Source organism: Papaver somniferum, chromosome 3 (genome assembly GCF_003573695.1).
Source record: "Papaver somniferum cultivar HN1 chromosome 3, ASM357369v1, whole genome shotgun sequence".
Lineage (NCBI taxonomy): Eukaryota > Viridiplantae > Streptophyta > Magnoliopsida > Ranunculales > Papaveraceae > Papaver > Papaver somniferum.
In genome coordinates, this window is record NC_039360.1 from 157,308,589 (window position 1) to 157,378,963 (window position 70,375).

Sequence of the window (70,375 nt, forward strand, 5' to 3'; positions counted from 1 at the left end):
ATGCCAAGGAGATCAAGCATTTAGATGTGAAGCTACAATTTTTATTTATTTTGTAATCCATATGTATTGATAGTTTTGTCACTAAAATTGACAAAGGGGGAGATTATTAGAGCACTGCTCGGTCGAACTCGCATGTGTTGCTATCTCAAGCATGTTTGTCAATGTTAGTGATCAAAACTATAAGTCTTGATTTCTAGCCTATTTATAGATGTCTCGGACTAAGACATAGATTGTGTAGTTGAGCTTAGTTTTCACGGCGTTCATCATTTGAAGACGAAGAACTACTAAGGGGAGCTTGTGGAACTTCTTCGACAAAAGTTATGTGGAGACTTGAACTCATCTATCACTTGGAAAGTCTATTTATAATATCTCCTATATTGAGACATAAGTCGTATTACGATATAGTTTTCTTTATACACATTTGAGATTTTGAGCTAAGTATATCTCGCTTACATATTTCTCGAAATATGTGTTGGTAAGCTTTCGCTTCGACCAAGTTCATCTTATATCATGAGAAAATTTCCGAGTAACATCTTACATGGTTTGTGTGATACAATCATTTTATGTAGGCTTGGAATGTTTCGATAATGATTATTTTAATATCTTCAAAATTTCTTTGATGCTAATAGTGTGTGAAAGCGGCTATTGTCATCTTCTAAGAATGTTTCAATGATTGAAATAAAGAGTTCAGAATCTTGTAACCATCTTTGAATATAAGAATAGTGTGTTCGCACATTAGTATATAAGTCCAAAACCGGGAATCTAAAGTATGCATACTTGTGTGTATACAAAATGGTTGTAAGAGACTGGGTAGGTATGCGTACCCGTACGCATACTGGCGGAAGTTCACGTCCGTGAATTTCTGCTGAGTTTGAAAACCAAACCAAACTCATCTGGTTACCTAATCTATGCGTACACGTACGCATACTGGCGGAAAGTTCATGTCAGTGAATTTCTGCTGAGTTTGAAAACTAAAATAAACTCAAATCTGGTTACTTAAGTAAGCATACTTAAGTGGGTTACTTTCTAAAATCGGTTGTATATGAACCTAAACATTTATCAATAAGGAATGCAATCTTTGCAAACCGTGGATATAATGTTCATGTATTGATTCAAGTGAATCAAACCTATTTTGCTTCAATTGTGTTCTTGTATAATTCTATGAGAATATATCAATTGAACAACTCTTTAACTAGTTTCATTTGAGTCATTTGAACTAGTTATGGTTAAGATGAATAAGGTTGATATGAGAGTAATCATATGGCTAACCTCGGTTAACTATTTGTGACCCAACATGGTGTACACGTTTAGGTACGGTTACATAAACCTAAATGAGGGTACATTTCATTTGTGTGTAACAAGCTAAGTTTGATCTAACGGTTGAAAGATATTAGCTTGGTTGAATCATGTTTTTCATCTAACGGTGAATATTGAATGCTTTGCTACCAAGGTAACTTGGATTGCAAACCCTGATTTGAAAACTATATAAAGGAGAACTCTAGCAACTGGGAAACCTAATCCCCACACCTCATGTGTGTTACTAGTTGCATAACTAGAGTCGATTCTCCTTTAACCTTAGGTTTCTAATCGACACCCTGTAGGTTAACGACTTGAAGACTTCATTGGGATTGTGAAGCCATACCCAACTATTATCTTTGTAGTTGCTTGATCTGATCTTGTTGTTTCTATCGTGATTGAGTGCAATCGTAAGATTGGCTTGAGATTTATATCTCCGATAGACAAGATAGATAAGTAATCACAAACATCTCCCTCTCATCGTTTGTGATTCCAAAATATCTTGTTTCGCTAGTCGATTAAGATTATTGTGAGGTGATTGATAATACTAGGTTGTTCTTCAGGAATATAAGTCCGGTCTATCAATTGGTTCATGTTCACCTTGATTTATCAAAAGACGGAACAAAAACTCTTGGGTATTTCTGTGGGGGACAAATTTATTCAATCCTATAGACTTTTCTGTGTGAAACATATTTGTCTATCAAGTCTTCGACTTTGGGTCGTAGGAACTCTTAGTTGTGGGTGAGATCAGCTAAGGGAATCAAGTGCGTGGTATCCTGCTGGGATCATAGACGTAAGGAGCGCAACTGTACCTTGAATCAGTGTGAGATTGATTTCAACTACAATCCAATACTAAGTTAATTGGTAGTAGGATAGAGTCTATAGCGGCTTAATACAGTGTGGTGTTCAATCTGGACTAGGTCCCGGGGTTTTTCTGCATTTGCGGTTTCCTAGTTAACAAAATTCTGGTGTCTGTGTTATTTCTTTTTCGCATTATACTTTGTTATATAATTGAAATATCACAGGTTGTGCGTTAAGATCAATCAATTAGAATATCCAACCTTGGGTTATTGATTTACATTGATTGACACTTGAACATTGGTCTTTGGTACCGTTCAAGTTACTCCTCTTATATTCAATCGGGCTCGCAGATTTCTATTTGCTGATTGCGGATTGAATTAAGAGTTAGAGATATTAATACTCTTTGATATACTTTATTCTAGATTGAGTCTGACTGTCTAGTTGATTCTCTAGAAAGTGTATTGGAGTAAGTCATCTCAGATTGCCAAACAAATTGTTGGGTGTGGTTGTTAGACCCCCGCATTTTCAGATAGCAACTTAGAAAAAAGTATGGCTATCCTGAAAATCCGTACTTATGCAACCCGAAGTGCAGCCTAGATTATTATTCACCTCACAAGTATAAAACTTGCGGAATCAACAAAGTATGAGACGAAGAGACTTTATTGATCACTATCTATCTTGATTGATGGAGCAAGGCTCTACAAACAATCAAGATCAGGATACTCAAGTTATCAAGATAAAAGATAAATGGACCTGGCTTCACGAATCCCAATGAAGTCTTTGTAGTTGCTAAACCCTAAAAGGGTTTCTGGAGAGGACGACTCTAGATACAACTAGGACACAGCAAAAAGTAGTGTCAGGATTAAAAGATCCCAGTTGCCAAGAGTTCCCCTTATATAGACTTCAAAGCCTGGGTTGTTTTAGGTTTAAGCTAAGATAACTTTGGAACCAAACAATTAATATTCAACGTTAGATGAAAGCTTTGAATCTTATTCACATATACAAGATATACATTATGGTTAGGTAAACAGTAACCGAACCGTGTATAAAGACTATGTTCAACATGGTTAGCCAAAACTAGGTTGTTTGAACTTAAAAGCTTAACACTCATTTTTATATTCAAAAGACATTAATATTGAGTCACAATTATGTGATCGAATGAGTCTAATGTTAATTAGAGAATTGATCAAATGCAAATTACTTAAAGCAAATAATTTAATCGCAATTGAATCACAATCGACATAGTTTGTAAATGTACAAAGTACAAGTACTTGAACTGTTCGTGAATCGGCTGAGTCATAGTACACATACCGGTTTGCAGTATACAATGACCGAGTTCCGGAGTCAACAGAACTACTCAGTTCATAAACCGGTTTGCGCACTAATGCAATTACCGAGTTCCGGAATCTCACAGAACTTTTAGTTCATGTACCGGTTTGCAAACTTTGAACTAATTTAAAGTTCCGGAGTTTATAGAATTTTCTAGTTCACGTACCAGTTTGCAAACTTTGGATCTTTGCCGGCTCCGGAGTTCACAGAACGTTAAGTTTACTTACTGGTTTGTGTACTAAATTGGTTCTAAAACATAGAATTATTTTGGCTCGCATACCAGTTTGATTATTTTAATCCGGTTCCCTTACCAAAGTTCCACAATGGTTTGTACACGAGTATACATGCCTATCTGGATCACGAAACAAACATATTTTCCTAATATGTACATACGAGTATGCATATCACACAAATATGAAAGTCGATATATAGCTACTCCGTTACGTGTACGAATACATGTAATACGGCTTTAGACAAATTTGAATATAATAGTTCTATATTTCTCTAAATCGATTCGAAACATTCCTGAATAACATCAATGACACATATTACTGTTCTAGGCTATTTTCGAATGATAATCTTGAATCATGATTTGGTTCCGAACAATTTTCTCCACCAAATTTGATCAAGCATGAACAAATGTTCATTAAGCTTAGTCATTATATTTCGAGAAATTCGTAAACTAAATAATTAATTCTCGACTAGAAATTCTTGTCTATGCAAGCTAGTATAATTAGTTATTCGACAATCGTCTCAAGATAGAAAAGTGAATAAAAATTGAGAAATAGGTGGTTCAGTCTTCACTTACCTATTGTTGATGAAGTTCTCCAAAAAATACGGTTGATCTTTGCCTTCAAACGGTAGAACACAAATGATGACTGGTTCGTTTCTCAACTCCACTATCCTAGACCGAGACTTAACTAATTGTAGACTAGAAATCAAGATATAGTTTTGACAACAAGATTGATATAGCAACACTTGTGAGTTCGATCAAGCAATGCTCTAAGAATCTCCCCCTTTGTTAATTTTAGTGACAAAACTATTTAATACATATGGATAACGAAAGTAAAGTTTTGAAAAAACTTCTCGATCCACCATGTATTCTTTATTTCCTTAGTTTCTCCAACTCTTCTTTAAATCTTCATTATTTCAAGTTGAAATGATTTTATACGTGTTCAACTCAGTACCGTTGTTGTTGAAGAACCGATTCCATAGCTGTTGTAGTCTTGAAAGTGGTAGTAAAAGTTCGTTGCTCGGACTTGTGAAGGTAATGGATTTTTAGATTTATAAAAATTATATACTCAAAAATATTAACAATGGTGCAAGAGGTACTGGGGTTTAGGATTCCACCGTATTCATTTCTTAAGGTTCAAATAATGATTCTTTTAACAATTATAGCTCAGTAAATATATAAAATATATTGACTCTTATTTTTGCCAAGATAAATTCTCCAAATATTAGATGTAAATGTTATGCATGAGGCATCAAATCATCTAAGCTAAGCATGCCGCATCAAATCAAATGACAACTAATTTTTTCAAATCATAATTTTAATTAAAATTAGTACAAAAGTCATGAGAAGAATTAAATATAATTACCCAAGTGTGAAATAAGGCTTCCTCCATCACCCCAGTGTTGGGGTTTAGCTCCTCATATTAATCATAATCTCAAAATACATGTATTAAGCTCAAAAAATTGATTAAAGGGAGTAAAACAAGTGAACAGAAAAATTGCAACAGAAATAACTGTTGCAAAGGCGCTGTTCACCGTTACAAAAGGAAGAACGATAAAAAGATAAACTGTCGTTGTATATTTTTAAGACCCACACTACGACCCACGAGCCGCTGTCGCTGTCACTGTTGAAGAACGACTGCTCTGGCTGGTCCGTTCTTCGTGTTCTTCATCATCATCAGCAGCATCAGCAGAGTTTTGTTAAACTCTGATTTCGTCTTCTCTAGCTCTCCCTAGCTCCCAAAACTCTCGACAACCTCTCTAGTACTCCAAGGTAACATATTTATACACCTACAGCTCGTTGAATCTCCCTCAATTACTCCATATAATCTTCATTACTCGGTGATTAAAGAAAATATCTTCCGAATATTTTCTTGAGCAAAAGTTTCCTGAATTAGATTCTTCACGCGTTAGATATCCCCCAGCACGTTCCAAATCATCTAGTCATCACCCAAGATGTTTCTCGAACCCTCACACATCATCAGAACACACATTGATCCTCCCAGAACTCACGATTATCCCTTTCCTGCACGTGCAGCTCTGTTTTCTGCCCGTGACTTCCCTAGCTAATCCTAGCTAAATTCGATCGACCATAGCACAACCAATAGATTTATACATGTCCCAGGAACAATCCCACCAAGTTTCAGCCATTGAATCTCTTTGTAGATCGTTCAAAAATCGAAACAAAAATCTGCCAGAACCTGTTCTTGGTTTCCCGCCATTTCTTAAAATTTGAATTTTTGAGAACAAAATGTCCTCCCCCTAATCCTGTACGGGTGTCCCTTTAGCAATTTGGGCTGAAATAGTAATTCTTGGGTGGAAATAGTAATTTTTCTGGGTTCCTCCGGGACGTTTCCGGTGCATTTCTGGGGTGCCTTTAGTACTTTTCTCCGGGGTGTAAATCATCACTTTTTGAGCAACTCTTTCCACAGAAGGGTATTTTCTCCAAAAGCATCTAAACAAACATAAAAGCACCGTAATAAGAACAAATGGGTACTAACAAAATACACAAAAGAGATGAAAATAGACACATAAATGTGTCTATCAATAGCGATAACAACTTTTTGAAAACAAATATTCTTAATCGTTGTTATACTGAAACATAGTATTATTATCTTCTCTCCAAAGTTCAATTGTATCTCAACTCTAAAGTAATATTATGGTGATATGTTTCTCCCCCTTAATCAATACTTACATCTTTTGTTTAATACATAAACCTATTGCTTAAATGATTCATTCCCCCTTACATAATGATCCGTAAACCATATGTATGTAGTATGAACTACTAAATACTTCTCCCCCTTTTTATCAATAAAATTAACAAAGGTCCGAAAATCGCGAGATCGTAATGAATACAACCAAAAGATATATTAAGCTTTAAGGAAGATGGAGATACTACACAATAACATAGTTAAAATGTAACTCCTTATATCAACTTATTTTAGATGATTTCACACAGTAATAAATACTTAGGCTCATCTTAGGAGATAAAAAAAATAATACAAGAATCCCCTTTATAATTCCACATCCACACTCCCCACAAAGATATATCAATCAAGTACAAGTTCATTTAAGAACTCTCCCCTATAAAATTTCATTCCCGAGAGAACAACATGAGTGACCTTACTTTCGTGAAAAAGATGGATCTTAGATATTAAAAAATCACAAGGATTTGTATCTATATTATCGACATAAATTGATCTCAAGGCCAGTTACGAACAACGATACAATTTTACTCGATTTTACTCAACATAAGAGAATCTTACGGAGTGTGTCAAGCAGTAAAACACAAAAGTGTGATCTTAAAAAGATCAATACTGCGAGAAAAATCTCAAAGAGTTTGTTTTATTTTTCGTTTATAAAAACATAATAGATTTAACTTATGAGCATATATGAAATATTAGCTCGATTTATGAGAACGTAAAGGCACAAATATTTCATAATAATTTTTGCAATAATTAGACCAATAATGATTACATACTGCAAGTTCATCTTCCAACAACTCTAGAATTTAAATAAATAAATCTAAAAACATGCAAGATGAAAAACGTTGGAAATAGCTATCTGTAATCACAATCTTTGTTATACCAAACCCTAGTTATCCTTCTCAAGAATTTAAAAAAAAATCCTTAAAAGAAGTTTCCTAGATAACAAAATAAAGTGAAAGGATTATTCATGCGCTTCGTCGTCGGAATCACCCATGGAAGCTTGAATCTTGTCTATTTCGTCCTCGATGTCGGGAAATTTTGTAGCAATCATACATAATTATTTTTACATACCTTTTACCTTGGAGTTGATCTTACAAATATCCTTGTGAATTTGTTGAAGCATACTCAAGGTTGTTGGATCACAAGCACCGTCAAGAGGTGAAATAGAAGTCCTTTTTCTTTTGTTCTCATTCGTTCTCATACGATTGAACGTACTTTCGCGAACTAAGGTGGGAGATCGAATGAAGTTCCCAATTGGATCAATATTAAGTTCTTCACAAATGCGTCCAATCAGAAAGGGAAATCCTAATATCGTCTTGGATACAGTCATTGATATCATTTGAGAAATGATCGACCCACAAATGTCAAGATTTTTAGTTAGTTTCAAGGAAATAAACTAACTCTGTAAAATCATGGCTCCAATATGCATCCCCAATTTTGGATGGACAAATGTCGCCAACTTACCAAAAACCTTAAGAGGCATACTAAGTTACGAAGTAGGAAGCTTCCCATCTTTCCAACCAACATTCTTTCCACAAATCTCAAGAGAAATGGTTTCAAGGGATAGTTCTTCTTTAGGTATTGGAAGTTGAAAATTACCAAGAGGAATATTTGTGAGTTCCGAGATGAACTCTCGACTGACAACAATTTTTCCTCCTCCACTCATTAATTTAAAGCTCATCTTATCAAGATGAACATCATACATGTTCGCGTAAAACATTCTAGTAAGAAGATCAAACCCTCTCCCAGGCCCACTAAAAATGTCTCCTAGATCATATTCATCAAAACAGACAAGATCTTTCGTTTTAACACACCCTTCTTCTAATTTCTTTTCTAGAATAATTTCTCTAGTTGCAATTCTTTCAAAGGTCTCATTACACTCGGTGCTAATAAAACGGATTCTAGGTTCTTCAGGAATTTTCTTATGTTTGGGTTTTTTACTAACTCCTTTTGTTCTAGTCATGAAAATACAAATAGAAAATATTTGATCTTACTTGAATAGATCATTTTAAAGATGATTGCTTGATATTCTCCTTCTTGATGTACAACCTTGCAACAAAATAGATACCAAGATATTGTATATTAATTCCACAATTTATGAAGGCAACACACCGGTACAGAAACCCTAACCTCAATTTCTAATCCCGTTCGTGAACTCGCGGAAGAAGGAGTAGGGGAGTAAGTGTACTCTTTTAATAAAGCCTTAATGGGCTTGACAAGGTTCGGGGGAGGGATTCCAAATCTAGACTTCCCTTTTTTCTTTTTCTTTAAAAAAAAAACAAAAATTCCGTCAGGAGATACAATCATATCATGTATTTTGAAATCCGGATCAAATCCAAAAATTGATAAGGTTATCAATTTTAATAACATAATTTATCTTATTCTTAGCTCTATGGAAAATTCCAGAGCACAAGAAAATCAAATGGATAATCACAGGAAAAAGAAGACCCATAATTTATATTGATCTTACAACGTCGTGAAATCGGAGGCTGCTCAACGACTCGTGAAGTTATGATCAATTTGTTACAAGCTTCTTCTTTTAGTTCTGTGATCTGGGATCTTCGACGCATGATAGAACAATACGGAAAAGAAAAGAAACAATCCTTTACAAAAACTTTACCCCATCTTAAATTGATACACGATGGGGTGAAGCCAGAATCTTGCTAACAAGAGGTTGGATGAGCAGCCAGCTCATAAACAACTCTGGCGTGAAAGTTTTCCGGAGTAGTTTTTTCATCCTCATGGTGATTAGGGATGATTTACCAATATTATCTGAAGTAGTCAATATTGTAGCAATTGTGCACATATTTTTGACATGCCCAGGTTTCCCACACTGATAGCACGTCTTTTCAGCAACAGGACTACGAAGAGGCACTTCCCTACTTATGATCACAATAATGTATACCAAGAACTTAAATATTTTTTTAAAAGCCATAAAAAGATCCTCGTCAACAGAACCCGTTATGTTGCAAACGTTAAACAGACTGTTTAACAATCTTTTAAGACAGCGAAGCTTCTTACTCTTAACATGAAGTTTCTTGTTTTTAACAATTGCAGAGGATTCTTTAATTTTTCCGTCGATTCTTCACAATCACTTAAGGCATTAGTCTTGAGTGAATCGATATCATCTTGTGAGACACTAAGTCTTGACGAGAACAGATCCTGAAGAATCGCTAAGGAATTTGTACGTCTGTAGAGATTTCGTCTCTGTCCATATAGTCAGACTGATTCAAACACGGACTTGTTAGGTCTTAACGTGTTTTCCTGCTCTGATACCAACTGAAAATGCTGGGGGTACCAAAATACATCACCGACTTTTTCTTAGGCAATCTGTATGGACAAACTCAAAACAACCCCGAGAGTAAAAACTCAATCAAGGAAAGTGCCTAGAGTTATATCTCTCTCTATATATATATCTCGTTGTTAGAACGTTTACATAATTGAATCCGTGAACCTAACTACAAAGAGAGTTCTTGGACGGTACCAAAGACCAATGTCCAAGGATCAATCAAGTCTTTTCCAACTAATAAGGTTGGACCTAGCTACTGTGATTGATCAACGCATAACCTGTGATGTTTCAATTATAAAGATAAACAATATAATGCGGAAAAGGAAATAACACAGACACCAGAAGTTATGTTAACGAGGAAACCGCAAATACAGAAAAACCCTGGGAGCTAGTCCAGATTGAACACCAAAATGTATTCGCCGAAACTAGCATCTTTAAACTTAAAAGCTTAACACTCATTTTCATGTTCACAAGACATTAATATTGAGTCACAATTATGTGATCAAATGAGTCTAGTGTGAATTAGAGAATTGATTAAATGCAAATTACTTCAAGGAAATAATTTAATCGCAATTGAATCACAATCGACAAAGTTTGTAAACGTACACAGTACAAGTACTTGAACTGTTCGTGAATCGGCTGAGTCATAGTACACAGACCGATTTGCAAACTTGTATGCAATGACCGAGTTCTGGAGTCAACAGAACTACTCAGTTCATAAACCGGTTTGCACACTTATGCAATTACCGAGTTCCGAACTCTTACAGAACATTTCAGTTCACGTACCGATTTGCAAACTTTGAACTAATTCAAAGTTCTGGAGTTTACAGAACTTTTTAGTTCACGTACCGGTTTGAAAACTTTGGACCTTTGTCGGTGTCGGAGTTCACATAACGATAAGTTTACGTACCGATTTGGATACTAAACTGGTTCCAGAACATAGAACTGTTTTGGCTCACATACCGGTTTGATAATTTTAATCCGGTTCCCTTACCACAGTTCCATAATGGTTTATATACGAATATACATACCTATCCGGATCACGAAACAAACGGATTTTCCCATGATGTACATACGAGTATGCATATCACACAAATCTGAAAGTCGATATATAGCTACTCCGCTACATGTATGAATACATGTAATACGGCTTCAGACAAATTCCGAATATAGTAGTTCTATATTTCTCTAAATCGATTCAAAATATTCCTGAATATCATCAATGGCACATACCACTGTTCCAGGCTATTTTGGAATGATAATCTTTAATTATGATTTGGTTCCGAACAATGAATTGTTCTCCACCAAATTTGATCAAGCATGACCAAATTTTCATTAAGCTTAGTCATTATATTTCGAGAAATTCGTAAACTAAATAATTAGTTCTCGAATCGAAATTCTTCTATATCCAAGCTAGTCTAATTAGTTATACGACAATTGTCTCAATATAGAAAAGGGAGTATAACTTGAGAAATAGGTGGTTCAGTCTTCACTTACCTTTTGTTGATGAAGTTCTCCAAAAGCTTCGGTTGATCTTCGCCTTCAAACGGTAGAACGCATATGAGGACGGGTTCATTTCTCAACTCCATTATCCTAAACCGAGACTTAACTAATTGTAGACTAGAAATGAAGATATACTTTTGACAACTAAATTTTGCAACAAGCTTGATATAGCAACACTTGTGAGTTCGACCGAGCAATGCTCTAACACTTATCGAGTTGGAGGAAGCAGGTGGAAGGATCGTTGACTGCGTTGAAGATTCAAACATGGACCATGCTTGGCGCTATACGGTTAATCCAACATCGATGGCTCCGCACAACACGCGTACAACAATCCAGATGGGTGGGACACACCTGCATTTCAATTTTATAGTGGGAACCAAGGGGGCACCAGGGGCGCAAGCCGAGACTTTGCGTAGCCACCTCCTTTGCCATTCAGTCGGGAACAAATCATCGGACTATTGGAGTAGTGGATAGCAAATAAAGAAGTAGAGTTGCCACCAACGGTAGTAGACATCAACAAAATGAACAAGAATGCCGCTAAATACTGCCACTATCATCGACGGCTAGGTCAACCAACAGTAGAATGTTTCACTGTCAGAAATATTTTCAACCGAAAGCGTACAGCCGGAGAGGTCGAAATATATAACCAAGCGATTGAGCATATGACCCCCTCCCCCGATACTAAATTGCAGAAGACTGTAACACAAACAGAAAGATCAAAGCAGGAAATCCCAGTTAGTGTTAGTACAACAGATTCTCGTGTAACCGGTTTACAAAAGAAAAAGAAAGGCGCGTTCACACATGATAATAATAGGTTTTGCTTCCTCATTCAAAAAAAAAAAATCTCTTGCTTACAAAGTTACAAGTTGCTCTACGCATCTGGCCGGCTATACAAAAAATATAAAGCTACAGGTTGCTCTGCGCATCTGGCCGGCTGATATACAAATCAACAAAAGGCTACAGGTTGCTCTATGCATCCGATCGACTGATATACAAATATACAAAAGGATACAGGTTGCTCCGCACATCCGATCAGCTTATATACGTTCATAAAAGACTACGGGTTGCGGATGGCTAATGCACAAACTTACAAAAGGCCACGGGTTACCATAAACACCCCGTCGGCTACGCAAGAAGCAACGCAAACAAAAACATGCCTTGTCAATCACCGCAGAACTACCCTTAAAGAGGGGGGGACGCGTTTTTCCTACCCTATAAAGCAACAACATGCCTTGTCAATAACCACAAACCTGCCTCAAAAGAAGAAAGAGAGGAGCACGTCGCGCCTATCCTGAAAGAAGAGGAAAGAGATTGCAGGCCGCTCCATACAACCCACCGGTGATATATGATAAATGACAATGGATCTCAACAAAGATCGACAAAATCATTCGTCCCCAATCGGCCATACACTCGGCTACTCCCGTTTGGCCGATAAACCGACTTACCTCGGTCGTGTGTCGCGTAAAAACACAAACGCGCCAACAAGTTATCCAAGTTCACAAAACTTCATAAAGACAAATAAATTAAAAACATATATATGTATATAAATTTTCAAGTAAAAACTCCATAACTGCAACAAACAAAGAGCGATGACATGAACTGCAAAGATAAGTAAAAACGACCTTACAACAAGAGTTCATTGGAATTAAAAATTTGCCTTTACAATAATATCTTTATATAAGTCTATAGAACTATACGCGCCAACAACATGCTCTGGGCATTACAACAACAAAAAATAGAAACCTACGAGCAGCGCTCATGGCAATCTAATAGGCTACCACCAAGTCATCCCATACGCGGTATGTGGTCGGGAACACGCAATAGAAAATACTTGAATTAAAAAAAAAATTTGGCGGACATGAGAAGAAAGAATAAAGAAGTCAGAGCAAGTAATAAACTCTGCAAGCATGGATATCCTATAACAGGCAACACACAAATAAACGACAACTCAGATGCAAATGTAGCAAAATCCCAAATAACTTAAAAAACAAAAAATAATAATAACAACAACAACACACAAAATATCCGCAATATCCTCAAAACGTAATCAGACACACCACAATGTCATAGAAAAGGGGGAGGGGGGAGAGAGGAAAGAGTAATGAAATGAAAACATGTCAAATAGATTGGAACGCAGCCTACTCATTCCCTTTCTTCTCAAGCTCCACACGAACCTCCTTCTCAGCCGCCTCCGCTTGCTTGGCTGCAGCAGTTTCCGCGGCAACGCTAGCAACGAGGTTGTTCAGCGCAACCTTATTTTCAGAAGTTGCGCCGTCAAGAACGGTCAAATCTTTCTCCAATTTGGCAATCTGTCCTGGGAGGTGCGATCTCCACCTTAGCCAATAGCTCGTCCAACCACTTCATGGGAAAGCCGGGACTGAGAGCCGATCGAATGGTAATCTCCCAACCCTTCAACACACCCACGTCAATGGGACCATCCCTCACCCGCGAAAGATTATCAGCGACCTACAGAAAGTTCTTATTTATATAACACAAGGTATTTCTATCAGGAATACACTCTTTTACCATATGGCTGCACCTCTCGACAATACTCCTATAATAGCGGCTAAGGCAGAAGGAACCCAAAAGTCATGTACCCGCGTGTAAACCTGCGGGCTGACACCATCTTCAGCAGCGTCCACTACTTTTGAAAAGCGGAACTGGACATCCTCGGGCAATGATCGTGCGTCGGAAGCATTAGGATTCTCTTTCGGATAGACACTCGGCATATAGCCATCCCAACAAGTCTCACGCGCTTTCTGCTCATATCACGAGAGTTGTTCGGCTTGATGATTTCTTTGCGCTTATTACCCATATTCTAAAAAAAAAAGAGAAAAAAAAATGAGGAAAATGTCAATACACGGGGAAATGATGGAATGCAAAAAAAATTAGACAACAACAAATGCGCCAAAAAGAAACGAAGGAAAGAACTAACCTCGGGAAGAGAGAGATCAAGAGAAGGCTCGCGAGGTTTCAAGTGAGAAGAAGAAGAGCCGGAAAATGACTCGGAATCTCCGGAAGAACATACAAAACAAAGAAAATATGACATTGAGAAGGAAAACTCGACGTATAAATAGAAAAAAATCAAAGGACGCCATGAATTAAACATGGAAACACATGTAAGGTAGAGAATGGGCGGTTACTTACAGGAGAATCTTGTTGAGGTGCCACCTGGGCCGAAGACCCACCCAAAACCGAACGAGTTGAGCATGTAGGACTAAGAGAATCGAGTACATCACCAGGGGACTCTAACGCTTGGCCCCTAGCACGAAAGGTTTTCGTTCTCAAAGGGCTAACCGATGACACATGCAAACGCGGAGAAATCCATACAGAGCCCCCTGACAATTCGATATCAAGACTTTGCATACAATCCATGAATGATGGAATGGGACTACCGCCAACACCCCGCTTAGTCTGCACAGGAAATAAATGTAAGGCATTAGCGGAAGAACAAGCGCGGGAAGCGGATGATATAGCCGCATCCCATTTGGCCTTCTTGGAAAGACTTTTCTAAGACCACTCGCACTCAGGCATATTGAGGTACTCCTCTATCAAATACGAAGGAGGTTTTCATCCCACGTGGTTGGATGATAGGGCCCCGTGAGAATGCAACACCCACAATTTCTTTTAAAAAAAGAGCATAACGTAATGACAAGTTCAAAACGCACCTGCATCGCCAGAGAATTGACGGCGAGTCTCGGGATATGAATCCTAACAGGTTTCCTACTGGAAAAAGGGGTTTTAGCTTCTCTCTTCTTAAACTCCTTCCTTATAGGCTCATGCCCATCCTTTGGATCCCAAGAAGTTACCAACGGTTCCAAGGGACGACCTTTAGTAACAGGTTTAAAACCATGCTCTTACGTTACTTTGCCATTCAGCTTAACACGACCAGACACATGCAACAGTTTAAGATCAGAGGGGACACTTGGCGCAAAATGAAATTTAACGTGCGCCGAGGAATATAATTCTGATATTCATGAGCCACCTCAGAAATGGCTAAAAGACGGTCTGGGACAGGATGTTGGAAAGAAAAACTGATCCGACGATCGCTTAGACGAGTTGCGCTCTTCAAGAAGAAGCGGTCAAAACTGGCAGAACCGCTGGGATATCAGAACTGAATGGTGGGGGAAAGGAGAAGAAACCCCTTGGTCAAACCCCAATCGTCGGATGCACGATCAGGATTATAAGATATCGCTATAAATTTACCAGTAAGATAGCCAGGAAATACCGCCATTACTGAGTCAAAATACGATACTGACATAACCTGCGAGGAATCCAATATTGAACCCTCCAGCGGGGATGTAAAGTCGTAATGCGCAGGATCAGAGCAATCATCGGGATAACAAAATAACTTAAAGTCTTTGGCTACATCCATGAAATCCATTATGTCATCCTTGGTCGCCTTCCCCTTATCATGCCAAAGAGCCATTCGTGGATAACTATAAGTAGCCGGAACCGTGGTAAGAGTACAATCTGCTTGCTTGACCTGCTCTTCACAATGGACTGCCAAGGAGCGAACCTCAGGGACATATCCTGGAAGGTGTTCCCGCCCACGTCTGGATAAAATAAGCAGGAACAAAGGTTTCAACCTCATGAATCCCGTCCACATGGCGAATGTCGTAACAAAGCAAATCCAACTGGTGATACAAACCCCCCAAAAACATCGGATCCAGGGGAAAAGAAACACCGTGTGACATCAGTATAGCCATCGACATAATCTCGCTCTTGATGGTGCCTCAAGAACTGTACTCAAAAACATCGCGGCAAAGCCAAAACGAAGTAAAGGCTGTAAACTCATCACGAGGCTTCTTTTCCTTCCTAAGAGGAGGCACGACCTTCTTATCAACCATCCTTGGGGTCCAGTACTTAATCCAGAGAGGAAAGAAGGTGTGCCTGTTCTGCTTAATGAAAAAATCGGAAGAATCGGTAGCCCACGTGAGTGAAGCTACTGAACCTTGGAGGGCCTCAAAAGCTCGGGTAGAGCTTCCAGTAAGCGCTCGCATGTCGGACACGGTGAAGATGGTTTTTTGCTCTCTGATACAATGGATTTCCCCTTGGCGACGGGGGTTAACTTTTCCTTTTGGCCGCTGGCTTTAGGCCCACCTCCCTTTTGCGGCGCCTGATCTTACCTCACCTTCTCCTTAAGCGACTGGTTTTTACAACCTATCAGATAAGCCCATAACTTCATATCCTCGTCAGTCAAAGCCGCAAAGACAGTCGCCTCGTCGTAAGAGTGAGTGTCATGGAGGGGAAAACCTGTAATCACAACCACGTCCTCCAAGACGATAGTAACCTCCCCTCATACAAAAAAAAAGTATGAATATGAGACACCCATCGACAGCAAAGCCTTTTAACATCACGCTTATATTTGACTACTTCCCAATGAAGAGACGTGTTTATCGCATCCTTGATACCTGTTGACCTGATAATGGCTAAGTAGTCGGGGTTGGAGAAGATATGTGTTGTAGTAATTCGATTGCGGTAAATAAGGATTCGTTGCTCGGACTTGTAAAGATTTAAAAATTAAGATATATACAGAATATATGTCATAAGATCAAGAGGAACCAGGACTCAGGATTCCAATGTGTTTCATATTCAAGTGGCTCAGAAAATAATCCTAGGCGATTATAGCTCAAAATAAAACAAGTATTAACTCTATCTTTGCCAAATTAGATTCCATAAAATATTACTTGTATATTATAAGCATGACACATCAAGAATCCCTAGGACTAAGCATGTTCCATCAAACAAAATCACAAGTAATTAATTGAAATCATAAATCAATTAAAATCGGTGCAAAAAGTGAATTAAGAATTATTTAAATAACCACATGGCTGAAAAACAGCTTCCTCCATCATCCCAGTATTGGGGTTTAGCTACTCATAATAATCATGTTCTCAAAATACATATTTGATGCTCAAAATATGATTAAAAGAGTGAAAAATATAAAACAGTGAAACTACGACCCTCTATAAGCGTCCAGAGAAGAACGATACCAGGGAACTGCAGTAAAAGAACGACACTCCGCTGCTGCTGTTGATGCTGCTGAAAATAAGTCTGCCCTGGAGACTCTGTTCTTCGTGTTCTTCGAGCTTTGTTAATGGCAGCAGCAGCAGGTACAATTCCTGCAACTCCTCCTGCGCCTCTCTGCTGGCCTCCCAATCGACCCCTAACTCTTCATCCCCCTTCTCTGACATAAAACCAACTATTTATAGGCTTTAAATCCCCTTGAAACTCGATCAAACCCCTTGGAAATCTCCATTATTCTTTACGGGTTGTTTGAAGAATAATCTTCTTCTTGTTGCGTTACAGGCTGTTTATAGCTATTCTCTCGTCTCAAATATCTTCTAGGACTTTTAACCAACTGTTTTGATGTATATCCCACGCAAGATATCCCATAAATCTCTCAAACTAATCTCAAACCCTAAACAGAAACCGTGTGCACTGTCTTGACTTTGTGTGGATTTTCTGACTTATCCATCCCAATTAGATGGGTCTAATCGCTTCTAACAGGTCCCTTATGTCTTGTAGAGTCCGTGGGTACCAAATTTGCCCATTGAATCGCCTCCTAGGTCGCTCAAATCCTTGATCCAAAACTGTTGACGCTGCTGCCTTTTTTTCCGCCAAAATCCAGTTTTGAAACTTTGAAGATGACCTCCCCCTATCCATTTCCGGTGTCCCTTTAGTACATGCCCTGAAATGGGGTGCCCCTTAATAATTAGGTTACCCCTTATCCAAAGTGAGAGTCCGTATAGTAATTTTCTCCCACGAGCGCAAAAACCACTTTTTAGCCAATTTCGCCGCAAAAGCTTATTTCTCCAAAAACACCTACAAAGACATAAAATAACCAAATAAGTACAAAATCGAGCACTAACAATATAAACAATTGGGATAAATTAGACACATAAATGCGTCTATCAATATGCGTTACCCAATGGGGTCATATGGGTGGTGTTATGGCGGTAGAAAAAAACTCGATAGTAGGAAGAAGGTAATCCCTGTGGTGAACGACCATGCAGGAGACCTTTTTGAAATTAAAAAAAGTTGCCTCTTCAGGCTTAGGATGCATAAGCCATCAGGGTGCATGAGGATACGACAACACATGAGGATTAAGGAGGTGATGAATGAGTTTATCATCCGTGGGGAGCACGCTTTGGACGGTACTAAGAACCCTCGGCCTCAAGGCGTGCTTCAGAACGAAATTGCCCAGAAATTCTTCAATTGTGTAAGAGTCGTTGTCTGTGGGCTTGGGTAAAAATGACGCTTCTTGGTCTTCGAGCTCCGTTTCTTCGATCTCTGTCACTTCTAGAAGAATCAGTTGACATGGCGCGAGTGTGGTAAGTCCAAAACAGGATAAAAATAATAGGGGTGAATGGAAAGCAAGAAAGGGGATCTAATGAATATATATATGCCATCTCTGGAGAGGGATGTGGCCGTTACAAAAGGTGAAATAACTGAAGGAAACTAAAAGGACTTTTGACACATCGCGGGAAAGCCAGCCGCCAGAGGGAACTTGGGATTGATAAGGGCAGCCTTTCTCCTCGCTTCCAGGGGCGCTTGGGAAAATATCGAATGGTTATCAGGTTATTTAACAATTAACCCAATAGTCAGGGGTTTAATGTTGATACATGAAAATAGTTACCCCTTAATAGGGACAGGGAGTCCTCTTCTTAGGGGTCATATTAGGGAAATGGAGACTCGGGGACTAAAGCCCAAGTCCAATAGAGTGTGTCATGGTATAACAAGGATAAGGAGGGGATTAATGAGAAGTTAGGGGTCATATTAAGGAGAGTGGCAACAATAGTAAGTAAGAAGGTTCCAATTACGGATTTTGGGAAAAGCCTATAAAATGAGGAATATAGTACAATGGAAAGCAAGCTCTCTCTCATACTATTCTAGGAAAAGGTGAAGTCACTGTTGTGATCGAGACGTGTAGGACCTATATCATCTTTACCTCTCAACAATGATCCCAAACTTGTCTTTAGGCTAAGTCCTATGGGCTAGATTGAGTTGCTAGATTGGCAGTTAAGTGTTGCAATTAAAAAAATGTGGCCTAAAAGTTAACACTAGTTCTCTCTCCTAGCATGTGCTCGCAATTCAACTAGCAACGAGATTGAAGCGCTGAATGGTTCAACGTTCAAAAAGTGACCTTAGCGCTGAACCGTTCAGCTTTCACAAAAATCACACGGATCACAAAATTTGATCTGACGTATGAAATTTAAAGCGCTGAACCAAAAAGCGCTGGGCAGTGGTCCCAGCTGACGTGGACTGCTAATCTAGCTGCTAGATTAGCACTCCCATAGGACTTAGGAGGTTGCCCTAACTGACGTGGAATGTTAATCTAGCTGCTAGATTAGAAGACCATAGGACTTAGCCTTATGGGTTCTTATAAGACTGCCAGTCCTGTCATCATGATTCCTTTGATAATAAAATTATTTAGAATGTGCCCTGCATTGTACATCACTCTGTTAAAGGAGTAGACATGCTGAGTTATCTTATTTACAATAATACTAGCATTAGGAGTAACATTGCTGATAACAAAGTCACATCTGGCTTTCCAGATAAACCAACGTATAATAGCGAATGTGGTATTCCAAAATGTCAAATTTTGTGGATAGGGCTAAAACAGTAACTTAGACCATGCTCAGGCCTACGGCTACAGTTATGGCACTAAATCCCACTGGAGCAGGGGTGCCAAATTCCAACAGTATTTTTACCTTGATTATTCCCCTTAAACCACACGTGTACCACCCTAAAGAAGCAAGCAAAGCGTGAAAAACGACGACTGTGCAACAACCTTATGATACTAGAAGAGAAATCTTCCTCTCGAATCCCACTCTACTGAAACTGAAATTTGCCCAACCAAAAGAAAAGCTGCTCTCCGGAGAAAAACTGAGTCCAAAAAAAGAAAACAAACAAAATAACTAAACAATTTCTCACATCTCCATCTTTGTCTCTCTCTCTAAATCTAGTAAGTATTTCTCCTTCAATTTTCTAATGAGAAAATGTAGTAGAAAACCCTAGTTCTAAAATTTCATATATCTTCTTCTAAATCTAATTCATCAGTATTATAATCATTTATTGAATTTACCATTTCAAACTAAAGTAATTTATTAATTGTGTCGGGTTTTCTTGTTGTTTCTCCTGATTATGATTATGTAGAGGAAAATTGTGTTGAACTTCTGTGAATAGAGCAATGCCTTGGGATGGTAATGAAGTGATTGTATCGTCCGATTCTTCGGATGGTTGGGAGTCGGATACAGATGTTAAAGAAGTATCCAGTGATGTGAAACCAGCCGTCATACCTGCAGCAGTTATTGAGCTAGACAAAGAACTTACTCCTCAAGGTATATACGGGTGTTTAAGATTTTACTGCCTGTCTTTATCACTAATTGTCTAGGAAATGTTTCATTGTTTAATTATGAATTATGATGTTAGGAAAGACATGAGTTCGAGTGGGCAGGTGAGGATGTGTCCGTTTGGCACCAGAATTTGATTAATGTTTAAATCATAGTATGAAATTTGGTGTTACAAAATGCTTAAGGTTGGATTAAGTGGACTAGGTCAACTGGCAGATGCCATACCTGGCCATTTGCAACTATTGCATGGCATCTATCTGATGATCATTTGCCATCATTTTTAGGTTTGATGGCTACTTCAGTAGAGTGCCTATATAGTACTCGTATTTCCTAACACTGCCTTTAGATGGATAAGTTCAATATATGATAGCTAATGGGTAATGGTATGACTAATGGATATGTCGAAAATCTTAGCAAGGCGATGGGTGAAATCTTCTCATTGTAAATGGGTTGATGGTGGTTCTATGGGATGTTTACCGCATAGAAGTCTCTGTTCTTATGTTCTATCAGCTTTCTTTCTTGATAAAATGCCCATCGTCGAGATACTTCTAGTTTGCCCTCTAAGCCATACTGCTGTAAGCCTGATATATATTTTTGTAGCACAGAAAATGGCATGTCTGGAACAAGGTTAGAAATAGTTGAAGCTTGTATGTTATAGATATTGGTCAGCAGGTAACTAAATGAGTCGAAGCTGTTGTCTCAAATAATTCTCAAAAACCAACCTGGGGACTGGTAGGAAATGAATATTAGCACCACTGACTACAAGGCTGTTCTAATTTGTTTGATTTGGGTGAAGTTGGATGTTTTGTAGTTATAAATTCTGTAACATCATTTGTTTGATTTGGGTGAAGTTGGATGTTTTGTTGTTATAAATTCTGTAACATCTTTGCAAGTGTCTAACAATGAAGTTTTCTTGAGCCTGGAGTCTGGAAGAACTGCATTGTACAGTAAGGGAAATATCGGATATGATAAAAATGGAGTACACTCGGGCACTCTGTTTTATTAATTTCTTCATCTATGCACCACTCTATTATTCATCATCCCACATCTTACAATAATCCCATTTATTGCTATCACCACTCTGGACCTAAGTGATACAAGCTTTGCGATGCACCAGTGCTACCAAGTGTTTACATGCCTTTCAGTCAATAAGTGGAACGCTGGTTGACAGATAAACTACTTCAAATATATTCTTCGATAGTGACTAATCTAAGGTCATACATGTGAGCTGACGATGTAAGAAACGGTACTTGTAGATAACTCTACTTCCATGAGTTGTAAGTCAAAAACATGTGTACTATCTTCTCTCTTCTATTTTCAGAAACACGTTTAGTATCTCAAGGGAGCCTATAGAATTGTGGTTTTCAATCTGTGCCTCAGTTTTTTTTTCATTTTGATGTTACCGCTAAAAGCCTAACATATTTGTTACCTTAACCTGAACTTCATGTCATTACAATCCTGTAATTGTTCCGCTGAATACTGTGTAGATTATCTATCCATCTGCTTTGTTTTGTATTTCCATATTTCGGACCCAGTTTGTATTTGAAATTTAGCAGTTTGACTTTTCGGTTACTCAGTGCAACTGTTTGATTATTGTTTTCGAGTACAGTATGAAAATAAGTAGCAGTCTTGAATGGTTCGCTAATAGATTTGTACACTATACTCAATCCAATGCTGTACTCACTAGAAAGTTTTTATGCTAATCTGGTTGGTGTTACTGCAACCTGCAAATATTGTTACCTTGTAAAGTTTCTGCATTATATGTATTTAAAGTTGATAACAATTGATGCCTGAAGTCTTGTTTCTCTGTCCTGCAGTCTTTTAGCCCATATATCATGATATGGCGTTCCTATAGCTGCAGTTAGCATGTGTTAAATTTTGAACCGGGTTTTCCTTTTTCCTCCTAAGAATTTGTACCTGCGAATGAATGATGAATAAAGGTGTAAATGAATCGTGTTTTATATATTTTTCAAAGTCAGTAAAGTGTGCTTTTTGGTGCAGATATAATTAGCAGAAGAGCAGAAATGTATCAAGAATACATGAAGCAAATTCCTGTTCCTTCTCTACATGGGTCTGCAGTTCCATTCAACACATGGCAGGAACTAGCCAGATCACTGAAGTTGTTATACAAGCAACCCTTGCATTATCTGACTAATATCTGCTTAAAACAGTGGGATAAAGCAAGGATTGGCACTAACAATGAGTATCTACCTCTTGATGGAGTCATTCACCCTCGTAAAGCCGAAGCAACTATCTGGCTTATGGAAGAAGTCCACAGACTTGCTTCGTCTCATCATCATCTAGCTAACCTCTGGCTTTTAGACCCCATGCACCAGGCTTTTGTTGATCCTGTTTTCAAACAAATTTGAATCTGCAACTGTGTGTAGGCTTTCTGGTCAGATTTAAGCAGACATGGTTCTGATTTCATGTAATTGTGGATGTTGGTAGAAATATAATTTATTTTTAGTCTTTTTCCTCAGCAAAGCTGCTTAGTGCACAGCCTTAAAGGTCATTGTTCTTTCTAGCAGAAGAAATGGAAGAGATAAATTTTCAACTTTGTGTGAACCCCATTGTTGTCCTGATCCTACTCATGGAAATGCTAGTTTCTGCAAAGTTTTGGTGATCAAAACTCAAAGAAACCGGGTGGGTTCATAGATTTTGGATGATATGGTTGCCATCTTCTGCGAGGGTACAATGGAAGATGGAAGACCATGGGCAACCCACTAACATTGGTTTGATATGCTAGTTATTGCAATATTTAGCCTTCCCACATGAAACCTTGAAGAATTCAAAATCTATGATTCTCATTAATTGAAAAGAAATGTGAAATTTAAAGAACTGGAACAATAGATATTAACTGGGTAACACTGCTTTCACCCTAAAAGTTATGATTACAGGAAGAACAGAAACATGTTTCAGAGTTTAATATGCTAATCCATCTAATAATTTTGTTAATACTCCTCTTTCATTTTGTATTCTCGTTGTATTCTCGTCGTAAAATTGGTATTGATCTGGGAGAGTAGCTAATCCTTAGATGGTACTGCAGTAGAAGATCCAGCTGAAAGGACCTTGTGGATAGCTCTGATAGTATCTGGAGTTGTTCGGCAACAGCCACCTATAAGTGAAGCTCCAGCTTCACGCCATACATTCACGTAAGAGACAAAGTCTTCATTTGAAACCCCTGTGGACTCCTAAAGAACAAAAAGAACAAAAAAACTTCAGAAGTAGAAAACACGGAGATGTTTGCCAGACAGAAAGAATTCAATACATTCTTGTTTTATTTTATGCTTTAACAGTTAAATCTTCACCAGCACAAAGAGAAGATCAAATTTAGAATTCAGAGGCTAAAGAATGAAACTAATAAAAGGGAACTGGAGTGAGCTTACTACCCATTCCTTCCGATCAGCATCATACGTCTCTCCACTATTCGGATATATAAGTAATGGTTTTGATGTTACCTGTACAATTAGGTAGCAGTATAAGAAAATTTGTAGGACGAAAGAAAATAAACACCTGTTGTAGTACTTTTCAATTGAAGCACAGACACAAAGAGTCGTACCTTTTTCATGGATAAAATGAGTGCACTTATAAATCTAGGAGGGGTACAATTGATTCCAACAGCAACAACCTTCTTACATGAATTAGCAACCAAGGTACACTCAACCAAAGAATCTCCACTAACTACATTCACCCCATCCTTGGAATTGAAAGCAAACCAAGCTGGAATCTTTATGTCATCTTCATCAAGAAGCTCAGCAAAAGCCTGCAAGACACGAAAATAACTCACAGGTTAAGCCACTATAAACTCAAATAAACAGGGCCATAAAAGTTATTGCTGTCTAAAAGTTCTGGCGAACCATTAATACGGACGAACTTAGAAGCATAGTTTTACTGTCCATGTTTTGTGACATAATTGACAGCTTTATATATTGTAACACCAGGATACCTGAGCTTCTATCTTATTTGGAATAGTCTCGAATGCTATCAAGTCAGCACCAGCTTCTGCCAGTACCTGAACTCGTCTCCGATGAAATTCTTTCAAAGTTGCAAGTGTCACAGAATCACCATAGTTACCGCTGTAAGGTGACACAGCAAGAGAATAAAATACAAGGAACACAAATTGTTAATCCGGAATCTAATATGTTCTCTCCTTTTTCTGACAAGAAAAAAAGATTATGCTTGTGCAAATATCAATCTTAAAAAGGTAAGGAGTGCTATTTGAGAATCCGAAGAACACTATGTTAAACTTTTTTTCTAGTTCTTACTCATTCAACATGAAGTATATTTTTAGAGAATACTTGGGAGATTTGACGATAGTGGAAAGTAGAAAATGTAAAGAAGTTTTGCAAACTAAATAAATATAATCATATCACAGGGCCATTTAAAAAGTGATAAAGAGATAGCAGGTAGAACTCACTCATACTCAGACCCATCAGCTAAATAAGCTCCGTAGCTTCCAACAGAGGCTGCAACCAAGATTTTTCGCTTATTTAGAACCCTTCCATCCTCAATGCAAGAACCTTCTGAAGACCTCTCATAATACATATCCCGCGCCTCACATGCAATTGAGACACTTTTTGCAAGCAGTGCTTCACTTTCTTTTTCAGATAAACCTTTAGCCATAAAACCCTGAATTGTAGCCTGACTCAACACAAACAAACCATGATTCAACTCTAGGAAGGCTTTTAAAGACCATTGTAGGTTCTAGCATCATTTAAAAGAAAGGAAAAAGAAAAAAGGACATAGTCCTAGTTAGAACCTGATAAGATGCTGTGATCAGAATATCCGCACCTGCTTCAAGATAATCAAGATGTACCTGTATCATCAATCGATAGAGAAGAAGCATATATCAAGAACCCAATCAGGATCGTGCAAGTCCAACTAAGTACAAGAGATGAAGAAAAAAAAACAGACAACCAACAAAGCCATATGGTACAACCACTGCACTAGTAAAAAGGAGTAAAAAGTGTAAGAAATTATTTACAGTAGGATTCAGGAAAGGGTTAACTGTAAATGATCTCAACAATATATCAATTGCAAAACCATTAGGAAGAAACTGAGACTACTTGCTTATCCATCAATTAAAAATAACGCTAACTGGTTCTTTATTTTTAATAATACTAGACTAGATCTAAAGGTGATAACATCTATCTCCAAAAACCCACCTTCTTCATTTAACATATAGGATATGATTGAACTTTAACAAACAAACAAACAAAAAACAAGGTCTTTTATCGCATAGCTAACGTGCACGTTTGATTCCCAACACATTGGACATTATCATTTCATATTTTATAGCTTCAAATTACAGAATACACTGTAGTCACCGAATCTGAACATTTGTCTAAAAACCTGAAATTTAATCGAACGGATAAGTTGTTACCAAACTCTATTTTTCACCCAAGTATTAAGAACCAATCAAATAGAACAAATTTAACCCAAACCCAAACTCACAAATCAAAAAACAAAACCCCCCAAACTATGTTTTTCACTAATCGAATTCATTATCTGATTTGATGTAAATAACAAGCGATAAAATGAACAAAAGATTCAATATTAAGATCACAATGATGCATTGTAAACATAAAAAAAAAAAAAAAAAAAAAAAAAAAAAAAAAAAAAAAAAAAAAAAAGGAAAAAAAGAATTAAAATCAAGATAACGTACAGTTCGGATAAGATGAGGAGAACTGATGAGGCATTTTCCACTCCAGAGAGGATCATGCAAGTCAGCACCATGTCTCTCAAGCTCTGTTGCTAATCCACCATCTATCACAGCGTAACCCTTGGATTTTTTAAGGAATTCTTCCATCGAAAATGATGCGAAGTTTCCATTCCCATTAGTATGATGCATTTGGAAAAGTTTTGGATTGATTAGACTAATCAAATAAGAAGTTAATTAGGGTTAAACAGGTGATTATTTGGAGGCGATAGGTGTTATGAACTCGGAGAGAGTTTACCAAAAAAAACAGACAAAACTGTGAAGAGAAAAGCACAAAACGAACACATTTTCAATTGTTTCTTATAGTCGCATCGAGTGGGGTGTCACTTGTGTGGCATTTACCAATGTACCCCTTTGTGTACGGAACCCATAAAGCCCGCTGCTGGCACACAAATCCAGACGGTCTTAACCAAATGGGATTAGCTTCCTTGGCCAAGAACCTGACTCTCGTCCTTGAAGTTGTAATTCAAAAAAATAGATAACCTTTTTGGTCTAATCAACTGGGACTGGTCAGGAACCAGATTCTCATCTTTGAGGAGGTAGTCACTAGATGGTCTGGCACCGATAGTCAAGGGCAGAGCCGATGGGAGGTGCAAAAAGAGTTCCATCCTATATATTAGGGGGTGCAAAATGCCCTTGGGATGCCATCTTACACCTAAAAAATGCCAAAAAAAAAAAAAAAATCTAAGTGGGTAACTCGGTGTCTTGGTGATTTCGACGAGGCTTTTGTTATTTGTGATGAAAAATCATGGCTTGGCATATACCATAAAAAGGTGGATGGGGATTTGGAATTTTGAAGTCACCGTCGTATGAGCTAGGACTAGGAGACCCGGATCTAACCAGCTTATAATGACAGTTGTGTTTGTATGGGCACGAATTAAGTATGCAAAATGTTAAGGCATATAGCACGTGTGTTAAGTAACACACGTTTATCTTGTCAAACAAGTTTTTTGTTATTTAACTTGACGTATTACAATTGGTTTTACAAGATGCATATATATACAAAGTCTTCCTTGAACTACAAGGTAAGATAGTTTACAAAGCCATGTTTAGAATTGTAAGACCAGTTTCACGAATATGACGATGACGGCGTTCCACCAAACCGTTTTGTTCAGAAGTATGCGGACAAGAAAATCGATGAAAAATACCAAGTTGTTGAAGATGCGGAGTAAGTTTTCGATATTCAAGTGCATTATCGGATTGAAATTTTTTTATTTTGCGATTAAAAAGATTTTCAACGTTCTTTTGAAACAAAAAGAATATAGAAAAGACATCAGATTTCTGAGACATAGGAAACATCCAAGTAAAACGACTAAAAGCATCAATAAATATGACATAATATTTGTATCCTTCATTGGACAAAATATGAGAAGGTCCCCAAACATCAGAGAAAATTAAATCTAATGGATTCAACTAAGTAGCTTTACTGGAATGAAAAGGTAATTTATGACTCCTATGTTCATGACAAGATGAACAAAACTTAATAGTCTGACTAGAAACTGGAAGTGAAAACTGGGAAACAACTTTACGCACTGTGCGCATCATTGGATGTCCTAATCTAGAGTGCCAATCTTGTAAGGTAGCACGCTCCCCTATGTAGGCTTTAGAAGATTGAAACGAATCATCAAGTTGATAGAGACCACCCCTCCTACTGCCGCGAAGAAGAACCTTCCCGGTACATCGATCCTTCACAAGACAAAAAGTTGGATGAAATTCAAATAAGACATTATTGTCAGTAGTAAACCGAGAAACATACAATAGATTATGTGAAATTTGTGGTGCATGAAGAACATTACGAAGCTGCAACTTACGGTTGGGAGTTCCCAAAAAAGAGGATCCAACATTGGAAATTGGAATAGAAAAACCATTACCCATTTGAATGTGTTCAGGACCAGTATATTCGTTGGAAAATTGAAGATGAGAAAGATCATTTGTTATATGATCTGTAGCACCACTGTCAGGAGTCCACGGAGGAGTAGGTAATAAACCAGTTCGAGCAGCATAAGCACGAGGAGCATAGGTTGGTGGCTGACGTCGAGGAGGACGAAAACTACGATCGAAGCGATTCCAACAATCATTAGCTTCATGGTTCTTGCGACCACATAATTGGCAGGGTATCTTCACTTCTGAACGAGAGTTGGAAGTCTGAGATGGAGCTGGGTCGAGCAGGGAAGTCTGATGTTGGTGACGAGCTGGGCTGTTCAGAGAGAACGAATTCTGGGCTGAAGTTGCAATGGGTCGAGCAGGAGAACGTGAGTAGTTTGAAGCAGACGGACGAGCTGGGCTTGGTGCGGCGATATTGGCAACGGGCTGGGAGTTCAGTAACTTTCCTTGGTTTTCAATATGAAGTTCAAACTTAAGAAGATATGTGATAAAATCCTCTAGTTTCATGGCTCCCATGGAAGTTGTAAGAGAGGTAACAATAGCATCATATGCAGTATCTAAGCCAGCGAGGATGTAGTGACGTAACTCAGACTCAGTAACAACAGTATCAACAGCAGCGAGATTGTCAACAATGTTGCGAGCTCGATCAATGTAATCTCTCATAGAAAGAGATCCTTTGCGTAAAGCCCTAAGTTCACATTGCAGGTGATGAATGTGCGCATCTGATTTTGAAGCAAAAAGAGATTCAAGAGAAGACCAAACAACATGAGAACTTGTGAGACGATGAACTTGACGGAGAACAGCAGGAGTTAGCGAGGAGAAAATCCAGCCAAGAAGAATACGGTCTTGCTTCAGCCAAGGAGCGTACGCAGGATTCGGGTTGTCACTGTTGGGAAGAGTGGGAGACGGGCATGGATTGGCACCGGTAACAAAACTATCGAGCTCATAACCTTGGAGATATGGGAGAAACTGAGCACGCCATAAGGAGTAATTTGTGTCATCAAGTTTGACAGTGATAATGTGGTGAGGTTGTGAAAAAACAGATGAAGCCATCATTGATTGAGATGGGTTGATTATAGTTGAAACAACAGAAGATGTTGAGGCAGCGGAAGACATGAGGATCAACTAGGATGATACCAAGTTGAAATAGCTAGGGTTTTGAGTTAAACTTAAAACTAACAGAAGATAGAAGAGTTTAAGAAGAGAAGACTTAACAGAAAACTTGTTCTTTTGTTATTTAACTTGACGTATTACAATTGGTTTTACAAGATGCATATATATACAAAGTCTTCCTTAAACTACAAGGTAAGATAGTTTCCAAACCTAAACCAATTTCCTAAAATACAAAAGACTTGTTTGACAAGATAACCGTGTGTGCTATATGCCTTAACACAAAAGAGAAACAATTTCATTTCATGGAAACATGGAAATTAATAAAGTTTGTCCTTGTATTGGTGACGGTGTACAGTACGGGAAGGAAATCTAGTAGGAGAAATGTGTTTACCAAATTTAGACCAAAACCAAGAGGTAATGTGGTGGGTGGTGTTAGGTTTAATCTTTGATTTTCCCTTTCCGCAGTTTGACAGATTATTCTTAAACCCAATACCCATTGTTTTCATTGACTGATTTATATTTCCCTATTTGACAATTTTTAGTTAGTAATTCCTCTTTGTAAAGTTGGAAAAAAGACCATCAAAAGTTTCAAGTTTGCTATAATGAGATTTGACTGAGTTTAACAATTCACATAATAAAACATTGGTTGAATTTGACCAGCTCCAGTTTAAGCAACAAAAACAAACCTAGTCTGTCTCTCTTCCCTACAGGTGGAAGATCAAGAAATCACAAGTATGAAAAGAATACTACATAAAAGATCAACCAGCTAATGCACCGAACGCGTAATCTGCACTGCAACAGTATAAGCGGAACTTTTGTGAACATGAGTAAAGATCAAGTTTAGTTTATTCCTAGCTCAGGATAACTTAGGATATATTCATGTCAGTTTAATATACAAACTTACTTTAAAGTGCTCATTTACCAGCTGAGCACTTGGAAAAGATATACTCAGTTCCAGAAATGTCCTTACCTAACCGATCTGGTTCAGACCTAATGTAACTATCAAGACAGATGTTTGCGATTGCATTGCATGGGTTAATACTTAATACCAATAATAGAATAGAAATCGATAGACTTGGTCATGGAAGAGAGATTGAATAATAAAGTCTAACATATCATCTATTTATTTGTGCTGGATCAGCGGAGTGACAGAGGATGATCACTTAAGGTGTTAAGATTTAAAGTTTTGTTTTTAGTAGTGAGTGAAATCCACCAACCACCAAGAACAGTGTAACCTATTTTCAATGCATCACCTCAAGATACCATTATTTTTGGAAAAATCTTGGTTGGTGAGGTAGGGTGCGTACAAGTTCAATAACATATACTGTCCAACTACTTTTTAAACGAGGTGCACGCTAGGTTTAAGAGGCGCACGTGTTCACAAGATGCATTCTATCATGCTTGCTACATGAACTTGAACGAATCAAAACATACGTACTAGAAATGTTTAGCTAAATCAAAATTCGGCAAATGAACATGATGAGGTTCTGGACCTGGTGCAGGAAGGAACAACTATAGCTGGGGCAATGAGACCCTTGTCGTGCCTTCTACTATAAAGGAGTGTCGTGGATGCTTGATCTTTTTCTCACTTTCTTATTCGGTTTAGTATTTATATGTATAAAATACTTTTGAGCATGGCTAGCCACTTGACCTGGAGTTCTGGACTTCACAAAATCCCTCGATATACCCCTCCAGTCGCCTCGACCTCGTTCCGTAAGTCCCAACAGAAAATCCCTAGAAATTACAAAAATATAAATGTTAAGTAATTACTTAAAATACAAACTTTAATTAAAGTAATTAATAAAAGCTTTATATACTAGCAATCGAATAATATAACCTGTGCTCTTGTGCTGTCCAGGGAATCCCTATTTTTCTCTCCTTTGCTTTTGAAGTTGAAGTCGTTGTTCCACTCTGATTCGTTGACGACAAAACAAACTGATCCGCGTAGGATGAAGCAATGTCATGATCATCGACATCATCGAGATAGTTTGGTAACTCAACATGACCAGCTTCAATTTCCAACATGTCACGAACCAAAAGTTGATAATGTTGATGAACTTCCGATACACTCTTACCAGGAACTCTTTCAGCAATTCTAGAAAATCTATCTGGTGTTCCTTCTGTATATATTACTAATCCCGTTTCAAATAACTTGTCTTGCTCACGAGTCCATCTTGCTGCACCTTCCATGATGCTACTGTGATTTTTGAAATTTTAGGGTTTTGGTGGTAACTTAAGGATTTACTTATTCACCGTATATAGTGTATATAAACATATCTGAGTTATACAATTTATCCTAAACCTGAACTCTGGGAAGGCATCAATCACTCTGAGACGTCGGAATAAGCCAATTATCCGACTGGGTCTATGGTGATGGGCTCAAGGTCATGGACCCATGGGCCGGAGGCCATGACTCAAAAGTGATGGTTTTCATTCGAAACCTATTTTGAGGCATACTCATTTTTTTTTTGAGGCATACGCATCCATTATATTATCTAGGATGGGTTTATAAGGGGTGTCTAAAGGTAGTGTAATTACTTATGTATCCCTAAATAATTTCAATTTGTCATAATTCCCTTATCCTCAAAAACCTAAAATTAAAAATCAAAATAAACTTTAAACTTAAACATCTAGGACTCCAATTCAATAAAGAAATTAATCAAACAAAGGAAACACGAATCGAAGTGAGCGATGTTGGAATGCGAAATCCAAATCTCAATTGCTCTTAGATGTATTTTAGAATGTATGCGTAACAAACCCATCTTGTTTTTGATTGATTTTATTTTGTTTGATCGGTAGAATATGATTTCAAAGATGAAATTAGGGTTTTCAGAAGATCAGTTCGACTGATCTTGCAGTATCAATTTTGAGCCGAACTTAGTGTATGATTTAGAGAAACACTATGTTCGGCTAATGCGACTTTACAATATTTTCAGCCGAACCTCAATTTTCCAGCCGAACCCCAATTTTTCAAGCTGAACCTAGTGGATGATTCAGTTTCTGAGTGAAGTTCGGCTGATAACTTTTGAGCCGAACCTCTGTTTTTTTGAAATTATACCTAGGTTCGGCTGAACTTTTGAGCCGAACTTGTCAGCCGAACCTAGGTATAATTTCAAAAAAACAGAGGTTCGGTTCAAAAGTTATCAGCCGAACTGTTCATCTGGTCAGCAGATCTGGGTTTTAAAAATTCAATTTTTTGGCAGATTCAACCTATAAAAGGAAATTAAACCTCGATAGAAGTTTACCTTTGATTTGAATCACACATTTTGGTCACTTCTAATCACTAAAATCTCAAAAGTCAAAACCCAAGCTTTTTTTCTTCACTTCTTCTTATTCCTCTCAAAAATCCCAACTCTCTCACATAAATTTGATTTTTCTATTAATTCACCACTAATAATTTAATGTTTAATCAATCCTTAAAATTCATAATTAATCAATTCTAATCATAATCATTTACACTAATTATATAAGGGTAGTTATGCCATTATCAAAAATGGTGGATGAGGGGTGATGTTGTTTTTTATTTAGTGACCCTATTTTGGCATTATCTAGTATGCCTCAAAAAAATCTAGTATGCCTCAAAATAGGTTTCAATTTTCTTTCATTCGTCTTTCGATAACTTGGCGGTGGTCTCCATGTTGAATCATGATTTTGGGCATACATGAATCTTATTAGGCATACCTAATAAAGACAAAAAAAAGGATGTGAAATAACAAAATCAGAAGCCCCTTTAACCAACTTTTTTTTAATGGAAAATCTGCCCTTTTAGGGTTAGTGTTAATACTATTGATTAGTTAAAATAATTCTGATTAGTAATTACTGATTAGTTTTAAGATTATTTAGTTATAAATTTGTGTAGATGAAAATTTTTGAGTAAGAAAAAAAAAGTTAGATTTTTTTTGAGAAGGAGAAGGGGAAAATGAGAAAAAAGCTTGTATTTGATTCAATGAATGAGGAGGGTACACTTCTATCTTATGTTTAATCTCACTTTTGTAGCTTAAAATCATAAAAAGTTTGTGTTTTTCACTAAGGTTCGGCGAGTCTGGAATATGTTCGGCTTAATATATCAGCCGAACCCACCTGGATATTGACAACTAATGAACAGTTCGGCAAGCTGAAAGTGTTATTAATATATCAGCCGAACCAACTAGTTCGCCTTAATATATCAGCCGAACCCACCTGGATATTGACAACTAATGAACAGTTCGGCAAGCTGAAAGTGTTATCATTATTATGAGCCGAACCAACTAGTTCGGCTTGTTTAAAAATGTCATAATGAGCCGAACCTAATCATGTGTGATCTTGACGAAAAACTACGTGAGGTTCGGCTTATATTGAAAAAATTGTAAGCGCCGAACCTTTTGGTAGTACATGGTTCGGCTATTTACATAAGTATTATATAAGCCGAACCTCGTAAATGTGATAATTGTTGGGGTAAGAATTTTGTATTGGTTCGGCACATAATGTGAATATCGTAATAGCCGAACCTCGTAAATATGCTAGGTTCGGCACATATTATGATTATCGAATACGCCGAACCCCTATGCATCTCTATCTGTGACTAGGTTCGGCTTGAAATTTCATGCCGAACTGTTCATATACACTTACAGGAAGCTTTTGTGAAGAACAGTTCGGCTAAAAACGCAGCTCAATTTTGAGCCGAACCCAACACCGTAACCGTCATTTAATCGATGAAAAACAACAAATAGGAGATTGGGTTTGTAAAACTTACTTTCTTATCCTCATTTCCGGAGTTGGAGATGCAGTTGGTTCAATTTTCGGTTCAATTGGTGGTTGATTTTCAGTTTCTACACCTTCATCTTCAATTGGTTCTTCTTCTTCAATTGATGGATTAGAAGACGATTTGGTTTGCCTAGTCCCTGCTTTTCTTTGTACGAGTCATTATGTAGTTGAGTTTAATCGACGACCAAATTTTTACGAATCGACAATTAATCACGATGATGATTTTTTTTTCCGCGAGAGGGGAAGAGTTCGGCTAGAGGAGGAAGAAGAAGAGATGTTAAGGGAAACTGATTTTGATATTTTAGAAAACTGATTTTTGATTTTTTGTATTAAGGGTATAAAGGTAATTGAACTACCCATAGGGTACCCTTTATAATGTCATCCAAGTTAGGATTATTGTTTTGTATGCCTAATAAGATTTCAGTATGCCCAAAATCATGATTCTATATGTTACCTCATTTGACAGACAAATAACTTCGCCCTTGGGTAAGCTATATCCCTGCGTATACATATACTACTCTGCCTATGGTTTGTCTGCCATGTTATTTCTTTTTTCTTTACCAAAATGAAATCATAGCTTACACGCGAACAAATCAAAAATAAGTCAAACATTCTTCTTTTCTTTTCTTGAAATGTTGTATTCTTACTCAAGATAATGCAGAGAAAGTGAGCTGGATTTGGATTCTTTTACAGTCTTCCCCAGATTTTCTGATAAGATTTCATTGTTCAAGACTTCAAGGATGTGAGTTTAACGTACAAATATACATTACAAACTACAAACTCAAGCAATTATATTTATATGACTTGGAGTATATAGTTATGAGGGCAAACAATGAGCTCTGAATGTGATTATAGGTTTCCCTAATTATTTCAAGCATCCTCCTCCGCAACTAAAAAAACACGGTTGTATACGATGCAAGGAGACCATACAAAAAGGAAATCAAACTAAAACCCTCTACAACACTAATACCACTGCAACATAAGAAACAGGTAAAAAAAAAATCATGGACCCCGAGCAACACCGAAACAAAAGCATCCACTTTTCTGGTCTTCTGGTATCATGCCTCCTCCTTTACTGGTATCAAGAGCCTCTAACAACATTACCACCTCACTCATTTCTGGTCGTTTTTCAGGGTTTGCATCCCAACACTTCCGCATGATGTTTGCTAATGGGCTAGGACAACATCTCGGCATTTCTGGTCGCAAATGCTATTACAAACAAAAACAGATCACACAGTTGTCAAGATCAAGGAGTTTTCAAATAAAATTAGATTGTAAGAAATATGAGGGAACTCAACAAAATATACAAGTACATGCATTTCAATGTCTTCCAATCAGAAATGGAAGTCCAATGCTGAAAGGTCACCATCTGGAAACTCAATGTGATATATTCTGCTAAATGGGTTGTTCTGGAGCAGTAACATCTAGCCTATCCTTAGCATATTATAAACAGAACGTGACCTAGAAAAGTAGCATCAATTTACTAATTCCAATTAAGGACCAGGCTTTCTCTATCTTGTAGTGTGAGTAGGCATACCAAGGGTATGGATAACAAAGAATACACTGGTTCAGATATATGAAGGGTGTGCGTCCAGCTATTAGTCAGAGTTGATTTTCACAAAGTTTTGAGGTCTTTTAAGTCTCAGATAAGCCCACAAAGGCAATGCTAACTCTACGTCATCACTGATCTCAGTTCTCTAATAATTAATAATCTCCTTCTCGTATCATGATGCGGTAGACTTCAGCCTTTCTTTTATATGTTCTTTATCTGTCGTCATACTACCCATGAACTCTTGCTTGTGTGTCAAAGAGACAGAAAAGCACATACTTTTCTTTTCAATTTCCTCCTAGATCCTGGACTACTAGTGTTTATTTGGTTATAAGCCGGTCTTTAAATGTAGCCAGACTACAAATCAAACGAAGCAGGGTGCATGCAAAGAATAAAATTTGTGAGTAGGCTAGCACATGCTAAAGGTTTAGACTCTACAACATGTCAGCTTAATCCTAATGTAGCTTGAGACTATGAGAGACGATAAATTTACCAGAAACATGTCTTACGAGGTTCTGGCCGTCCGCACAACTTTTAGAAACACCTAAACGTAAGAATTACAAATGATAATACACTAACCTGTTGAACAACTGCAGATGAGACTTCAGCAAAACTAAGATCAGGATATGGCATAGCACAGCAGTAGATTTCCCATAAGCATATACCAAAGCTGTATACGTCACACCTTCTATTGTAGGGTTTACCATCAAGAACCTACAAACCCAAACTTAACATTCAGGGAAAATGAAAATCAAAGGGAAGGGAAATTCTTTATACACTTTAACACAGTATATCACTTAGATTTACAATCCAATGTGTCCACTTGTTTAAGTTTTTCAGAAAGTATGGTTTTATACATTATTAAAATTAATTTTCTCGAAATTACTAAACTTCAACTTAAAATACCTCAGGGGCCATGTAACCGAGGGTACCGGTTTCACCAGTCATATCACTCGGGTTTTGAGCTTCCACACGAGCAACACCAAAATCAGCAATTTTCACGGTTAATTTACTATCCAATAACATGTTTTCCGTCTTGACATCACGATGTACAATCTTCTGAGAATGCAAATAACTCAACCTGCATAAATTAAGAAAACAGCAATGTAATCCATTTAGAAATACCGAAATAACTAGCATTTACAGCTTTTACTTCAAGAACTTTTAAGCAATTCTACTCACCCTCTAGCAAGGTCCAATGCAAGTTGTATCACAGTCTTATATGGAAGTTTCTTGCGTCGATTTCTAAACAAATAACTCTTCAGTGTTCCTTGAAGATACTCCACAACAACACAACATGCTCTTGCAGGAAGGGCACTGCGACCGTCGGAATTCCCAGGAGGAATCTTAAGATTGGAAGTTCCCATTGAAGCCCCAATAAACTGTAACCAACAAAATTTAAATAAAAACACTTCATTTCCAAGGTGTTGTCACAGAACCGAAGTGAACATAAAAAGAAACCAAATCTAACTCTTACACATCATAAGCCACAAAGATAACAAAATATTACTAATCATTGATGAATGTTCACATGATACAGACACATCTTATAATAAACTGGATGAAATGTGTGGATAACCCATTGAGTGTTTGAGAAACAAAGCAACTAGTGGAACAAATCGTTAAGTGATCAAATAAGGTTACCTTAGTAACGTTAGGATGGTCAAGCTTATGCCAGACAGCAACCTCTTGCCTAAATGATGTCCGAAGCGCAGCAGTTTCAGCAGTTGTGGCAACACCATCCTCACCCCAATCCAAAAGCTTCACTATAATATTGAAACAACACTGTTGTGAGAGTTCCATCTATATGGTTCATCAATAATTTCAGTTGACCTGTTGCTACTAATGTACCAACAGATTTGGACTTGGCACCATCACAAAAAATGTTGCCAACACAACTAATTAACAACACATTTCATATAATTTCGTTATGATATTACTATGTACTTGCATACATATCCGGCCATCCCTTGAAATATTTTTGGGGAATAAGAGGATTAAAAATCACAATATAGGAAAGACACACTCTTGATGAAATTGTTAAATAATTTTAACAAATATACCCGTGTCTCCTTAACTCAATAATACATAAACCTCCTTTACAACAGCATTAAGAAAGGTTACAGTTAATATGTTTCCCCACTGGACCTTCCTGGCTCCATTACTGGATTTACTACTAGGAGAAAACATCATTGAGAGCCATTACCTGGGTTGGCAAGGTACCCAGAATGGCATAGTCAAACAAAAATGAAGAATTATAGGTCCTTCAGTAACAGAAGTTAATATAAGTAGTGTCAAACCTCCAAGAACTAGGATTGATGGCTCAAGAGAGGTATGAAGTAAAAACCAATAACTACAGGTTGCATGAAGTGATAACTAATTTGCAGAATAAGTCTTAAATTACGATGTCTGAAAATCCATAACATGCAATAGCGCAATTATCAACTAGGGCAATCTAATGATAAGCAACTAAGAGCAATCTAATTTTGAAAAATGATAAGCAACTAAGAGCAATTATCAACTAGGGCAATCCAAAACATGATTTTGTCGCAGAAAAATGATAAGCAACTAAGAGCAATCTAATTTTGAAACTAGCACGATACTAATTTTTTTACCATACATTAATATTTCAGTAATTCAGATTGGTATTGGATAGTCAATCAGATTATTATAGTACAACACTGTATCCAGAATGACAATACAACAGATGTAATCAAGTGATCAGCATATATTACATACTGAAACTTATGACTTAACTAACCAAAAAAAAAACATAACACCAATCTAACATGTGAATCACCAAGGTCAATAATGAAAACGTGAAAATGAAACAGGCCATCCACCAATTCAATATAACAGGTCACTCATAAGCTACACAAAATACATGTAACATGGTGCAAGATCGAAAAAATTACCTGCAACATCTCGGCCATCGTAACCACCTTTATACACAGTACCGTAAGTTCCATGAGCTATAACACTCTTTATCTCCAATTTTGACAAATCAATCTCCCATTCTTCCTTTGGTTTATTAAGGTCTTTATCCCTAGACCAAACCCTACTTAGACGCTTCTCCAATTCGATATCCAAACTCTTTAAATCAATCTTATCAGCTCTAACAATCATATCTTTGTTACTCATACTTCCCACACCCTTCACTTTTCCCACATCAAATTTGTCAACTTTCTTATCAGCTTTAGCTGGAGTTGTTCTTGGATCCATCTTTGTGAATCCTAATCACAACACCAACTCAAAATTCAATCAAACCCCTATACACCAGAAAAACAAAATTTGATTTAGCAATTAAAAGAACCCTAAAATTTAAACTTAATCTATACCAAAACAGCAAAATTTTGACCTCTAGCAATAAAAGAACCCTAAATTCTCAATCAACAGCAACTTGTCTGCTAATCAATTAACTGAATTAAAAAAACCTAAAAGAGGAACAAATTCACATCAATAGACGGCAATAATACATCAACAGAATAAGAATCATATAAAATTAAACAAAATTAAACATAAAAATGAACAACCCACCCACCTCTTCGTCAAAACAAACGCCCCCTTAAAACTCCAGAGGAAATTGTAGAAAGTATATTGTAAATATAAGCTTAAAACGACGGAGACCTTGAGTGTTTGACTGTAGAATTTTTAGAGAGATAGAGAAGTCTTTGTATTAAGATGATGATGACATCACTTTCAAAGTTTTATTCAAATTTATATTGCGGCGAAAAGTAAGGCGTTTCTTTTTTCTGTGGACGAGAATAGAAAGAGCTGAAAAAAAAAATCAGGGTTCGATTTACTGGGGGTAGGTGTGATCAGATTAAGATGATGATTTTGCAGAGATTGTTTGTTGGAGAGATGATGATGAAGAAGAAGAGAAATATGGCGGGTGAATAGGGGAAGGTTTAATAAGAAAACAAAATCGGATTAGACTTAATCATTATTAGTTTACCAATGAGGATTGACACGTAATTAAAAGTTTTTACTAATGAGGTGAGTCAAAATTTGGAGTTACTTGTTAACCCGTTTTGAGGGAGGTGTTTGGTGGCAAAAAGACCGGAAATACGAGTCATCCCTTTGAAGGAATGTTTCTCTCTTAATCCTAGGGGCACCATGGGATGGTGGCCCTGTATGGTATGCCGTAGAAATTTATGCAATTGCAAATCGGCATAATATCAACTATTACGTGAATTCCGAAGACTATTTCTAGGAAGCTACTGCATGCAGCATACAGTGTTTTACTAACACACGTCGTGCTGTGGGGTATGGCTCCGGACATCCACTATCAAGCTGAGGATATCCATGATACAGTGCGAACCTTATAGATCTCCGGGAGTATAATGGAAGTCATGTCCCAATAGTCGACTCGAATTAGAGTTCCCTATTTGTCACTTTCGGGATTTATTCTTGCTGAAACTTGTATGCTTCAGCATGTATCAGCCGACACTCATTTAGAACGTGTTTGGATACAATTTTGTTTTTGACTTCTGCTTTTTCAGAAGTAGAAGTCAGAAACAAAAATATTTTACTTCACAAAAAATTCTGTTTTTAGAAGTCATTCTGAAATTGTTTACCCAAACTAATTTCTAATTTTTTTGTTTTAAGAAATCATTTTTTTTTTATCAAAAGGGAAGTTGTATTTTTTTGCTTTAAGAAATCAAAAAACTACTTCTGAATGTATATCCAGACGCGCTATTAGTACGCATCACTGGTTACATTTTTTTATTCTTTCTTCATTTTGCCCTAATTAATTGAGTTATGGTGTAGTTCAAAGTCTTGCATTTTGCACAAAACATGGAAATAAGGCGTCATAGTCTAGTCTAATATGAGACAGCTATTCACTTGGAGGACTCCAATGACATTTTAACCTCTTTAGAATTGATTAATCGTGGCTTCCAACACTCAATCACCCAAAGACTTATGGGTAAGTTGTCTCGTCGATTGGATACTTTCGTCATAAACCCCTCACTTACAAAATCTCCTTGATCAATAAATGATTAAGAACACCTGATCCTAATTATGTAACTCTAATTCAATCTTATCAACAAGAAAAGTTGTTTGTTCCATTCACAACATTGATGAATAAATACTTAAATTTGATTATGTTGCATCGCAAATATACAGCTACGAATGCATCATCCATATATGCTTGGTTGTTATAGGTTGCATCAAAGAATTTGATTGTTTCTTACGTGTATAAAAAACTAGCAAAACTTTTGAAAACGAAAGGTTAACTTGCCCTTTTGAAAAAACTATGCCAAAGAGTAGAAATGACCCCTTGATCATACAAGTCGATAGTAAAAGGCACTAAGACGACATCCTTGTATTTATAGATGAGTGATATCACAAACAAACAAATTCAACATCCATCCTTTTTCAGGGTAATGGTGATTTTTGGTCCCCTTGAGTTTGAAGATGTGGTGCATGGAGCGTGACAGTTTAGACTTTTGGGTTGTGTTACTACTACCCGTGATTGTTGGGTGGTTTTGTTAGTGTTGTTGGGTTTTAGTCTCTTCTTCGGGCTCATCCGTACTTATATAACCCACATTGAGGGCCACCGTTTTACAATTTGGGGGCAACCTAATACCAGCATGGTGTGGATTAGTACGGTTTTAGTTTTAGACGCATCCAATCTTATTTACCACAACACATAATAATAATAATAATAATAACATGGAAGGTAGTGTTAGTTTGCCCCTAGCTCAGCTGGTCATCCCCGTTCCCCAAAGTTTAATGCGCTCCAGGAGGTCACAGGTTCGAGTCCCCAATAGCGTAATATTGCAGGAATTAACATGGAAGGTAGTGTTAGTTTTCCCCCCTTGTGACACAATCTCAGCCCCCCCTCCCGCCGTTTCGGCTCCCTTGGCTAGGTTACCCATGAGACTCGCTGGTAGATTAGCACAACAACTTGTTCAATTAATGTAATAGTATGTCGTTGGAGCTTAGCTTGTTAGGCTTCCAACTAGTTTCATGTAATAATATCCATCCAATAATATAATAATAATAATAATAATAATAATAATAATGGATGTTAAGTTTAACATACATATCATATCCAGAGAGGGTGGACGAATTGGACGTGGATAAATCCAATGAAATTTCTTTTATAATAAATTTGAAATATACTATGCAGAACTAAGAACGGTGCCTTAAATTCAAGCATCTGTAAGGCTATTCCTATGCATATGTCAAACATTACATTTTGCCATATATGCACCCACTGTAGGTATGCCAAAGTACCAAATGTGTATGTCTATATGTTATTTCATATAGACATACATGATGGAGTTTCCAACGAGTGATAGACAGTCCATCGTTAGATGGTCAAAATGTCGCTCGCTGGTCATTCATGGTCATTACGTCGCTCGCTGACTTGATCATCGCTTAACAGTTCAATGGCTACAATTTTCCCCGTCTATAAATACCCAATTTCAAACTCATTTCAACTTGCACCAGAATTTTTAAATCTCTCTAGAATTTCTCAATCTCCAATTCTTTTCTGATCTTCTAATTCCTCAAAGAGCATGGCTGATAATGCGAACATGGCTGAGTTCGTAGCAAACTAACAAGCTGTCGAAAATCAAAGAGTTGTTAATCGTGCCAATGTGCGAGTTCGAATTAGGAGGCGAGTACCAAAATTTACTACTACGGAATATGAATGTATTTGCAGGAATTATGTTTCTTTAACTGAGACTTTATTCGTAGATGAATTCAGTGCCCAACCATTTTGGCAAAGGGTTTTGGGGAAATTTCAAGAACAAACACTGAACCCCAACAATCGTGATGTTTCAGGATTGAGTCATCGCTTCAATATAATCAAATATGGAAGTTACTAGGTATGTTGTTTTACTTCAGCAAGAAGGTCCAAACTTGAGGAGTGGTGAAACCATAATGGAACTTCAACAAAGGTGTCGTACGGAATATCGTCGCGTCTACGAAAAAGACTTCGAATTTGGAAGTTGTTTCGAGATTTTAAGATACTTGCCCAAATATTGTCCAATATTTATGTTTTAATTTCTTAATTGTCCACTTAATCTAAGTCCTAAGTTTTAATATTTGTTTAAATGTATCTCTAATTAAAATTTAAGATTGGGTTAAGAATAAAATTAAGCTTAATTTTCAACAATACACGTCAAATTTTCGAATTCAAACTTCGAATTAATCATTAATAGTCATTTTACAAGAAATAAAACTAGACAATAATAATTTGAAAAATAAAAATAAGTAGAATTTAAAAATAAAAATTTGGGACAATGTTCTTCGTCTTGTTTATCTTCTTCATTTCACAAAACTTTCAATTGATGCGCTCATGAACGGAGTCTCATTTGTTTGTCTTCTTCTTTGGCTTCAAATTTGTTTTGCGTTGATTTTCCTTGTCTTGAACTTTTCTTTGCCTTTTCTTAGTTGCGGTTTTGACTTGGTTAATATCCAAAACTTGAAGACATCTTTGCTTCTTACCTATTTCTTTATAACTATCACATATCTTTTAATGGCACCTTCAAGCACTACTCCAGAAAAATCAAGTTGTGTTGCCGTATCAAGTTGGGTTTTAAATTGTGCCATTTGGAAAAATTTAAAAAACTAAATTAGATTGAGAAAGAGAGAGAGAAATAGAGAAATTTAGATTAAGAAAGAGAGAAGTAGAGAAAATTTTTGTAAAAGAAATTTGGGGTAAGTTCAGAGTTCGAAAATTACATATTTATAGCGATAAAGAACTAGATGTTGGCGCTAGAGTCAATATCGAGCGATATTCATGGCAACACTGGCGATAAAGACTTTATCGCTGGCGATAATGTCAATATCGCTCGCTAGAAACTCGGTCGCTCCGTGGTTTTCCCATAGTGGGGTAATTAGTTTGCCAACCACCTAGTATGTCAAACAACATTTTTTTGGCATGTGCATAGGAATAGGCCTAATAAAGTGTTATTTTAAAACATTTGTTAATAATACACTATGAAATTACACTTGTATACTAACCTACATGAGCACTATGACTCATCGATGTTGTCTATAATACAAAACACAAAAATAACTACATAATTTGCACAAACATGACCAACATCAATGTACAACAAATAAAATGAGTACAACAAAACATAACTAATCCTCGATTGTATAGTTTATGGACTTCATGTTCTCGACACTGCATTAATTGTTAACTTGTTATTATTTAGTTTATTGAACTTTCGGATGAACTCAAACCCTGCGAGTTTTATGGTTGAAAGCAATTTCAGAAACGTAGTTTAAGGATGTAGATCTACGAAACTTGTTTCATATTTAAAAACTGGATTCATGATCGACCCCTTGAGGAAAATATCAATCCCAATACTATGTCTGGTTCATATTCAATTTTTTAATTGGTTTGTTATTTTCGGGTTTCTGAAGACATCAAGATATACACGAGTAGACTGGGAATGTTCATAAATATAGACATATTGTTTAAACATATCTTAAACTCTAATATCTCATTGTTCAAGTATATTCCTTTAATACTCAGAGCGAGATCCTGGAAATAATTTTTTTAATATATAATTTTTGGTATCGAATTATACGCTTACCAAATCTTAGAGGTTTGCATACCTCTAGTTTGTGTACTATTCAAGTACATGGTTGTGCACTAGTTAATCGTTGTTGCCATACTATAAGTGAAATCAATTTTGAGTTAGAATACAATTATATATATTTGCCAATATCGGAAATATGCATTTATTGTATATTTTGAGGATTTTCGAAATAGGTAGATCTTGTTTCCGAACAAGCCTTGGTCATAACTCTATTAAAAGGGAGTTTTTTATTCTTAGGGAAGCTCCTATATGTATTTGCAAATAACAGAATTTGCCCAGACACATGTATGACCAAACACATATTTGCATTATGGGAAGACAAATGCTATCCCACACGACGTTGTGGGATGGCTTCCCGCAAAAGCGGCTTCTAAGATGTTGGATGAGCAAATAAACGGTTAGATTTGCATTCATTTTAGGATCCACCACTTTCAATTCGGGACCCACCATTTTTCCTAAAGGGTTCAAGGCGTCTAGATTTGGATTTTAGTTGTGGGACATAGTGATCTAACGACCTAGAAGCCGCTTTTGCGGGAAGGAATCCCGCAAGTTCGTGCGGGATAGCACTGCTCTTATGGGAAACCCCAATCCACAACAGCTGATGAAAAATGCGGCATAAGTTGAGACGTGCGACACAACTTAAGTCGACAACAACCAACTATTGCCTCAACGAATATTTATTTTTCTCCATATAAACTACCCACAATTTTCTTCCATAAAATTACAACTTTCTTTAAATATATCCATATTCCCTTGATTTCAGTCCATTTAATTTGTTTTAACCTTGAATCCTAATTTTGATTCCTTTGAATAAGATATGTAAGTGGATGAAGCTTTGAACGAAAAAGAGAGAGAAACATATTTAGAGATTTCACTTGAATTGGATGACGAGTCCAATGGGTTAGTAATCGGCGAAATTTTGTGATTACATTCAAGGATGATAACTGAACCTTTAAAGCCAAAACAAGTTTTCACTAGAAGATGTAAGCGGCAAGAGCAATATTTTTACCACAACAAGAAAATGCAAGATTAATTTGATGATGGGTGTATGTATTTTGATCAAGATTTTCAACGTCGATTATGCGTGGTCCGCAACTTGACTCACATGATTATTACTAAGCTTTGTCAGATATAATCTTTATTTAATTATCAGTATGATGCACGACATGTATAAAGATTTAGTCTCGAGAATAAAGATCATTGCATCCTATGAATATTATGTTATGGGGAACCAGTGGATTCCACATGTGAATACATCTGCATGGGAAAATAATCGCATTTAGGTATCTCAAAATATTTTGAGACACACTAGTAGACTATTTTGGTCCAATTTTCATATGGAAACCTACTCAGATGATGTTGGTAGAATTTATGCGGAAAATAAAACTAGGGGTTTCCCAAGAATACTAGATAATCTTCATTGCATACATTTAGTGTGGCATTCATGCCTTGTTGATTAGGAAAGTAAATGTAAGGATCATTACCTGATAGCGACGATTGTTTTGGAAGCTTCGGCTACTTATGTTTGTTGGGTTTGGCATGGTATTTTTGGACTTATAGATACACAAAATGATATAAATGTTTTGCAAGATGATATCACTTGGAATATCTAAGTAACACATAAGAACTACTCCAAAAGCTAGTGTTCCTCCTTAGACAATAAGAATAAATTCCTACAAGGAGTTAACTAGTAACAAAAAAAAAGAAGAGAACAACTAATAAAAGCATTCAAAACCTAGCAATCGGAATCAGACTTCACCGATCTCTTCATGCAATATAAGCACTCGATCATAAAACGAGTCACTGAGATCCTTGATCCGTTTAACGGTGGAGAATCCATGTTCGTGAGTTAGGATTTGAATCTTTCTGTTTACAATCCGAATAGAATCCCTAGATTTCTTGCATTCAACGATGGGCTTCTTTTGGTTTTTGATCATGACCTTCTGTTTCTCATGACCATCAATCGGGCAATTCAATTGTCATCGAATATTTGCAATTTCAACCTTAGAATCATTGCAGGATTTTGTTAGATCCTTTATAGATTTTGTATACCATGAAATTTTTTTCTTTCATCACAACCATCTTTTTTTAAGGCACCTTGCAAGGATCTTTCCTCTTTGATGTCTTCTTCATCAAGGATGATTGTTCCATGAGGTTTCAATATTTGAGATGCTCATTCTTTTGATAAACATAGTTGAAGATACCTAAAAATTATATATAATGTTCATGACTAAGAGATAAAAGAAGATTAGGAAACCACTAGATTACTTGGAAAGGCATCAAGTATGGTTACTGATTATGTAAACTGAAAATCTCGCAGATCAAAAGTAATACAGTAGGGATTTCGGGTATCAGGCCAATTATAACACAAACTTAATAAATTTTAAGGTATATTAAACCTTTATTCATTATTTGAGATATATGAAATCAGAATTGAATTATGTTGAGGGGTGGATTTAGTTTCAGTTCTACCCGTCCTAGCTACACCAAGTGACCTCACTATACCAAGAATATTATGAGAGAGAGTTGTTTTTCCATTGTACCTTGTCCTTCTTTATATAAACTTTCCAAAAGCCTCTTCCTTTTATGACATCATGCCATGTGTCCTAAACTTCTTTAATAACTGCTAATGTCATTCCTTCTCTAATAAAACCTCCTTCATTCCTATTAATTCCTCCCTTGTCTTTTCCATTTAATGGATACTTTCTTAGTGGACTTGGGCTTTAGTCCCCATGTCTCATGTTAGGCTTGCCTCCCTTTTAGGGAACACTAGCCCGTCTAAGGGGTAATATTTTTCATGTATCAACATTAGTCCCTGACTATTGGGTCGATTGTTAAATGACCCGATAGTCATATCATTATCGATCACCACGCGTCGCACGTAGCGGGACGGTTACTATGTCATTTATGATGATACTTCCTCTATAAAGGTATCGTTCCTCCTATCTGGTCACCCGTTTCAAGTACCTTGTTTTCCATTTTTGCCTCTTCCCGTCAGATACTTTGCTTAGATGGCTCATTCCCTTCATGGGTACGTTTTAACCTTAACGCCTATCCCTGCACTGGTCTCAATGTTCAAGGAGGCGGAACTGGAGCGCCTGTTGTTAGTGAAGGCCGAAGTTTAGGCGTTTCGCGAACACAGACTAGCAAACAGGGACTCTATGCGTGCCCAGTTCGCGGAATGTCACGAAGCGCATCAGGCGGCTCAGAGGGTCGGACACATGACATCTTCCATTCAGCACGCTTTAGATGACGCTGTCAGGGCTCGGTACACTGCTAATTCGCTTCTCATGGAGTCCTCACTAATGACAGCAACTATAGATCATGTCATCGCTGATTGTCGTTCGTGTGCCTCTAATTAAGTAACTTCGCGGCTTCCTGGGTATACTCTGTCCCTAGCGGATGTCTCAGCGCTCGTAAACTTGCTCTACCCTAGAGATGAACTTGCGCGTTTACTAGTGCTAAGAGCAGAGGTGGAGGTGTTGTGGGCTCTCAGGAGGACTCGCTTAGACAAAGCACGTAGGGAGCGTGATGAACATGAAGTCACTCTTGCGCTCGCTCATAATGCAAGAGGTAAGGGTAAAGTTATGCGAGATATCCGTAGGTTGATAAGCGAGGCTAACTGGGAGTTATCTCAAGCCGCCATTCAGTGTGACGAGGGGCGTCTGATGGCGGAAGCCGTGGACATTGCCCGTTGTCGCGAGCTGATAGTCGGTTAATGTTGCGTGTCGTTTCGCCGAGGCTTATCTTGCTGGGTTTTTTTTTGCACTTGTTTTTGGAACTCTTGTCTCCTGTGGATTTTCTTTTGATGTTAGTATTATTTATTGCTTGTTGCTATGCTTCTGTTCCCTGTTGCTACTTTCCCTGCCCCTTTTTGTCTCGTGAATATTGCCTTGATGGTCTTTGGTCTCTGAGTCCCCAGGAATCGTTTCGAGTTTGCCTTCCCTCTAGGGGGTAATCCAGAGCTGTCTAGGGAGCACCGTCTCCCGTACTTCATTATTAATGTGAGTTGACGCGTGTCATACCGTGTAAAGGAGATGTGGATGGTGGTTGCATCGTGAATTACGCCTTTTCTCTTTATATACAATTTTTGTTCTCAGTCTGATTATTAGTTTCTCTCTTTTGAACTTTCTTTTCCCCTTTTCTCGGTCAACATATCGCCTTCATGGCTAATTCTCTTCATGGATATGTGTTATCTTTGGCACTCGTTCCTATGTTGGTCTCGGTGATGTTCAAATGTTGTGAACTGAAGCGACTTCTGCTCGTGAAGGATGAAATTGAAGAATTTCGAAAGCAGAGGAAAGTGGATAGAGATTCCAAGCGTGCGAGCTTTAGGTCACGGTACAAGGCGTATCAAACCGCTCAGCAAGCTGAATCGTCAGGTCGGGTGCCATTAGAGATCCAACGCGCGTTGGACGAGGCTGTTACTGCTCGTGATGTGACCAATCTGTTGTTCACAGATTCTTTGATAATGATGGCTACTATAGATCACGTCATTTCTGATTGCCATCTTTGGATTTCCAATCAGGCAACTTCACCGCTTCTTGGGCATGTTCCGACCTTGGCGGTTGTGTCTACGCTCGTGCCTCACCCTTACCTTGAGGATGAGTTGGCGCGTTTGTTGGTTCTTAAGGAAGAAGTGGGTTTGTTATGGACGCTTAGGATAATTCATCGAGATAAAGCACGTAAAGAGTGCGATGAACATGAGGATACTTTCTCGCTTGCTCGTGAAGCTGGAGCTGAGGGTGAGGTTATTCAAGACATCTATCATTTAGTTCATGAGGCTGATCAGGATCTTCGTTTGGATACTGCCCAATGTGATGATGGGCGGTTTATGGTGGAAGATTTGGATGTGGATATTGCTCGTTGTCGGGCATTAATGGCTGATTAGGTTGCTAGTCCCTCAGTGGAGGTTTTCTTTCTCTTGATGTCTGGTTTTTCTGTTGATCTTTTTATGTATTCGTTCTGAATCGGTGTGAATAAAGTTTTTATTTAAACTGGAGTATTGTTTTCTTTCCCATACTTTCCCCCTCTTTTTTTTCCGAAGGATGGATGGGGTGGGCGGTGATAGAACGCGCCTACTCCCACCCCCCCTCCCTTTTATTGAAAGGGTTTTGGGTGAGGTGAGCGTTAGTGAATAGCGCCTTCCCATCCCCCCCCCCTTCTTTTATTGAAAGGGTGTTAGGTGGGGTGGGCGTTAGTGAAACGCGCCTAATCTCCCCTTTCTTTTTATTGAAAGGGTGTTGGGTGGGGTGGGGTGGGCTTTAGTGAAACGCGCCTACTCCCCCTTCTTTTATTGAACGGGTGTTGGGTGGGGTGGGAGTTAATGAAACGCGCCTTCTCCCTCCCTTTTCTTTTATTGAAAGGGTGTTGGGTGGGTGGGCGTTAGTGAAACGCGCCTACTCCCCCCTTTCTTTTTATTGAAAAGGTGTTGGGTGGGGTGGGCATTAGTGAAACGCGCCTACTCCCCATTTCTTTTTATTGAAAGGGTGTTGGGTGGCTTTGGCTTTCCTGAGACCTTTTGTAGATTTGTCAGTCGATCAGGCGCCTTTGGCTTTCTTGAGATCTTTTGTAGATTTTTCAATCAATCAGGCGCCTTTGGCTTTCCTTAGACCTTTTGTAGATTTGTCAATCAATCATGCACCTTTGGCTTTCCTGAAACCTTTGGTAGATTTGTCAGTCGATCAGGCGCCTTTGGCTTTCCTGAGACCTTTTGTAGATTTGTCAGTCGATCAGGTGCATTTGGCTTTCCCGAGACCTTTTCTAGATTTGTTAGTCAATCAGGCACCTTTGGCTTTCCTGGGACCTTTTGTAATTTGTCAGTCAATCAAGCGCCATTGGCTTTCCTGAGACCTTTTTGTAGATTTGTCAGTCGATCAGGCGCCTTTGGCTTTCCTGAGACCTTTTGTAGATCTGTCAGTCGATCAGGCGCCTTTGGCTTTCCTAAGATCTTCAGTAAATTTGTCAGTCGATCAGGCGTCTTTGGATTTCCTGAGACCTTTTGTAGATTTGTGACTTTCAGTAAATTTGTCAGTCGATCAGGCGTCTTTAGCTTTCCTGAGACCTTTTGTAGATTTGTCAGTCGATCAGGCGCCTTTGGCTTTCCTGAGACCTTTTGTAGATTTGTCAGTCGATTAGGCGCCTTTGGTTTTCCTGAGACCTTTTGTAAATTTGTCAGTCAATCAGGCGCCATTGGCTTTCATGAGACCTTTTGTAAATACACACCATATTTGATAACTTACTTTTATTACTTAGGGCAGATGTTTATACATTGAGTGACTTAGGCGTGGAACTTTTTCATCCATTTGCCGTTGATGGGAGATTTGACCTTGGTCCCATTCATTTGCCTAAGTTTGTAGTATCCGTTGTCTGCTACTTTCCTTATCTTGAATGGGCCCTCCAAATTTGCTGAAAACTTACCGGCACTTGCATTCCTCTGCACATGAGGAGCAATTTTTAGGACCAAGTCGTCCACTTTAAAGGTTCTCTCCTTTACGCTTTGGTTGTACTAATTGGCGACATGTTTCCTGTAGGTTTCTGCAAATCGTTCTGCTCGTGCTCTTCTTTCTTCTATTGTATCTAGGTGGGCGAAACGACTTATTTCATCCGGTGTTGTATGGTTGGCCATTGCCACTCTCGCAGATGGGACTGTTATTTCCGCTGGCAGTATCGCATCTTCTCCATAGACTAAGGAGTATGACGATGCTCCTGTAGAACTACGCTTCGAGATTCTATATTCTCATAATGCCAGTGGTAACTGTTCATGTCATTCTCTGTGATGATCATTCACGGTTCTGCTGAGGATTCAGATGAGTGTTTTGTTCGTTGCTTCAGCCTTCCCATTCCCCTGAGGGTAGTAGGGAGTCGATGTGTGTAGTCTTATGTTGTATTGGATGAGCAGGTCGCTCACGTCTTTGTATACGAACGACCTAGCATTATCCGCTCTAATTATCATAGGCGTGCCAAACCTATAAATGATATGTTCTTTGATGAATGCGGCTACGGTTGTTCCAGCGTAGTCTTTGAGAGGTATCGTTTCGACCCACTTGTATGCATACTCGGTAGCTGTGATGATGTACTTATGGTACTTTGAGGACGTTGGATTGATTGGTCCTATAAGGTCAAACCCCCAGCTGTGAAATGGCCACGGGGTTACTATGCTGCGCATTTGAGTATGGGGAACCCGAATCAGGGTTCCGTGCGTCTGACAGCTTAGGCATTTTTGGACATGTTCTGTGGTGTCACTTTCCATGGTTGGCCAAAAGAATCCTCCCTCGTAAAGTTGTAGGAATATATTTCGCATCCCTTGATGATCCACATCGTGTGACCGAGTCATTACTTCTGTTGCTTCTTGGTCAGACATGCATCGTAACACAGCATTGTTGTAACTTCGTCGACAAAGGACACCCTTGTGCATGAAGAAACGCCCCCCTTTCTTTTGGATTTTTAGAGCCGCTTTCCTTTCATTGGGTATCTTTCCATGTTGGATGAAATCTATGTAAGGTTGTCTCCAATCCACTCCCTTGACGGTACAGACTTATGCGGGCTGTGGAGGGGCTTGGCAGTCGATATAGCTGTCTTGGAGGGTTGTTGCTTGTGCTGACATACTTGGCCAGTATACTTCTAACCTCTGAAGTTTCCTGTAGAGATGGACGGCGTAGGTCTTCCCGCATGTCTCCTCGTGCAGTTTTTGGAGTATTTTTTCTGCTTCCCTTTTATTTACACATCTGGCGAGAGACCCTCCAACAGCTCTATTGTATAAAGCCCCCTGGATCATCACGAATTGTTTCAAGGTTTGGGTAGGCATCACTCGATCCTCATCCATCCGAGTCAGGTCTTCAATATATACTCGCCTTCAGTCGTCTGTTTCTTCGAAGGCTAGGTCCTCTTTCCATGTGCTGGGAAGCTCCTTTCTTCGTATCATGACAGTGCCTTCTTCTTCGTTGTTTAACTGCACCTTGCTTTCCAGGGTCGCTAGAGCGTCTGCGTGTTGATCCCCCCCTACCTGTATGGTCTAATGTTGACCCTGTCTGGTTCATTAGTCTTTGGGCTTCTGCTCGATAGGGCGCCAAGTGCGATTCTTTGACATGAAAGTCGTCGTTTACTTGGTTTGTCACCAGTTTTGAGTCCCCATTGACTTCTACGCCTCCTAAATTGAGTTCCTTCGCCATCCTGAGCCCTAGAATTAGCGCTTCATATTCAGCAACATTGTTACTGCACGGGAAGTCTAACTTGAACGAGTATGAGAGCAGATCGCCTTGTGAGGCTTCGAACACTACCCTGCTCCTCCAACCGTGTCGTATGATGATCCGTCAAAGAACATATCCCAAGGCTTATCAACATCCACGGCTTCGACTTCGCCAGGTATGTACTCGTGCACCTCATCATCTCCTTCTCATGGGAACATGGCTATTAGGTCAGCGATTGCTTGTCCTCTTACTGCATTCGGTCGCTGGTATTTGAGCTCGAACTCTGACAACTGCAACAGCCATCGAGCGGTTCTTCCTGTTAGTACAGGCTTTGAATCCAATTAGGCTATAGGGTTTGTCGCGGTTACCACGATGGTCTCGTGTGTCAAGAGATAGGGGAGAAGTTTCTGTGTTGCGTAGATGAAGGCTAAACACGCTTGTTCTACGCGCAGATACCTTAATTATGTATCTCGCAAGACTCGGCTGACATAATAAATAGGGGATAACTCGTTTCCTCACGTATCTTGCGCGAGGACTGCTCCTATCGCTGAGCTAGTAAACGTCGTATAAAGATAGAGGGGAATTCCTCTTACCGGAGGTCTGAGGACCTTAGGGCTGACCAGACATTGTTTTAATCCTTCGAATGCGGTGCACTTCTCCTCTCCCCACACAAAAGTTGCGCCCTTCTTTAGCAACGGAAGGAACACGGTCATTAATTGCGCTAGGCCAGGTACGAAGCGTCGTATATATGATATCCTTCTCATGAAGGCTTGCAATTCCTTCTCATTTGCTGGGGGCTCCATGGTTGTGATTGCCTCAACCTTGCACGGGTCTACCTGAATTCCTTCATTGGTCACCACGAAGCCGAGAAATTTTCCCGACGTCACCCCTTAGGCGTATTTGAGGGGATTCATTCTAAACTTAAACTTCTTGCATCTTTCGAAGGTTGTATTTAGATGAGAGATGTGATCTTCGGCCGCTTGAGTTTTGACCACAATGTCGTCAACATAAACCTCCAATGTTTGGTGCAGTAGATCGTAAAATATGGACGTCATAGCGCGCTAGTATGTGGCGCCGGCGTTTTTCAGACCGAAGGGAATTACCACGTAGTAGAAGTTCCCGTATGGAGTTTGAAAAGTTGTCTTCTTTGCATCAACTTGAGCCATTCTTATCTGGTTGTACCCACTGAAGCCATCCATGAAGGAGTAGTGATGCTTGCCTCATGTCGCGTCTAGCGTCATTTTGATATTAGGTGGAGGAAAGTCATCTTTTGGGCATGCTCGATTTAGGTCTCTATAATCCACGCAACAACTGATTTTTCCATTTTTCTTTACCACGGGTACGATGTTAGCTAGCCAAGTCAGATGTTGGATAGGTTTGATGAACTTAGCCTTGAGCAACCGTTCTACCTCTTCTTTTATCGCAAGAGTCGTGGCTCTAGGGAATTCTCGGCTTCTTTGCTTTACAGGTTTGAACTCGGGTGACACTCCGAGGTTGTGGGACACAAGCTCGCTGTCTAGTCATTGCATTTCGTCGTAATCAAAGGCGAAGACATCTTTATAGTCCCTGAGTAGTTTGATCAACGCTTCCCTCTCTTCTTCGTCTAGGCTTTTGCTTATCATGATAGGGCGTCTGTCCTCCTGTGTTCCTATATTGATTTCCTCTATACCATCTGCAGTGAGATCTCCAGGTACTCGCTCTCCCGCGGCTCTAAGGGTTTCGTCTGTGAGATGATCTCGCAGTTCCTCATCATCGATTGTGTTATAAGGCAGCTCAGCTAACCCTTGCTCGTCGTTTTCAGAGGGAGTCTTTGTATCGCTTATCGACACATCGGTGCAATCTTGTGCATCTGCAGATACTCCCTCGGTTAATTGCTACAAGTGATATACGTTCCCTCCATCCGATTTAGAGAAGCGTTGAAACCTGGGTTGCTCTTCCTGCTTCCTTTTCCTGTCAGCGGGGAACACCATTCTCGATGGGCTAAACACCGACTTGGTCATCTCTGGTTTTTCTTCTTCCCCCCATTTTGGCAGTGGAGTGAGTCGCACTTCGGGTATTTCATCCACTTCCTTTGTCTCATCGTAGAAGATGGCATCCGCCATGTACGCTTCCTCAGGATCAAAAAGGTTGCTTGTGGCTAGTATCCGGTATTGCTTTCCTCCCATATTGGTCTTAACACACTGGTGGTATGTTGACGCCACTACCTTGTGGTTAAGAAACCATCCTTGTCCTAGCAACACATGGAATGTGGTATCGTCTTCCAGTACGTAGAATGGTGTGAGGCTCGGATCGGTCTGATCTTCATGGTTAAGTTGACAATCCCAATAGCCGTCTGGGTATGACCGCCAAATCCCCTTACTGTGGTAGTCCGCATCCTGATCGCGGACCGTTGTACCCCCATGATGTCTAGCGTGTGCATTGAGATCAAATTTAGGGATGCTCCCCCATCTATGAAGGCTCTCTTCAACGGTTGCTTGTTGATGTATGCGGTTAAGTACAAGGGCCTAAGATGTTCCCCTGGGTAGAAGATGTCTTCATCGGTGAACACAATCGCTTCCTTTGGGAGGGATTCGTAGGGTTTTCCCGCCGTGAAAGCTGTTATAGCCTTCGACGCCTCTTTGATCTGATTTTCGCTGAAGCCGATGGAATGGAATAATTGTTTGGCCAGTACTATTTTTGAAAAATTGCTAGCTACTCCAACGGTGTTTGTGAATGCCGGGTTTTCCATCTCGACCTCGCAAATCTCTTCCTCATTTTCATCCCAAGGTTTCCGAACGTCCCCGCTTGAGTCATGGGTGAGCATCATGACTTGATGTTGAACATTCTTCGGAGGTTGTATTAATCAATAGTGGGATGTTGTATCCTTCGGTGGAAATGACAGTATCTTGCATCGTTTTGGTTGATGGTGCTGAGTTCCGTCTTTTTTGGGGGCAACTGGGTCTCTTTGTTCGCTACACAATCTTCTCTTTACTGCAAGGCAAGGGCGGAGGGAGCGCTTGTGTGCTCCAGCCTTCCCTGTTATTGTTCGGACGGATGTTCCTAGGCGCGGTCGATACTGTATTAACTGTATTCCGCCAAATATAATCTGAGCTATGATCCTCGACACAGTCTGCGATCCTTGTTGTCGCCTCTTCCAGCTTGATGAACGTTGGAAAGCGGAAGTTGACCAAACTTTTCTTGAACGAGGGGGCCATTCCTCGTACACAGATCTCCACTAGCGCTTCTTCCTTAACGTATTCATGGCAGTCCAGAGTGAGGAGGCGAAACCTGGAAATATATTTTCCTATCTCCTCACCTGGGCGTTGATTGCATTTTCTCAGGTTTATAGTGGTAACCTTCCTATTTGCTCAGTATAACTTTCTTAGGAAGAGAGTGGACATGGTCTCCCACGAGCTGATGCTTCCCGACTTTAAGTTGTCATACCAAGTAAATGTTGTATCAGTTAGTGACTTTGGGAATTCCCTCAGGCAGAGTTTCCCATCAGCTGCGTGATCATTCATAGTAGATAGGAATCGACTGAGGTGTTCTCGCGCATTTCCTCGGCCATTGTAGATCTTGAATTTTGGTGAAGTATAATCCTCCAGGTATTGGTATTCTGTGATTTCAGAGGAATACGGGCTAGCCATGAAATCGTAGTTATCTTGCTTCACGACCCTGTAGTTCATTTATAAGTACTTGGCTATCGCCTCTTGCGTCATGGCTATGGGTTCCTCTTCCTTTTCTCCCGTGTCTTCTGTTGTTCCTCCGGTATTCTGCTCGGCGATGGCCGCTTTCAGGAGTTTTCTCAATTCTTGTTCCCTACGGACGTGGTTCTCTAGCTCCTTCCGCATCTCTTTTAGAAAAGGTTGTGAAGGCGACGCGTTCTCGACTTCCTGTTGCTTATCCTTCTCACGCGGGGCATCTGGTTTCCTCGCTTGTGTGATTGGGTCTGATACTATCCCCACTCTCTCATCTTCTGGGTTCACTGGCGGGATATTAGGTTGGTCCTCGTTCGCGCTCGGACTAGCGCCTCCTGAGTGTGTCATGGTGAGCTAGGAATGAGCCTCCGGGTGTGGTCGCCAAATGTTGAGGGGTGGATTTAGTTTCAGTTCTACCCGTCCTAGATACACCAAGTGACCTCACTATACCAAGAATAGTAGGAGAGAGAGTTGTTTTTCGGTTGTACCTTGTCATTCTTTATAGACTTTCCAAAAGCCCCTTCCTTTTATGACATCATGCCATGTGTCCTAAACTTCTTTAATTACTGTTAATGCCATTCCTTCTCTAATAAAACCTACTTCTTTCCTATTAATTCCTCCCTTGTCCTTTCCATTTAATGGATACTTTCTTAGTGGACTTGGGATTTAGTCCCCATGTTTCATGTTAGGCTTGCCTCCCTTTTAGGGACACACTAGCCCGGCTAAGGGGTAATATTTTTATGTATCGACAAATTACAGTTTCGATACTCCATGCAATCCTCATAGCTCTCAAGATACTTTGAGGATGTATCTGTCAAAAACTAGGTAGTGACAGGGTGAGATAGTAACTCACCATTTGTATCTGCAATAAATATATTGAAATAGTTTATCTTATTTGAAGAGTACATCTTACCTTTCGTATTCCATCTTCTATTGTGCCTTTTAGGAAGAGTTTTAATCATTTCTTCTTCTTCCAAGGTGGACTTGACCAGTCTTTCCTGCCTTTTGGGCCTGCTAAGATCACATGATTATTTATCAGACAATCTGAAGGAAGAAAGTCGAGGTCCTCATGAGATCCATTTTAGAGAACATATGTTATTAGAACCTTGATTCTCAATTTTGGATTTCTCAGGCGAAAACCGTTTATCAGTAGGAAGTCTGATATTGGACATATCCTTGTTACGAGACATTTTTCCATGAGAGTTCCTTAGATTATGACATGTTTAAGAAGAATCTTGAATATTTTTGTCACAAGTTTTTTGGCTAGTGATATGCCCAGGATCAATTGGAGATGTTGACAAACTTTTCACCTCCTTAATTGCAAAGGAAAACAACTTTTGAAGGTTACTAATTTGGTTCTTCCTATGAAAACATTCCAGTGTGAGATGACCAATTTTGTCGCAATGAGAACAGAACTTCAAGTTATCAGATGGTACACTTGGATCAACTGTTACCTTAGAAGCTGTTTTACAATGAGATTTTCTCCTTCGTTTTTCACCTTGAATGCAAGTAACGTTCTGAACATTGGTTATTGTTCTTGATCCAAGTGCATTGTTAGATGTTGTTGAAGAATTACACCTTAAAGCAGTATTCTCCTTTCTCAAGGATCTACACTACTTCTAAGATGAGAGAAGATTGTATTTAGCTTTATCTTTTAATAAGCTAAGCTTATCCATAACAGAAGTAGCAATTTTTTTTCTGGTAGTATCCTTATGAATATCAACTTTCACTTTTCTAAGTTTTAATGCTTGAACAAGTTTACTAATATTTTGAGAAAAATATTCAAGAGCCTTACAACGCTCACGTTCTCTGTTAAGAGATTGATTTAGTTCATTAGTATAATGAGCATACTTCTCTTAAAGATCTCTTATCGTGAAGGCTTGATGTTCAATAATCTTAGAAGATTCATCGCAACTTTTGGTAGAATCCTTATCTGATTTTGATTTTTGGCCATCGAGAACTTATGGAACTTTATCTTTAACTGAAGATAAATTTTACCTCTGAATTCGAAAGAATTGGATAAGGAGTGATACTTTGAGGTAATTCCTAAGCACTTGACATAATAAAAACCATTTGATTCCATTTTATCGTACGTGGACACAAGTGTTAGAACATTTACAAACACGTACTTACTAATTCTAACAGGGTTTGCCTGCTCTGATACCAATTGAAAACGCAGGGTACCATTTACACCAACGAATTTTTCGCTCGTCAAACAGTATGGACAAAACAAAAAACAATTGCAAGTATACCAACTGAATTATCATTGAAAATATATATATAAGGAGTTTATATCTCTAACGTATTCTCAATTAGTATGTATATAGACAAGAATCTGTGAACCTGATTGTTAAGAAGAGTACTTGGACGATCTCAATAATCAATATCCAAGATCAATTTAGTTGTATCCAAATAATATAATTGGAATTCTGCCTAGTAATTACACTTCTTATCTATCTTTCGAGATACAAAATCTACAAGAAACGAGTCTTGTAATCGACCACAATTAGATGGACGTATCTACTAAGATTGAATACGTACAACTTGCATAAATCCAATTATAAATATAAACATATAATACGGAAAAGGAAAAACACAATACATCAGAAGTTTTGTTAACGAGAAAAATTACAATAGCAGAAAAATCCCCGGATCTCGTCCAGATTTGAGCACCAAACTGTATTAAGCCCTTACAGGCACTAGCCTACTATCAAAAATCGGACGGGAATGTAGTCGATACCGAATTCATCCTCCAATTGATTCAGTTACAGTCGCGCTCCTTACGTCTCTTGAACCTCGCAAGGCTATACTGAATTGATTCCTTTAGCTGACGTACTTTACAACCTAAGAGTTATTTCAAACTAAGTGGAGACTTTTGATACCAATATTCCTCTAACAGATAAGACTATTTTATTTTAGTTTAGATCAAAGATCAAGGTGACGAAATCTGTTTGAAATAAATAAAGCTAGCAAACCTCACGAATCCGGAACTTACGACTCCCGAAGATCAGTCTAGATTCTTAACCACCTACCAAAAGAAATCTTCAAAAGATCAACTAAGAACAGTTTTCAGATATCAATCTTGAGGAATCACAAAGTCTGAGACGAAAAAAACTTTGTGATTACTATCTATCTTTCCTAAAAGATATTATAACAGAAAAGCAAGATCAGAATTCACAAACTATCAAGGTAAAGATAGTCGGACTTGGTTTCACGAATCCTCAAAGCGAAGTCTTTTAGTCTTAGACCTAATTATATTTCTCAGAGAAAACCTAGGTTTATATAGGACGACTCTAGAATCAACTAGGACAAAAAATATCAGGGATCGATTTTTCCAGTTGAAAGAGTATCTCTAATTATAGTTTTCAAAGACCAGGGGTTTCTTAGAATTTAAGCTAAGATAACTTGTGAATGAAGCAAACAATTTTAGGTCTTGAAAATACCAGCAAAATATATACGTTAGGAACCGATTCTGAAACCGTGTATAATGACTGTTCGGTTTGGAAAGTATGCCAAAGAACTAAAAGCAATTTGATGTTCATTTAAACACCTAAGAATTTAATCATAACTTAAGTGTTTGAGTGATCAATAAAGTTTTAGAAGTGTTTGAGAGAGTTCTAACATATTTAAAAAATAAGTCTTTGAGCATCTGTTAAAATCTGCTGGGATGGTTGGTACACGGTTCGTGAACCGTTAGGCTTGTTCATGAGTCAGGGTGCAACGGTTCGTAAACTGGGTTCGCCAACCCTACAAGACTACCAAAATCAGCTGACCACGGTTTGTGAACCGGTTTCTCCAACTGCTAGCCTATAATACCAACTTTCAAAATTCACTTCATAACGGGTTTCTTGTCCCCAACTGAAGTCACAGTTTGCGAGCTGGTTCGCCAACCTTCCAGTATTCCTAAAACTTAGATATCTATGGATTGCGAACTGGTTCACCAACCTACCCTGAGCAGAAATATCAGATAGTTCAATATTTTTCACTTATGATGTTTGAGACATTCCTGCGTGACAACATCATTTGCATGGGAAATTTTCAATTGATTTACAAATTAATTAAAATGATAAATTGCTTAGAACTAATATTGTTTAAGGATAGTTGAACATCTTTTCTAAAGTTATACTTCGAAATTTTTAATAAGACAAGCTTGACTCGAAAATTTTTCTTTGTAAATCTATTAGAAGTCAAACGACATCGTCTCAACATATAGAATGGTAAGATAGTGATTAAAATAGAATGGTTCAGTCTTCACATACCTGATACAAAATTTCTACAAATGTCTTCGTCGATCTTCAATATTAGAGGGTGCTACTTGATACTCAACTACCAAATTCTAACCTAGTCTGGGACTTGACTTAGTAGACTAGAAATCAGGATATATTTTTGATCATCTAACATTGACAACAAGCTTGAGATAGCAAAACTTGTGGGTTCAACCAAGAATTGCTCTAATAAGAACCGTGTATAATGATAGTTATTATAAAATATGCCTTGTGAAATAATATGCAAGGTCATGTTCATTAAAACACTTAATACCTGAGTCATGAAACACAAACACATAGTGATTTAGTATTCAAGGTGTCTTAGAGGTGTTAATGAAAGTCATATCAATGTCAAACGTATTTTAGAAAATAATATGAATGTGTTTGTTTAAGTTCGCACTGAGTAGGTATGCGAATGGGTATGTGTACGTGTAGCTATGGACCAGTTCGTTAATTTAGATGGCCAAGGTACGCGTACCGGGTGTGCGTACCCTAAGGAAATTCACGAACTCATACACTTGAGGTATGCGTATCCAATACGCATACCTCACCCCTTTTCACGAACTCATAACGCTGGGGTATGCGTATTGGATACGCGTACCTACCCCTATTTTGGAACTCAAACAACGACGACACGTGTACTGGGTACGTATACCTTCCTGTGTCCAGAATTTCAGTAGTTCTGAAAAATCTCTTTAATCGATTTAAAACTTTCCCAATTTCCATAGATGATGAACATCAGTGCGTGGGAAATTTTTAAATGATTAACTTAAATAAAAATAATACATGAATAATAAATTGTTCTTAACTAAGTTTTTCAAGTATATGAATAACTATTGCTTGAATCATATTTTAAGATGTTTAACAAGAAAAGCTTGACTAGAAATTTATTCTTTGCAATATCTACTAGAAGTCATAGGACAGTATTATGTAAATATAATGGTTATTCTTCACGTACCTCTTTATTGATGAAGTTCTCCAAATATCTTAGTTTGATCTTTTGTATTCAATCTTTAAGGGTTATTCAATGATGTATGATACTTAACTACCATACCCTGACCTAGTTTGAGACTTGACTTAAGTAGGCTAGAAATCAAGCTATAGTTTTATGTTACTAACATTGACAACATGCTTGAGATAGCAAAACTTGCGAGTTCGACCGATCAGTGCTCTAACAATCTCCCCCTTTGTCAATTTTAATGACAAAACTATCAATATATATGGATTCAAAATAAATAGACATTTCAGCTCAAAATCCATCAAGCTTTATTTCCTTGTTTCTTCAACATCGTCTTGAATTTTTCGTTCTTCAAGTTCTTCCATGGTTCCGCATATGATCATTTCAGCTCCATTATTGTTGAAGATCCGTAGCGATGACAACTTATGAGAATACTCAATTTGAGATTTTCTTGAATGAAAAATCACTCAACTCAATGGTTGTTATACCAAATACATAGTATTGTTACCTTCCTCAGAGTTCAATTACACCACAAATTTGAAGCAAAATTATATGATATGTTCTCCCCCTTAGTAAATACCTACTTATTTTGCATAATAGGTGAATCCTATAGATTATAATCCACCCCTTACATAATGATCCTAAAATCCATATATTGTAGTAGAATACCATTAAATCTCTCCTTTTTTTTCCAACAAAATTGGAAAAGACGAAAAACGGAGATCCTAATGAATTAAAACAAAATATCTATCAAGACCAGAGAACACATACCAGCTTTTATTTAGACGATTTCACCAAGTAAACTTAACGTCTTTATCAAGGAGATGTACAAGTACAAGAATATCCTATAATTCCACAGTCTCACTCCCCACAAAAATATGATAATTAAACACAAATTCAAATTGAACTCTCCCACATTAGATGTCATTCGTGAAAGAACAACATGAGCGACCTTTCTCTAATCACAAGACAAGGATTTTCTTTGGACATTAACAATTTTACTCACCAGTTTCAAATAAAGTAGATTATATCCAATATTTTTTTCTCTTCACGCCAGTTACAAACAAAGAAGTTAAAAATAGTGATCTTAATGTTAGAAGCACCAAGATACATTATTTTCGTGAGACAAATAACCATCGACAAAAACTTGACTCTAGGACAGTTACGAACAAAGATGAAACTTTATACGATGTGATCAATATAAGAATTATATCTTCTATAGCTATATAGGGACGTATAGATTAAAGCTCTCGAACTTATTTCCTGGCAGTAACGCATTTAAGGTGGAAAGTCAATTACTAGAGAACATATTACGAAATCAAAGTGTAATCCTGGTGTTTATGGGTGAAAAATGTTTCTGCTGGTTTTGGTAAATTTGGGTGTGTGTGGATGAGACACGAATCTAAACCCTAAACAAATGCACTGCACATGAGTACTTTAGATTCTAGAGATCAATCTGTACAATTCTGGCCTAAACCAAGAAATGGTCGTTCCAGACTTGCTTTGGTCACAAAGTGAAGGAGATGGGGGTGATCTTAGGGAGGGAAGCGAAGAAGGTGTTGAGATTATGAAGGTGTTGGCTGTTTATGACTTGTATCAGAATGTTGAATGTAAGCTATCAGTTCTGGGTGTTTTCTGGATACTGATGACATCACTTGGTTTTTTCTGTGTTTTTTTGAAAATAGATTGAAGAACCTATTTATACAAGTTATTTGAGCGCAATCCTCATCTCGTAGGAAGTGGAGGAAGTTGAGTGATGGAGTAGTGGGGTCGTGTAGGTGATTGTCACACGATCACGCCCTTTCCCACTTCCCTCATCATCGTTAACCGTCCATGCCTCCTGACACGTTCTCGTAATGGGCGCGTTGCACGCCGCACGCTGTAAACCGCCATACCAATACCCCAGTAAGTATCCCACAGTTTGTGACATGTTTGATGTCTCGAATGAGTGGGTCAGGTCGTGGGACCCGCCTCAGGAAATAGCATACGGTGCTATTAGGTTAAATAACTGAGTTATTTAAGGATTTGTTATTCATGAAATATCGTGTATGCTCGATGCATGTAATGCATCGCTTTAAAGCAAGCAACTCAAAACAATCGATATGCATAAAGCATCGTTGTTTTAAAGCTTGATTGAATAAGTCGCGGATTAAGCATCTTAAAATGACAGCACGTCCAACCATCTTCGAGTGATCGTCTGGAAGCCGTACGGGTGGGCCACCATCTGGTCTATCACTCCCCGTGACAGAGTGGCGGATGGTGATCATTGAGGCGCTTCATTGATCGCCTAATTTTTAATCCAAGCCGTTGATGAGTGCCAAATATTGTATATATTTATCCCTTTCTGTTGGCATTTAACTCATATGTTGTGCATTAATTCTACATTTTATCCCATATTCTGTATTTTCATTGTTTTCAAGAATAAATATTTTTCTTAATTAATTTTGCATTTTTAGGTACCAAATAAAGTTTAGATGACTTGCGGAGCGGAAAAGAGCAGAAAAGTAGTGAAAAGCCGGAAGAAATTACGCAAGGAAGCCGCGAAGAATGGTGCGCATAAGCCCAAAAGACTAGAAATGGGCTCAAGAAGGAAGAATTGCTCTTAAAGAAGATATGGGCTTGGCATACCCAAGGCCCAAAACCCTTACCCAAACCCATTTTCTATAACCAAAACCGCCTCCATTCTCAGCCGTCAGATTGGATCCAACTCATCATCCTACGGTCGCTCATTCATAGAGCATCAAAATCTGAAGTCTCTGACAAACACCACAGCGCTTAAATTCCAAGCCTTCAGATTAAATTGTATTTGAATCCAACGGTCGCTCCTATGCCTGTGCATCAAAATTAGATACTCCCGCTTTACACTACAGTACCTAACATCATCTAGCACCGTTGACTTTGTTGTATTTCACAATCCAACGGTCGAAGTGATTCATCTCTCATACCACCGTTAGATCTACCAACCATCTTCGTATCCAACGTCTTTCACACGCTGATCATCAGATTCTTCTGTCCCGCTACACACCATAGCGACCGAACCCTATGACCTAACCAAACATCCCCTTCTTCCCAAAACAATCGACCTTCACCTTCTTCCTCTCCACCATACCCTGTGCAGAACCACCACCATCACCCTGCAACAGCCATCTCTACCACCTAACCGCCACCAAATTATCTAACCACCACAGCCCACTCTCACCACCTAACTCGTATGATGATTTTCAATCATCTTCATCAATTCCACACGCCACTGAGGTCGAGTGATTTTGATGAAAGTGATTGCATGTCTTCAAATAACGACAGCAAGGCTATGGATAGGTAGAGGAGTACAAATGGAAGCATGGGTCGAGAAGAATTGGGAGTTATCACATCAAATTAGGTAAAATATCTAACCCTAATTTTGACTGATTTGGGGGAAACTTGTAGAACCCTAATTGAGTGTTGTGGACTATAAATTGAGGGTTGTGGGTGTGTTGTAAGGGATATCTCTGGACTAGCCAGTGTATCCCCATGAGGGCTGGACTAGCCAGTTCCTCTTGGGTAGATTTTTCTTCCCTGTTTTGTATTTGTAGATTTAATTTTAATTTTCAATTTTAATTCCAAATTCAGTTTTAGTTTATCTTGTTTCAATTAAGTTTGTTTTATGTTTTAATTCACATTTCATTCTAGTTCACATGTTAGTTTGTAGTTCTCTGTTTAGTAAATGTCTTTTTTTGTTACTGTTATGTGAGCTCACATGTGTATGTGTATAGCTAGGCTGAGATGATGCCTTAAGTCACTGTTAGTGGTGGAATGTTAGGTTATAATTCATGTAAATAGAATTGATTGAGAAATGGAGGAAATTAGTGCTCAACTGTGCTTGTGATTGATTGTGCTGTCAAAAGACATTCAATGCTAGGAGTAAACAGTTGAGCAAGTTTTTTATCTTTTCATTCCATTTATGTACGCCCTGGAACATAGGCAGGCTTGAACCTTCACCTAGCTCCATTAGGGACATGGATTTAACATAGAATTACACTATCTGGCTAGGTCACAAGGTGGATTCATAACCTAGTTGTGTTGTTTCTCTGTTTTGTATCTGTAGTTTTGCTCCCCTGCCATTGCCCTTGGCTTAGGCCTTGGTTTGCAACTGTCTTGATTTATCACTACCACATTGCCACTACCATACCATTGTATATGCCACTGTCACCTTTAACTCACCTTGTATAGGCCCTGTTTTGCTCTCTTTGCTTCATTGTGTCATTGTCACTCATTGCATTTAGATTAACTAGCTTAGGAATGCTTCAATACACCCCAAGTCCCTGTGGAATGACCCTGTTCTTGCACACAAGCTACAACTGACCCTGTGCACTTGCAGGTATCACTGTAGGCATCCATTTATTGTCTTATTTTCACATCTTTAAATGCCTACCAAGTTTTTGGCGCCGTTGCCGGGGACTTGGCGCTGTGTGTTGATTTGTTCTTTGCTGTTTTGTTGCATTCACTTTCATCTTCATATTTGCATCATAGTTCATTGCATTTGCATCTTTCCCTGCATTGCATACTCATTTGCATATTGTTCACTTACATTCCTGCATCATAGCTTGCATCTTTACTCACTTTCTGCTTTGAGCCAGCAGGTACCTGCCTATCCTGCTGCTTTTGCTGTGGAGCTGCTGCTGCTGCTGCTCCTGTGCTTGTTGTACTCCTGCTCTCCTGCTGAGCTGCTGTGCTTGTGCTGCTGTGGTGCTCCTGCTTGTGCCAGGCCAAGACTGCTGCTGAGCTGCTGTGGCCCATGTTGCTGCCTGTTGCTGCTAACTGCTGCTGCCTTCTGCACCTGTTGCTCTGCTGTGGCCCTATGAACCTGCAAAGCCTGCTGTTGTGCTGTTGCTGCTGCTGCTGATCTGCTCCTGCTGCTTGGCCTGAAGTGGTGCTGCTGCCATTCATAATCCAAGCCCAACTGGGCCTTGAGTATTGAAGCCAAAGCTTAGGATGATACAAAGCCCAACTGGGCTTTTGCAACCAAACTGAGCAGCTGGGCTGTGCTTAAGCAAGTAAGCCTAAACCCATTAAGAGAACCCAACCTGTGGGCTTCCATTTTTAATTTGTGGGCTTGTAATAATTTTTTTCATTTTTCTGTTGGGTTTGTAATTAATTTCTTGTGGGCTTGTTTGTTTAATTTCTTGTGGGCATGGTTTTAGATTGATTTGGGCCTGTTGTTTAAATTAAAGAAAACTGAACTTTTGAAAGCCCAGTTGGGCCTCATATTTTAGTTAGTAGCTAGCCAAAGCCCAACTAAATTTCTGGGACTGTGGGCTTAACATCCATTTGAAAACAAAACATTTACACTGTGGGCTTGACCCAAAAACAGAAAACGTTTTCAAAAGCCCAGTTGGGCCTCGACCTTTGGCTATTTAAGAGCCCAAATTTCAAATTGTTACCTGGGCTTGTTTCTGAACTGTGGGCCTGAACCAAAGTTCAAGTGGGCCAAAATTTTAAAATTCCAAAAACCAACAGTGAGCTTTACTCGCCAGCAGTGGGCCTGTTTTTCAAAAACGTAGGTGGGCTTCGCAAAACCCAACAGTGGGCTTGGCCTTTTATCCCATTTAAACCAAAAGTTTTTTCTTTAACCCATTAAAAACCAAAAGGCTTTGCTCCCTTTAAAAACCAAAATTTTTCCTCATCCCATAAAAAACCAAATTTCTTTTCCAAAATTCCCAAGAAACACAAAGCTCTTTGCTCCCTTTAAAAAAACCAAAAGTTTCCAATTGTCTCCCGACAAAACCAAATTTTCCCCAAAAAGTCCAATCCCATTAAAAACCAAATTTCTTGTACATAATCCAGTAGATAAAATTTCTTAAAACCCTTTTGTTCCTTTTGTATATATTTTGCTAATCCAATATGATCTCGGCTGACATATGTTGGATTCTTGCCTTGAATAACGGAGTTCTAATATTGCTTTCGCCAAAATCGGGTATTCTCTTTCCTTTTTCTCTACTCAACATGATCCTGTTCATATGTTGTATTATAATTTTGTTCATATTTTGAAACATTGAGGACAATGTTTAGTTTAGGTTTGGGGGTGAAAAGCAGATACTTTGATAACATGTTATAATTGAAAACAGAACTCCCTCTTTTTGAAAAAATTTAAAAGAAATTCCGAAAAAAATTAAAAAATTAAAAAATCATAAAAATGGAGCTCATTTACCTTGAAATGTTGACTCTAGTGCATATATGTAATTTTTAGGAGTCTTAGTCTAGATATTTAGGCACCATGATTCTAGCACAATTCACATAGTGATAAGAAACTTGCACGCGCACGATCTACCAATACATGTATAGCCTCGATCTTCAAGGTGTTTGATAGGAAGTTAGATTGCCAATCACTTTAGAATACTGAATGAGACTTGACTAGCTTGTTCTTTGGTTGGTTGGGATAGAAGTTGGAGGATACGTTAAGAAAAGCAACCATAGAATTTGACCGGATGCATTCGATAAGGGCCACCTCTTGCTAAGAGTCATGTAATTATGTTTTTCTTTTTGTTCATGTATCAAAAGTGTCACTATGTTGTAAAGATCAAAGTTATTTCTTACAAAAAAAAAAAAAAATCAATTATTTATTCTATGTTTTGTCATGTTAAAGACAATAGTTCTCTCTTGTTCCAAAAATAAAATAGAGTAATCAATGTAAATAAGAGTCATGTAAAGTCATTTTGTTGTTTCATTGTAATAAGCAAGGAGGGTGTATGCCATTGATGTACAACGCGAGTAATTGTGAAATACCTCCAACTCATTCACAATTCTCGTAAAGTCCGGACAGCTAGCTAGATTTCGACCTTGGTTCTTAGCCTGAGAAACTATCTCTTGGTGATTAGTAGTCATAACATCCGATCTTTCTTTACACATGTGTAGATACACTTTACACTCTTATCACATGTCTTTATTTGTTATCAGTGCTAGGATTGTGCCTTTGATAGCTAGATTGACATCTCCATTTTGTTGTGAGCTTAAACTGACTTGCACATGTCACATTTCATGGAATCTGAGCTTATATTTTGGCCTAGAAATTTGTAGGTACGTTCTAAGAAAACCTTCACGAGACTTCACTCGTCCACTAGGGACACTTAGTGGTTTAAAAGGCTTAGTGCATACGCTAAATGCATTCGAGAAACCAGCGACAGTGGTATAGTTAGGATTTCCTTAGTTTTGTTTTACTTGAGGACAAGTAAAATTCAGGTTTGGGGGTATTTGATGAGTGCCAAATATTGTATATATTTATCCCTTTTTGTTGGCATTTAACTCATATGTTGTGCATTAATTCTACATTTTATCCCATATTCTGTATTTTCATTGTTTTCAAGAATAAATATTTTTCTTAATTAATTTTGCATTTTTAGGTACCAAATAAAGTTTAGATGACTTGCGGAGCGGAAAAGAGCAGAAAAGTAGTGAAAAGCCGGAAGAAATTACGCAAGGAAGCCGCGAAGAATGGTGCGCATAAGCCCAAAAGACTAGAAATGGGCTCAAGAAGAAAGAATTGCTCTTAAAGAAGATATGGGCTTGGCATACCCAAGGCCCAAAACCCTTACCCAAACCCATTTTCTATAACCAAAACCGCCTCCATTCTCAGCCGTCAGATTGGATCCAACTCATCATCTTACGGTCGCTCATTCATAGAGCATCAAAATCTGAAGTCTCTGACAAACACCACAACGCTTAAATTCCAAGCCTTCAGATTAGATTGTATTTGAATCCAACGGTCGCTCCTATGCATGTGCATCAAAATTAGATACTCCCGCTTTACACTACAGTACCTAACATCATCTAGCACCGTTGACTTTGTTGTATTTCACAATCCAACGGTCGAAGTGATTCATCTCTCATACCACCGTTAGATCTACCAACCATCTTCGTATCCAACGTCTTTCACACGCTGATCATCAGATTCTTCTGTCCCGCTACACACCATAGCGACCGAACCCTATGACCTAACCAAACATACCCTTCTTCCCAAAACAATCGACCTTCACCTTCTTCCTCTCCACCATACCCTGTGCAGAACCACCACCATCACCCTGCAACAGCCATCTCTACCACCTAACCGCCACCAAATTATCTAACCACCACAGCCCACTCTCACCACCTAACTCGTATGATGATTTTCAATCATCTTCATCAATTCCACACGCCACTGAAGTCGAGTGATTTTGATGAAAGTGATTGCATGTCTTCAAATAACGACAGCAAGGCTATGGAGAGGTAGAGGAGTACAAATGGAAGCATGGGTCGAGAAGAATTGGGAGTTATCACATCAAATTAGGTAAAATATCTAACCCTAATTTTGACTGATTTGGGGGAAACTTGTAGAACCCTAATTGAGTGTTGTGGACTATAAATTGAGGGTTGTGGGTGTGTTGTAAGGGATATCTCTGGACTAGCCAGTGTATCCCCATGAGGGCTGGACTAGCCAGTTCCTCTTGGGTAGATTTTTCTTCCCTGTTTTGTATTTGTAGATTTAATTTTAATTTTCAATTTTAATTCCAAATTCAGTTTTAGTTTATCTTGTTTCAATTCAGTTTGTTTTATGTTTTAATTCACATTTCATTCTAGTTCACATGTTAGTTTGTAGTTCTCTGTTTAGTAAATGTCTTTTTTTGTTGCTGTTATGTGAGCTCACATGTGTATGTGTATAGCTAGGCTGAGATGATGCCTTAAGTCACTGTTAGTGGTGGAATGTTAGGTTATAATTCATGTAAATAGAATTGATTGAGAAATGGAGGAAATTAGTGCTCAACTGTGCTTGTGATTGATTGTGCTGTCAAAAGACAGTCAATGCTAGGAGTAAACAGTTGAGCAAGATTTTTATCTTTCCATTCCATTTATGTACGCCCTGGAACATAGGCAGGCTTGAACCTTCACCTAGCTCCATTAGGGATAGGGATTTAACATAGAATTACACTATCTGGCTAGGTCACAAGGTGGATTCATAACCTAGTTGTGTTGTTTCTCTGTTTTGTATCTGTAGTTTTGCTCCCCTGCCATTGCCCTTGGCTTAGGCCTTGGTTTGCAACTGTCTTGATTTATCACTACCACATTGCCACTACCATACCATTGTATATGCCACTGTCACCTTTAACTCACCTTGTATAGGCCCTGTTTTGCTCTCTTTGCTTCATTGTGTCATTGTCACTCGTTGCATTTAGATTAACTAGCTTA

The 70,375-nt window shown here is 38.4% G+C and overlaps 4 protein-coding genes and 1 long non-coding RNA gene across 6 annotated transcripts; 1 reads left to right on the plus strand and 4 right to left on the minus strand.

Annotated features, from left to right (window-relative positions):
* Positions 1 to 12,769: 12,769 nt before the first annotated feature.
* LOC113361727 lies at positions 12,770 to 14,219 on the minus strand. Its single transcript, XR_003365295.1, has 2 exons — positions 14,093 to 14,219; positions 12,770 to 13,975 (listed from the first exon to the last, which is right to left on the minus strand). It is a non-coding gene; the product is annotated as an uncharacterized LOC113361727 (long non-coding RNA).
* Positions 14,220 to 19,919: 5,700 nt separating this feature from the next.
* LOC113357742 (protein RDM1-like) lies at positions 19,920 to 23,000 on the plus strand. Its single transcript, XM_026601191.1, has 3 exons — positions 19,920 to 20,128; positions 20,320 to 20,504; positions 22,518 to 23,000. The coding sequence occupies exons 2-3, from the start codon at positions 20,354 to 20,356 to the stop codon at positions 22,883 to 22,885; spliced, it is 519 nt and encodes a 172-aa protein (XP_026456976.1). The 5' UTR covers positions 19,920 to 20,128; positions 20,320 to 20,353; the 3' UTR covers positions 22,886 to 23,000.
* Positions 23,001 to 23,300: 300 nt separating this feature from the next.
* On the minus strand, positions 23,301 to 26,504 carry LOC113357741 (homocysteine S-methyltransferase 2-like). 2 transcript variants are annotated; one of them, XM_026601190.1, is made up of 7 exons: positions 26,182 to 26,504; positions 25,276 to 25,332; positions 24,934 to 25,157; positions 24,463 to 24,592; positions 24,076 to 24,279; positions 23,906 to 23,974; positions 23,301 to 23,707 (listed from the first exon to the last, which is right to left on the minus strand). In XM_026601190.1, the coding sequence occupies exons 1-7, from the start codon at positions 26,365 to 26,367 to the stop codon at positions 23,540 to 23,542; spliced, it is 1,038 nt and encodes a 345-aa protein (XP_026456975.1). In that variant the 5' UTR covers positions 26,368 to 26,504; the 3' UTR covers positions 23,301 to 23,539. The 2 variants fall into 2 exon arrangements, with proteins under 2 accessions (XP_026456975.1, XP_026456974.1); XM_026601189.1 differs by having other exon boundaries at positions 23,307 to 23,707; positions 23,903 to 23,974.
* Positions 26,505 to 30,782: 4,278 nt separating this feature from the next.
* On the minus strand, positions 30,783 to 31,422 carry LOC113360160 (transcription factor SRM1-like). Its single transcript, XM_026603700.1, has 3 exons — positions 31,207 to 31,422; positions 31,070 to 31,167; positions 30,783 to 30,966 (listed from the first exon to the last, which is right to left on the minus strand). Exons 1-3 carry the CDS (start codon positions 31,420 to 31,422, stop codon positions 30,783 to 30,785), a joined length of 498 nt encoding a protein of 165 aa, XP_026459485.1.
* A 3,296-nt stretch (positions 31,423 to 34,718) lies between these two features.
* LOC113357743 (serine/threonine-protein kinase STY13-like) lies at positions 34,719 to 39,394 on the minus strand. The gene is made up of 7 exons (XM_026601192.1): positions 39,066 to 39,394; positions 38,440 to 38,793; positions 37,169 to 37,290; positions 36,707 to 36,906; positions 36,431 to 36,605; positions 36,104 to 36,238; positions 34,719 to 35,184 (listed from the first exon to the last, which is right to left on the minus strand). The coding sequence occupies exons 2-7, from the start codon at positions 38,744 to 38,746 to the stop codon at positions 34,978 to 34,980; spliced, it is 1,146 nt and encodes a 381-aa protein (XP_026456977.1). The 5' UTR covers positions 38,747 to 38,793; positions 39,066 to 39,394; the 3' UTR covers positions 34,719 to 34,977.
* Positions 39,395 to 70,375: the final 30,981 nt, after the last annotated feature.

Coding starts and splice junctions, on each gene's coding strand:
- LOC113357742 (XM_026601191.1), top strand. CDS start 20,354: ATGCCTTGGGATGGTAATGAAGTGATTGTATCGTCCGATTCTTCGGAT. Junction 20,505..22,517: donor CAAAGAACTTACTCCTCAAG/GTATATACGGGT, acceptor TTTTTGGTGCAG/ATATAATTAGCAGAAGAGCA.
- LOC113357741 (XM_026601189.1), bottom strand. CDS start 26,367: ATGCATCATACTAATGGGAATGGAAACTTCGCATCATTTTCGATGGAA. Junction 24,280..24,462: donor CAAATAAGATAGAAGCTCAG/GTATCCTGGTGT, acceptor CGTGTCTTGCAG/GCTTTTGCTGAGCTTCTTGA. Junction 23,975..24,075: donor TCATTTTATCCATGAAAAAG/GTACGACTCTTT, acceptor CTAATTGTACAG/GTAACATCAAAACCATTACT.
- LOC113360160 (XM_026603700.1), bottom strand. CDS start 31,422: ATGGAAGGTGCAGCAAGATGGACTCGTGAGCAAGACAAGTTATTTGAA. Junction 31,168..31,206: donor TACCAAACTATCTCGATGAT/GTCGATGATCAT, acceptor TACGCGGATCAG/TTTGTTTTGTCGTCAACGAA. Junction 30,967..31,069: donor TGGACAGCACAAGAGCACAG/GTTATATTATTC, acceptor TGTAATTTCTAG/GGATTTTCTGTTGGGACTTA.
- LOC113357743 (XM_026601192.1), bottom strand. CDS start 38,746: ATGGATCCAAGAACAACTCCAGCTAAAGCTGATAAGAAAGTTGACAAA. Junction 37,291..38,439: donor CGATGGCCGAGATGTTGCAG/GTAATTTTTTCG, acceptor TCAATATTATAG/TGAAGCTTTTGGATTGGGGT. Junction 35,185..36,103: donor CATCTGCAGTTGTTCAACAG/GTTAGTGTATTA, acceptor TGTTTGTAATAG/CATTTGCGACCAGAAATGCC.